The sequence below is a fragment of the Apodemus sylvaticus genome, chromosome 4 (assembly GCF_947179515.1).
Source record: "Apodemus sylvaticus chromosome 4, mApoSyl1.1, whole genome shotgun sequence".
Lineage (NCBI taxonomy): Eukaryota > Metazoa > Chordata > Mammalia > Rodentia > Muridae > Apodemus > Apodemus sylvaticus.
Genome location: NC_067475.1, coordinates 72,472,644 through 72,544,732, shown reverse-complemented (window position 1 = coordinate 72,544,732; position 72,089 = coordinate 72,472,644). Strand labels below are relative to the sequence as shown.

General features: G+C 39.4%; 2 protein-coding genes across 2 annotated transcripts; both read right to left on the bottom strand.

The window, feature by feature from the left end:
• Nucleotides 1–42,623: 42,623 nt before the first annotated feature.
• Ivl (involucrin) lies at nucleotides 42,624–43,979 on the bottom strand. The gene has a single exon (XM_052178648.1). The coding sequence runs from the start codon at nucleotides 43,977–43,979 to the stop codon at nucleotides 42,624–42,626; it is 1,356 nt and encodes a 451-aa protein (XP_052034608.1).
• Nucleotides 43,980–55,266: 11,287 nt separating this feature from the next.
• On the bottom strand, nucleotides 55,267–55,704 carry LOC127682271 (sperm mitochondrial-associated cysteine-rich protein). Its single transcript, XM_052178647.1, has one exon. It carries the CDS (start codon nucleotides 55,702–55,704, stop codon nucleotides 55,267–55,269), a length of 438 nt encoding a protein of 145 aa, XP_052034607.1.
• Between the last annotated feature and the right edge of the window lie 16,385 nt (nucleotides 55,705–72,089).

Below are 72,089 nucleotides of genomic sequence, written 5' to 3'. Positions count from 1 at the left end.
TCAGACGCTCTTTCCAGTACTCTCTGTTTGGAGCTACAGGGACATCAGAGTCCACTAACATGGACTTATCCTGGAGCCTTTGTAGGTAGAGGAGGTTGAAGCCAAAGGGTTGCCTGGAAAGCACCACACAGAGAACCCTCCTTAAGTCCGCTGGGCGAATACCCTTGTCTGCTGCTAGGCACGGTTTCCTGTTACACACATGCCCCCAGGTGCTGGAGGAATCTATGGAGAAGAATCTCAGGGCATTGGAGTCAGGATTCTCTGGAAGGAGTCCTTCCTGTGGGTATACCAGGGTTTGGTGGAGTCTGCCTTCTACTTGATTGTGCAACACTAACCACCTGGGATTCTTCAGGGAGTTAGAGACACCTGGCATTGATGATGCTGTCGGCTTCGGGTCACTTTCATCCCATTTAGCACAGTGTGACTGTTGTCTGAGAATCTTGTCTGTCTGTCAAAAAGTACTCCTGCTTGATTATTTGTTTCACAATTTTTGGTTCATTGTATTCAGCCAGTCTTCCAAAACAGATATGCCAGCTATCAGGAGTTAGACTCACTTTTCTATAAGGAAGTCCGGGAAGATGCAATGTTAAACCACTGTTACCATCCAGACTCTGCTTCAATGTAGATATTTACATTTTTTTCATTTTGATTCATTCAGTGAGCCATTAATTTTTTAATAATGTGTTTTACAATCTCGAGTTTATATGTTTTCCGTATTTTTTCTTGCCATTGATTTCTAGTTTTATTTCATTGTTATGAGGTAGAAAAGAAGTTATTTTTATTCCCTTATATTTGTTAGGACTTACTTTGTGACTTTCTTTTTAAAGATTTGTTTATTACTATATGTAAGTACACTGTATCTGTTTTCAGACACACCAGAAGAGGGTGTCAGATCTCATTACAGATGTTTGTGAGCCACCATGTGGTTGCTGGGATTTGAACTCAGGACCTTTGGAAGAGCAGTCAGTGCTCTTAACTGCTGAGCCATCTCTCCAGCCCCTGTCTTAAGATATGTTCGACTTTAGAGCAAGTTCTATGAACTGCTGAAATGAACATGCTTACTGCAGCTACTGGGTAGAATGTGGTACAGATTGTGTTGAGTCTATTCCGCCTAAGTGTCATTTATTTTCAAGTTTCTTTGTCAGTATTTTGAGGGACCTAGGTGACTTATCTGCTGTTGAAAGTCAAGTATTATCACCCAGCATTATTGTACTGGCTTTCATAACCAGGAATATTTGATTTGTAGAATCAGGTATGTTAATGTTCACTATGCATAAGATTTTAATTATTGTATCCCCTTCATTTTTACATTCATTTATTGGTGTGTCTGTGCGTGTGTGTGTGTGTGTGTGTGTGTGTGTGTGTGTGTGTGTATACCTATGTGTGTGTTGATACTACAGTGGATGTAGGCAGGTCAAAGAATAACAACCAGGAGTTAATTTTCTTCTACCACATGGCGTCCAGAGAATAAACACAGGATGTCAGATTTAGTGACAAGTCTCTTAACTTACTGACTCAATTTACTGGCCCATATACCTTCTTTGCTTCTATGTCCTTTATTATAATTATTTATTTTTGAGATTATAATTACAACATTTTGCCTTCCTTTCCTCCTTTTATACTATCCCATATTCCTTTCCTCTCATTCAAATTTATAGCCTCTCCTCTTCCTCTTCCTCCTCTTCCTCTTCCTCCTCCTCCTCTTGCTCCTCCTCCTCTTTCACTTCCTCCTCTTCATCTATTTGTTTGTAGATTTTTAATCAGAGACTCTAACATAGCCCTGTCTGTCCTAGAGCTCACTGTGTAGACCGGGCTGGTTTTAAATCCATAGAGATCTGATTGCCTCTGCCCTCACTCCAAAAGCTGGTATAAACAGTGTGTGCCAGTACAACTGGTATGTGTGTGTGTTCATAAATAAAACTGCTTGTTTCTTATAATGCTACTTGTATATATGTCTACAAGGCTGCCCATTTAGCACTGTTCAACCCATTGGTGTGCCCTGGGGAAGAACAATCTCTCCTGTGCCAAGATTGTCTCAGCTAACTCTAGTTCTTTGTGAAGAGTGAAGCTTTGTGATATTTCCCATGATTTGTTCCCTTTGTTAATATGAAATGATTTTCATCCTCTGCTATGACTCATTTGGATTTGAAGTTGGCTTTTTCAGATAACAATATAATTGCACAGGCTTGTTTTCAGAGCAATGATATTTCCTCTAAAATCAGGAACTAGTCTCTTCACTCTTATTTACAATACCGTTTAATTCTGTTTTTGTTTGTTTGTTTGTTTTTGTTGTTGTTGTTGTTGTTGTTGTTGTTTTGAGGCAGGGTTTCTCTGTATAGTCCTGGATGTCCTGGAACTCACACTGTAGACAAGGCTGGCCTCAAACTCAGAAATCACCCTGCCTCTGCCTCCCAAGTGCTGGGATTAAAGCCGTGAGCCATCACCACCTGGCTTACGTTTAATTCTTATTTTTTTAATGACAATTTTTTAAATTGAATATCATCTTCAGTTACATTGCCATGGTAAAATCTTTCCCAATTTCCCCCTCCTCAACGACTCCCCCAACCCCTCCTCTATCCCCCTGCCTCCACATATATGCCCCTCCACCCTACGCACGCTCACCTCCCACCCCTTGGTTTCCCTTTGTTGGGGCCTCTGTTGAGCCTTTACCTGACCAAGGACCATTCCTCCCACTGATGCCTAACAAGGCCTTCCTCTGCCACATTTTTGGCTGGAACCATGTGTGCCCCTTGGTTGATGTTCTTGAGTTGGGTGTCCTTGAGTCCCTGGGAGTCTTGGGGCATCTGAGTGGCCGAAATCATTGTTCTTCCCATTGGTCTGTAAGTCCCTTCAGCTCTTCTGGACCACCCTCCAGCTCTTCCATTGGGTACCCCATGCCCAGTCCAATAGTTGGTTGCTAGCATATGCCTCTGTATTTGTAAGTCTCTGGCAGGGCTAGAGCTTTTGGGTTAACTTTTGCTTATTAGTGAGTGCATGCCATGTGTGATCTTTTGTGATTGGGTTGCCTCGCTCAGGATGACACTCAGGATAGAGATAGTTCCATCCATTTGCCTAAGAATTTCATAAATTCATTGTTTTTAATAGCTGAATAGTACTCCATTGTGTATATATACCAGTTTCTGTATCCATTCCTCTGTTGAGGGACATCTAGGTTCTTTCCAGTTTCTGGCTATTAGAAATAAGGAAGCTATGAACATAGTGGAGCATATGTCCTTATTACATGTAGGAACATATTCTGGGTATATGCCCAGGAATGGTATAGCTGGGTCAGCTGGTAGTACTATGTCTAATTTTCTGAGGAATCGCCAAACTGATTTCCAGAGTGGTTTTACCAGCTTGCAATCCTGCCAACAATGGAGAAGTGTCCTTTTTTCCCCACATCCTCTCCAACATCTGCTGTCTCCTGAGTTTTTCATCTTAGCCATTCTGAGTGGTGTAAGGTGGAATCTCAGTGTTGTTTTGACTTTCATTTCCCTAATAACTAAGGATGCTGAATATCTCTTTGAGTGCTTTAGGGCCATTTGAGCTTCCTCAGTTGAGAATTCCCTGTTTAGGTCTGTACCCCATTTTTAATAGGGTTATTTGACTCTCTGGAGACTAACTTCTTGAGTTCTTTGTATACATTGGATAAGAGAAACTTGAAGCAATCCCACTAAAATTGGGGGCCAGATAAGGCTGCCCACTCTCTCCCTATCTATTCAATATAGTACTTGAAGTGTTAGCCAGAGCAATCAGGCAGCAAAAGGAAGTCAAAGGTATACAAATTGGAAAGGAAGAAGTCAAAATATTACTCTTTGCAGATGATATGATAGTATACGTAAGCGACCCCAAGATTTCCACCAAAGAACTTCTAAAACTGATAAACAACTTCAGCAAAGTGGTTGGATATAAAATTAACTCAAGCAAATCAGTAGACTTCCTTACTCAAAGGATAAACAAAAGGAGAAAGAAATTAGGGAAATGACACCCTTTACAATATTCCCGAATTATATGTCATACCTAGGTGTGACCCTAACAAAGCAAGGGAAAGATCTATATGACAAGAACTTTAAGCCTCTGAAGAAAGAAATCAAAGAAAGTCTCAAAAGGTGGAAAGATCTCCCATGTTCATGGATTAGCAGGATCAATATAGGAAAAATGGCCATCTTGCCAAAAGCAATCTACAGATTCAATGCAATCCCAATCAAAATCCCAAATCAATTCTTCATAGATCTAGAAAGAAAAATTCTCAAATTCATCTGAAATAACAAAAAATGTAGAATAGCAAAACTATTCTCCACAACAAAAGATCTTCTGGGAGAATCACCATCCCTGACCTCAAGCTCTACTACCATTTAATTCTTAACTATTAAAATAGAAATGGGGAAGAAATAGATGAAAACAAATAGAAAAATAGATCAAAATATTCCTATTTGAAGATGATATAATTTTATAGTTAAGAGATTTTGATAATTGCACAGCAAACACTTAGTTTTGATGAAAATTTCGGAGTAGTAACATGATAAAAAAATTTATACAGAAAATCAGGAGCTTTTCCTATATGCTAACAGTAAATATAAAAATCAAGAAAATCCATTCAAGAAGCTTCAAAAAGTACCTACTAATAAACCCAATCAGTGATGAGAAAGACCTCTACAATGCTCTGCAAAATCTTTAAAATGTTAAAAGTAGAAATGGGAAGAGAAATAAACCCTAGAATATGGATTAGCAGAATTAGTATTGTGAAAAATGCTGTAGTGCCAATTATTATCTGCAAATTCCTTGCCTTCCCAGTAAAATTCTAATGACATTCTTAGCAGAATAACAAAATTTCCAAAATTCAGTAATGATCATGAATGACTAAAGGAATTCTGAGTAAAAAGAATAATGCTGGACATACTAACTGAATTAAGACATTCCAGTCTCAGAAAGATATTTATCTAATATTTTTTCATTTTTATAGATAAACAAAATCATTTATGCACATATGTTGTGAAAGTAGAAATAAAAAAGTGTAATGCAACAAAGGGACTACCTGGAAAGGGAAGCATACAATACATAACTGTACAGAAAATTTTAGTACAAAATATGTTTAAAAACAAACAATGCTAGAAGTATTATAACACTTTGTTTCAAATAATCCTATAGCCACTGTAACAGTATAGTACTGGTACAAAGACCAAATGGAGCAGGACAGAAGTGTCAGTAGTAAACCCATAAAACTACAGCCCATGGGACTTTGGATGAAGATGCTAAAAACAATCACCAGAGAAACATGTCTTCTACAAATTGTGTGAGAAAAAATCAGATACTCACATGCAGAAGAATGAAATATGTCACTTTCTGTCATCCTATATAAAAATCAATTCAAACTTATTACTGAAAGACGTAAAACTGTTATAAGAAAACATAAGTGAAGCACTTCAAATAGAGGCATATTAAAGATTTTCTGCACAGTACTCAGAAACTCAAATAATCAGGACAATTGACAAAAGAAATGGCATTTTAAAAGAACTTTAAAACAAAGAAACAATGTATCGATGACACAGTGTTCATAATAACAGGAAGATTTTGGCTAAGTATACATTTAATGGGTGTTAATATATAGAATATATTAAAAACTCAAAAAACTAAATCTCCCAACCCCAAATAATCCAGTGAGCAAATGGGCTAAGGAAACTGGGTAGCTCTCAAAAGAAAAACTTCAAATGGTTAATAAACATGAAAATCATTTCCATAGCCATTAAGGAAATACAAAGTAAAACTATATTGAGATTTCATTTCGCTCTTTCAAAAAGAACATCCTTAGAAAATAACAGCAACCCAACCAACAAAGAATGAGTGTTTACCTTTACCCACATGCCTGCCAACATTTGTTTTCAGTTGTTTTGTTGGTCTTAGCCGTTCTTACTCTGGTAAGATAAAAATCTGAAAGATAGCAGATCGGAGAGATGGGTCAGCAGTAAGATTGCTCTTTTATAGGTCTTGAGTTCAGTTCCCAGCAACCACATGGTGGCTCACAAACATCTGTAATGGGATCTAAGTTCAGGCAAAACACTGTATACATAATAAAACAAACAAACAAATAAATAAATAAATAAATAAATAAACAAACAAATCTTAAGTATTTTTTAAAATCTTAAAGATATTTTAATTTTCACTTCAATAATTATTAAAGATGTTGAACAATGTTAATGACGTGTTTTAACTATTTTATTTCTTCCTTCAAGAACTCTCTGTTCAGACCTATAGTCCATTTTTAAAATTATTTATTTTGTTTTGTTTTTGACTTCTTGTCTATTGAGTTCCTTATATATTATAAATATTAATATTAATCTTCTATCTCTCTCTCATACACACACATGCGTGTGCACGACGCGCGCGCGCGCGCGCACACACACACACACACAAGATTATTTTCTCTCTGTGGGCTTCCTCTTAATTCAAGTGATCATTTCATTTGCTGCACAGAAACTAAATTGCTGTAGCCCATATGGAAATCAATGTGAATAACTTCCAAAAAGCAAAAAGTTCTTCATTATGACAAAGCTGTAGTATTCATTGGCATATACACCCAAAGACTTGACATAGTACTCCACAGATGCCAGGTTTGTGGCCACTCTGTTGGCAGGGGCTAAGAAATAGAAACAAACTAAACATTTCTTAACCAATGAATGGATCATGGAAATGTGATACATATACACAACAAACACTATTTATATGCAAAGGAAAATTAAATTTGAAGCTAATTGGTTGAAAATTAGTGAATTAACCCAAACCCAAAAAGACAAATGGTACATACCCTCTCTTATCTATAGATCTTAGTTCTCAATCTTTATATGTGAGAGTAATCAACCAAAGTAACTGCAGTATAAAGAGAACATGGTGTGTTTGTGGGAGCTCTAGAATGGAAGAGACGAAGAAACTAGTGCTTTGAAGGGGAAATGGAAAAAATGTCAAAGAGACTTCAGTTGGGGAGAGAGGACCATACAATGGGAGGAGATATGGATGCCAAACACTAAGGAAAATTGAAAAATAAGGAAACGTTATTTTATGTGTATTTAGGAACATGCATGTTTTATTTATATACATACACACACACACACACACACACACACACACATATATATATATATATGCATACATGTGTGAGTAGTTTAAATTAACTTACAGAACTTGGGGTGAAATGAGTCATAAACTTTCTCAAAAATTCCTAATACCAAGCAGGGGAATCTTCTCTTCGAGTTGATGGTTGGAGGATCCCAAGAGACTAACTAAACAATATAGGTTACTAACATTACATTGGATCACCTCTCATAACTTGAAAGTAATACATTATTGGAGGAGATAATGTGTTGGACATAGGATTTGGAGGAATCTAGGCGGAACTGATCTGGACTAGCTTCCTGAGGATTAACTTTTATAATAACAAAAGTATCTATGCAAACTGTCAAGAAAGAAGAAACCAATGGCTCTACTATCTGCAAAGCCTAGGAACAACAACAGTCACCAGGATAATGAGATAAACCTGAGGATACAAGAGTGGGTGGGCACTTATATTCTAGGAGTAACCAATAGCCATCTAATTGTCCATAACATACTATCAATAGGAGGGAACTCATGCATTGTATTGTCAATATAGCCAACTACCCACAGTTAGTGAAGTCATACAACCTAGAAGAGAATCTGCTACTACCACTTTCCTAAACAAGTGTAATTCCCAAATGCATTCTAAATATCCATCCTTGTACCCACAGAAACTCTCTCCCCACATCAAAGGAACTTTCGTTTTTTTTTTTTTTTTTTTCAGTAGGCCGCTGCAGAAGACCAGAACTGATCAAAATGCAGAGGAAAAAAAAGGACCTTGTAGCACCCACTCTCATATGTTACATTTACAATACAATCACTACACAACACAAGGCTCAACCTTTTTTTATTGTGTTGAGCAGGAGGGAGAAGTGTTACAAAAGCCAGTGGACCAGAGTCAGCTGCAAGATACTGTCTTATATATGTGACAAGGAGTTCCACCATGAAATTTCAACAATATGATAGCCCAAATAAGATCTGTACCATGAAAACACCAGTTAATATCTTAAAGTGAATAAGGAAAAATCTCACAGGATCCTATTTCTATCCTAAGACTTATCATCAATTAATTGCTGCTAAGAAAAGGAGAATTAGTATTCTTCAGGGACAAGCTCTGTGATAGATTGGCAATCTTGAGTGGTCAGTCCAAAACACACACACACACACACACACACACTGTAATTCATATTAGAGTTTAAATAAAGTTACCTCGTAATAGGGAGAAAATGCTCAACTATACATCATGTGTTAACAACTAAAAGTCCCAGTATAAAAAATGGGTTATACCTTGAGTAGTTGGCCAAAGTGGTCACATAGAGCACCACCAAACATTATTGGCTATTACCAGTGCTACTGCCTACCCTCCACAAACTGACAATAAGACCTTATATTCAAAGATATCACTTACCTATGCCACCAACATAGAGAATGAAGCTGGTGCCCAACTAGAAACTTTAACCTTACTCACTAGCTAGCATTCATAGTGTTGCAATGTATGTACATGTTGCTGAAGGAGAAAAATTTATTACCAATCTTACCCAGCCATCAATTTATGACATATAACAGAGATCTTCTTACAACTTATGCTGATGTAATAGTGACACAAATGTTTTGGAATTATCCAACCACTTTTGATTGGATTTAAAATCCTGTCCTTGAGATAAAACTCACACCTGACACTGTTACTGAGGTCAGGAAACTGTAACTACATAGTATATTGGCCTATGAGGAAAGTTACTACAATGATTCTGCTAAATGAGCATAGAATAAAAATTGAATATACTCAGAGATCTGTTCTTTGCTCAGCCCACATCAGAAAAACTTTTTGTAGTAGATGAGGATTAACATAGAGACCCACAACTGAACAATGTATAGAGAGTAAGAGACTTGGAACAGTCCTAAATTGGATGTCTTCATCAAACTCCTCGTCTCAAGGCTCAGGGATCCATTCAGAAAAGGGAATGGAAATACTGAAAGATCCAGAGATGATGGGCAACTCTAAGAAGACAGAATCTTCCAGACACAACACAGATGATAGACATATAAACTCACAGAGACTGTGGTAGTATACACAAGACCTTCACAAAATCAAGACAAACAAAATTCCCAGTATAGAGAAGGGGAAGTAGGCACAAAAGTCATATGCCTAAGTAAGTAGCTATTTGCAATTGATACTTACTAGGAAAGGGGAAATTAGTTTTCCTCCATTGGAGAAACATTAGCTATACCAGCCACATTCCAGGACAGAATCACACAAAGTAGAATCCATTTTGGTGTGTGCTTCTGTGTGTTATGGTTTGGGCATTTTTCTTTTTTCGTGTTCTTTGTTATGTTGGATTTGTGTTGGTGGAGAAAAACAGAGGGAGAAAGAGAGAACATAAAGTTTGGATGGGAAGGATCTGAGATAACATAAGGGAGGGGGAAAGATACAGTCTATATATTATATTTGAATGTTTTAAATAAGAACAATGTAAATTTATTTTGGGGCTGACAAAAGAATAAAAAAAATTCTACTTGAACTTCATATTCAGGCCTTAAAGTTTGACTTATCATCCTAACAGAAAGGAGTTTAGTCCAGACTACTTAATGCAAAGAGAAGAGAGAATTGGACTTCACCTCAGGTCATTCAGATTCTAAGATGAATTCTAAGTACTCTTTCTCAGGTTTCATATAGTCCTCACATGGATCCTTCCAGGGACTGTGTCTTCTAATCTCTCTCTCTCTCTCTCTCTCTCTCTCTCTCTCTCTCTCTCTCTCTCTCTCTCTCTCTCTCTCTCTCTCTCTCTCTCTCTTGCTCTGCGTGTGTGTGTGTGTGTGTGTTTGTGTGTGTGCCTGTCTGATTGTGTGTGTGTGTGTGTATATAATACTTCTCCTGCTAGGATGTCAGAGGTCTGATGAAGAGGAAAAAGACACGAGCCGTGGGGTTGGAGACTGGACTCAGATTCTGAAGCCATATTATGCTCCAAAAATGGCAGGATGCATGTATCCATGCATTTGAGTGTCTGGGAGTAGGTTAGTGAGAGAGGAATACAGATTTGAGTTTGATAGACAACAAGCATGAAGTTTTGTTTCAGTGCATGGTGAATCTTCACAGTAAGGTTCAGGAATGTGTAAGTATGAGGGTATGAACATGTGCATGCAACATTTTTTAAATATCAAAGGTAAATGAACACAGGACTGATGTTCCACAGGAGCTTTCCAGTTTGTATGAGTATTGTTGAGTTCATGGTTACATGTGTAAATAGTTCTGCCACAGATGGCAAATAGACAGGGCCAGAGCCTCTCTGGCTACTATGCTCTACTGCCACCCTGGCTACCTGCTCAGCCACACCTAGGGGAAGTCAAGAGGCTTCATCAGAGTCCTTCCAGTATCTGTTCCACATTTACCTCCCAATTCTCTGTTAAACTATAAAGCTGAAGACATAATTTGAATACCAACCTCACTGGTAAAATCTGTGTGATGCACACAAATGTGTATTTTCATTATAGAAGTATGTGAGTTACTGTATGAGAACAGGCTTGCTTGGCTTTTCTTATGGCTCTTCTGTGGATGATAAGTTCTGAAAGGACGTCTGAAGTATGTTTCTCTCAACTCCTAGTAGAAGAAGAAGACTTATGTTGGGAGAGATAAAGCAGGTCCAGATTTTGAATCTGAGCTGTATCACCTACATGATGTTATTACTATGGGCAAATAAGGACAAACTCTGCATCTGTCTCAGAAATAATGGCACCAGCAACAATAGCATGTGATACAGTAGGGGATGTGACCATGTGCTTAGAGCCTCAGCCTCAGCGTTAGCCAAGCTTCTGCTCTTTAGCTACTTCTTTGGTTTACATCCCTCAGTTCTTTTTCTTGGGACTATAGATTTCATAAGAAAAACGCCTTGGTCTCACTAAGAACCAATATTGACTTCATAAACTGGCTGGCTAGGATTGTTTGAAAAACAGGATCCATCCTGATTAGCTGTTTGACGGGATTATTTTTGAAGAGAATGGTGGCTACTAACTGGATTTTATGTTTTTCTAATTGGATATTTTCTTTATTTACATTTCAAATGTCATCCTCTTTCCCGGTTTCCCACCTACTGGAAACCCCCTATCCCATCCTCCCTCCCTGCTTCTATGAGGGTGTTCCTCTACCCACCCCACTCCTACCTCACTGCCCTCAATACTCCTACTCTGTTGCATCTATCAAGCCTTCATAGGACCAGGGACCTCTCCTTCCATTGATGCTTGACGAGGCAATCCACTGCTAAATATGCAGCTGGAGTCATGTGTGCTCCTTGGTTGATGGATTAATCCCTAGGAGCTCTGGGGGATCTGGTTGGTTGATATTGTTGTTCTTCCTATGAGGTTGCAAACCCCTTCAGCTCCTTCTGTCCTTTCTCTAACTCCTCCACTGGGAACCCTGTGCTCAGTTCAATTGTTGGCTGCAAGCATCTGCCTCTGTATTTGTAAGGCTCTGGCAGGGCCTCTCAGGAGACAGCCATATCAGGCTCCTCTCAGCAAGCATGTCTTACCATTCACAATAGTGTTTGGTAACTGTATATGGGATGAATCCCCAGGTGGACAGTCTCTGGATGACCTTTCCTTCAGTTTCTGCTCTACACTTTATCTCCATATTTTCTCCTGTGAGTATTTTGTTTTCCTTCTCAAAAGAACTGAAGTACCCACACTTTGGTCTTCCTTTTTCTTGAGCTTCATGTGGTCTGTGAATTTTATCTTGAGTATTCCGAGATTTTGGGCTAATATCCACTTATCAGGGAGTGAATAACATGTGTGTTCTTTTGTGATTGGGTTACCTCACTCAGGAAGATATTTTCTAGTTCCATCCATTTGCCTAAAAATTTCGTGAATTCATCGTTTTTCATAGCTCTTGCTTTTTCCCCACATTGCTCTGCTCATTTGGTCCTACTATGTTCTAAATGTATCTTGATTCTTACACTTTTATTTCCCTAAAGCCATGGAAGACGTTTTTTGTACTACTGTTCTTTGAAAATCCAGTCAACACTAACAAAACTAGTAACAAAGGCAACAGCTTTCTATAGGCATGCTGCATTTCTCATTTATTTCCATTATTCAAAGTTCCCACCGAAAACATCTCTCAAGTAACCTTTGAATGGCTATCACAGTTAAGAAGGCTTTCGTCTTTCTATGGTCTTCTATTTAATATCCTTATAATTCTCTTATACTTGCCTGTTTATATTAGTTGGGCAAGACATGGGCAATACATTCAACTTCACCTCTATTATGACTGCTATTTTCTTTTTAAAAACTAGAGGTGGTGTGGGAGGCATACAGGTTCTAGTGCTCACAGATAAGCAATAGGAAAAGCAGTAATGTTGAACACACAGGGTTGTTTCTTAAAAGAGAGATATATAACCGGTATTCTACTGAGAAGGCTTAGAAAGGATGTAGTTAATAGCCTATTGGCTTCTGAATTATTTGTATGGCCAGGATACACTGCCTCTCCCAGACCCCTATATTTATCTTTGTCAATTAATAGCACTATCCTCCCTGAAACCCTGAAAAAAAAAAAAGAACCTTGTTTACTTTGAGCCTGTTTCCTCAGTTAATCTATAGAACCTATCTTTATGAAAGGTGTCACTTGTACTTTGTAACATTTTTTATGGAACCATATCTTCAGCTTTGTTGTATTTATGGGACTGAGTTATTGCTAGGAAATCCCCCACACACAAATTTTGCTGTACTTAAGTATGTATAAAACTACCTAGTGGTGGATTCTTGACGTTTGAACCAACATTGGCTTTAGAATTGTGTTGAATTAAATCCCCTTCTTACTTTCTCTGGATCAACAATCTGCAGAGCCACATCATCACCAACAACACCACAACTACTTATGCGCACACACACACACACACACACACACACACACAATGCTACTATGAATGGCATGCACACACACACATAAAAAGAACTATTCTTCACTTATAGATTAAAATTATGATAATAAATAGAAGGAAAAAATAAGTTCAGCTCATGAAAACTAATGCAAGTCTTAATGTTAAGTTATTGGGTAAGGGGGATTAATAAAAAAACAGAAGGATCAGAGTCCACTTGAAAGAAATTCCAGGAAGATAACAAAGAGTTAGAAAGAGGAGACATGGAAACATCTAGTTACTCCTCCAGAGTCAGACATCTGAGTGTGGGGTCTATTTACATCATCTAGGAATTCAATCAGGGTTTATATACTGTATCAGTGCTGAATTTTTTGTATATCAGATGAGGTTCTATTACATGCAATGTTCTAGGGTAAGGGTTATGAGGTACAGATCACAAAACTGGTGCCTTTCACTTAGATGTCTGTGGTCCTCAGCGAGTCATGCTTTCTTACCACGTCATACTGGGATTCAAGGATGGGGAGACTGGCTTTCCTGGGAACACCTAGCTCTCACATGGGTAGCTTGTGCTAATATGTAGCTCTAGAGATCTCTCCTCCATTCCTGCCTAAATTCTTCTACTGTTGTCTCTATCACAATCCTACCCTCTTCTCTGCACAAACATTTTCTGAGATCACTATGTTAGGTGTCATAACTCTAGCATCACCAGGTTCTCTTTCCTTCCCTCAGAAGATTGTATTGTTCTCGCTATGTTTTCTTTGATGCTTCAATGCCATGAGTGAGTCTATATACAATTCACGCATTCCTTCGTCAGATATTTCTTTGTCTGATTGTTTCATGTTATCTTGTTGTTTCAGCTTTTATGGGAATTGTTAAGCCAAGAGTCTGGGAACCTTGCACCACATTTCTTCATTTGCATTATGTTAATTACATTCTGAGAAAAAGAGAAGGCAGTATTCCAAGGCACTGATATATGGTGGATGATCGATAAGTAGATGGATGAGCAAATGGAAAGAAGCTGTTAATATATGATGCATGAGTAGGCAGAGGGATGATATGCTAATTACATGATGAAGAAAAAAGGTTATTGCATCCAAGGAAGCTAAAAGCTTTGGTCTTAAGGTAACTTTGATATCTCAAGGGTTTATAATATGTGCTGAGGATAATCCAAACATTTAAATTTATATCATTTTCTTTTTTGGATATTTCTATGGATTCTCAAAAGCATAGATTCTCTTTGAGCATAAACCCATTATAAAGGGTATAGGTATAGAAAAGGTTTAAATGCCAAAATTTGTGGATTATTTTTGTAACATAGGATAAAAGTCAAAGGGAACAAAATGGGCGTTGTTTCTGGAATGATGGATGACTCAGCAGCTGTTAAGAATGTTTACTGCTCAGGCAGAAGACCTAACTTCAATTCCTAGCACCCACAGTAGTCGAGTGACTAACAACTACCTACAACTCTGGGTCCAGACACCTGGGTTTATGTAGACATACCTCCTATTGACAAAGTTTAAGATAAAGTAAATATTTTCCCAAAGATATTTATTTTGACTTTTGTGCATGAGTATTTTGCTTGTATACATGTCAGTGTATTATATGAGTGCAGTGCCCACAGGGGGAAGAAGACTGATACCATGGAACTGGAGGAATAGACAGTGTTGGGAATTGAATCCAGGTCTTCTGCAAGAGGATCCAGTGTTCATAACTGCTAATTCTTCACTCCTGCACTTCATATACACCACTTTTAAAAAACTAAATGGAGGCAGATAACTAAAGCAATAGAGATAAGATATTTACATTATCTATGTGCCTGAATTATTTATGAACCAGAGAAACAGTCTATGGTAATTTCCAATTTGGGAAAGAAACAGATGGGAGCTGAGATTCTCATAAAATCTCAAGTGTGACTGCTAGGTACATGTGTGGTGGGGGCACACTGTTTGCTTAGACTGGTTCTCAACTGCACACTTGGTTAACTTGAAGAAACTGACCTCTTGTACTTATGGGAGAGTTTTGAGACAGACTTCAATTTCTTTAGAACTATAGTCTTTGATGTGTTCTTAATTAGAATTTATTTCAACTCTTTTTCAGTCTTGTGAAGTTTTCACTGGTCCGGTCCTTTACAAGGATAGAATACTTACCTCACACACATTCTTTGTCATTTACTATGCTTTGTAGTTTCTGTTTGGTGTCCCTGTCTCTATAGGTAGGGGTGTGTGTGTATGTGTGTGTGTGTGCGTGTGTGTGCGTGTGTGTGTGTGTGTGTGTGTGTGTGTGTGTATGTGTGTTCCAGCGCTCTCTATAAAGAGACTCTACCTCACCCCAGCAGGACCCTTGAAACCGTACTGGTATTTTTGTATTGCACACTGCCATGCCCTTCTCCCCAGTACACATGAAGTTTTGGAAATCCCTAGTAAGTCAGTGTTTTCAACAACAGAATCATCAGAGACATTGGTGCCAGAGGAATTTTCTTTTAATTGCTTGGGAAGGGTGATGGGAAAGGGCGTCTGGGCGTGCCACCTGGGTTTCCAGCAGGGTGATGTAGACACATGTCAGTGAAGATGATTAGACAGTTTAGAAGCAGATTCTTGTCTGAGATGGAAACTGCAACTACTAATTAAGAAGAGCTTGAGATCGAGGAAGCTGTAGACTAGATGCTTCTCTGAAATATGGCTGCATCTGGAATCAGGGGTGAGCCCACACATGACTGATACTGGAGGGACTGCCAGGTGCTGACAAAGAAAGACAAACTTCATGTTCTGTCTTCCTGGGTATTCTCCTCTGGCCACAAGGTGAAAGTTCACTTCTGCTTGGACTTCTGGCATTGCTGGGGTGGTGGACACTTCTGCTGGCACTTGGGAGGAGGCTGGCAAGGCTGCTTGGTCTGCTGGGATGGGGGGCAGCACTGCTGTGGGGGGGCACACTGCTGTGGTGGGGGGCAGCACTGCTGTGGGGGGGCACACTGCTGGGGTGGAGGGCAGCACTGCTGTGGTGGGGCACACTGCTGAGGTGGGGGGCAGCACTGCTGTGGTGGGGCACACTGCTTCTGCTTCTGTTGAGACATTCTGGATTTCCAACTAGAAACAAACACAGAGAATGAGAAAGACTTAGCCATAGATCCTGGGGCCAGGTGACTTTTCCTAAATCATTTGGTTCCAAACTCTTGAATATTTTTGAAGAAAGTAATTCAGAAAAGCAAGGAGGCACAGATGCACAGCCATTCTGCACAGGCGGAGGGAGGAGGGGTCTCTTGGTCTACAGAGACCTTTTTAAGGCTTCATTGTCCTGTCCCTGCTGTTCTGTATGCTATTGCTTTGACCATGACCTCATTGTTTCATATATTTAGGGGATGGGTGTGAGTGTGTGTATCTGTGTATCTGTGTATCTGTGTATCTGTGTACAGGTGTCTATGTGTGTGTCTGTGTATGTGCCTGTGGTATATATATTCATATGCATACACATACACACACACACACACATATATATGTGTGTGTTTACACTTCCATATTTGCTTACATTCTTACATGTTAAATTTAACTAAATGTGTGGAAGCTCTTTCAGATCTTTCTGAAACAAATAAACAAACAAAAACCAAAGGAGTAAATAAAGGCAGGAAAAAAATGATAGAAGGAAGAAAATGTAAAAAAAAAAAATAAGAGGGGAGAAGAAAAACATTAAGAAAGAGAAAGGAAGGAAGACATATAAACAGATAAACAGCTATATATGTTAAAACAAAAACCGTGGCTCCCAAGACAGAAGTTTATAAGATCTGAATCCTTCCTGAACTACTACAACCTTTTGGTTTTCATTAATGTACCACGGAAGACCTTCTGGGGTTGCTCTCTAAATGAGCAGGTAATAATACATCCAACTTTGCCAATATGTATAGATATATATACTAGCATCCACATATAGAAGGTCTAACACTTACTAAGCATAGTGTCTACTTAGCAAATAAATGAATAAATTTTTAAAATAAAGATCTTAACCATTCTATAAGGGAAGTTTTAGAACAGAGAGATCCAGAGGTAAATGCAGTGAATCATTTGGTTCCAGACCCTCGAATATTTTCGAAGAAAGTAATTCAGAAAAGCAAGGAGGCACAGATACACAGCCATTTGGCACAGATAGGTGGAGGAGGGGTCTCTTGGTCAACAGAGCAGGGACCTTTTTATGGTTTCATTGTCCTGTTCCTAATGTTCTGTATTTCTGGGCTTCCCCTCTTCTGATCTGAGCCAGCTTATTTCTTTTCTTTCCTGGAGACTGATTTTCTCCCTGAAGAGTGGCCCTGCTAGTGATTATCTAGAGCTCCTGCTCCTTGCCTTCGGACTCCTTCTTAGCATATGACAAGCTACAATCCCACATGCCAGTAGGGCCTATAGAACTCTTTATCTTGTAGGGCCTTCTTCTGTTTCAGCTCAGTCTCCCCAAATCTTCAGTCAGGTGACTTGCAGAATCAAGGTAAACTGATATAAAATGATAGGGAAGAGGCAGGTGCCCAGACAAAACTTCCCTTTCTACTCCCACCTCTACTCCAAGAAGGAGAAATATACATAGAGCCAGGTGGCTGTGAGGACATTACCTCAGTCGACTTACCAGAGTTCAGCAGAGACTGGAGTGCAGAGACAGAGATGTTTGGGACGCTCTCAGCTGGCCCACCTTTTATAGATGTCACTTCTCTGCCCAGGGCCATGAGGTAGCTTAGGATTGGGGTGTACTAATTAGTCTCTAGTCACAATAGGACACATCTGCCCTTCCTCAAATTTCAGGTTTTACTCACCCCCTGGGGCTAGCAGCCTCCCTCTTGGCATGGCGGGACTTGGGGATGACAATGACCTCACCATCTTTCTTGCCCCACCTCCCCATCACTTTACAAGGGTTGGTCTTAGATTTCCAAATCTACTCGTGACTTTTGACTTAGAACCTTGGCATCTGGGATAATGTGAGCAGGCATTCAGGACAGTGCTGGGTGTGGGGGATGTGAGGGGAGTGTTCTGGAAATTTCTGGTTGGCAGAGGGGTTGCAGTAGCCCTAGTTGTCTATGCAGATAGCTTTGTTTTAAGAGAAATGGCAGAGTAGGTGACTTAGGGTCCCATTAAATTGAACTCAGAAAAAATAAGCCTTTGATTTGCTCTGTGCTCAGGGTGACTGACATTCAGACTGCGCTGGTGGGAAGAAAAGGTGATGTTATTCTTCTAAAGATTATTATCTAGGGGTTGCATCCCTCTGTCCTGTCTACTATTGGGAAAACCATTAGGTTCCATTAAGGGAAACTGGGTGGTTACAGGAGACGATAGTTATCTCCCTGCTTCTCTGCATATGCATAAATCACTCAGACTGCAGGATTCCAGGGAAGTGATTATCATGAACAAGGTGGAGAGGTGGGGGAAGTAGGGAGCATTGACTTAGCATGAGCTCATGGAAGACTCTGGCTGGCTGGCTGGTGGAGTCTGGGCTCTGAAGGTACCAGTCCTGGTTTTCCCCACACTCCTGATGGAGATCTTAGAACAGAGGGTGATGACACTAGACACAGACTTAAATTTTGTCCTATCTGATGAAAGATGAAGTGGTGCTCTGACTGGGGAACTGCCTTTTACCAGTTGAGTGACTGAGCACTAATGTTTTTAAGCTTCCGTTTCCTTTTCCTCATTTGTTAATGAGGATTATGACACCACCCTGTATGTCAGGAATAAGGATTAAAATGAATGTTTGGGCAGATCTGTGTTCCATTGTTCAGCGCTTCATGGAATTGAGCTTTAAATACCAAAGCAAGGTGGACTCTTAAAAATACCAAAAAGATAGCTGAAGGAAATTGAAGGCAGCCAGTGCCACTTGCCATAGAGTGTCCATGGATATTGAGTTAAGGAGCTAGGAGGAATAACGAGATTGTTGTAGACCATAGTGGTAACATTAAACAATATATACCAAACTAATAATAGTTGATTTTTAAGTGTTATTTTTACATGGAAATAAAGTCTGTGTAGGTTTTATGTGGGTAGCTGTAGCTCATCTTAATTCATATATATCTAAGGGCACAGCACAGAAAAGGGGGCAGCACAAAGGTAAGAGCTGATAGATGAGGCATGAGAGCTATCAAAAGGTGACCCCTGGACATGACCAGCTCGTACCTTAAAAGAATCCTGAGTTCTTGAATAAGCATTCCACATAACAGAAATAAATAAATAAATATAGAGGAAAGAGTGTGTCAAAAGAGAAAAAACTAGCAGGATATTATTTAAAGTCCTAGAATTGAGTAATATATCACTCTCATTCTATAAAATATAATGACTATTCTAATGAGTTGAGCTGTAGATACAGAGAGATAAAGTCTGAGAAAAGCGGAAACAGAACTAGAGAAATGGAGTGGTAGTTTCAAAAGCTCCCAAAGCTGATTACTTTCAGCTTTTTTGTTGAGGGAGTCCTTCCTTCAACCTTCATGTGGGAGCTCAACTCTTCGCTCCTCTCTTTTTTTCCTGCCCTCCCCTCCTCCTTGTTCTCTTCTTCCCTCCCTCGGTCACTTCTTCTCTCCTCTCCTCTCCTCTTCTCTGCTCCTTTCCTCTCCTCTCTCCTTTCCTCTCTCATCCTCCTATTTCTCCTCTCCCCTTTCTCCTTCTTCTCCTCTGTTCATTCTTCTTTTGTCCTCCCCTCTTCTTTCTTCTCTCTCCATTCTCTGTTATATCTTACCCTTTCAATCTCTTTCTTTGCTAAAGTTCCTCTTCTCTCTGTGTCTCTCTGTCTCTCTCTCCCATATCCCTTTCCTAATTTCTAGAAGGAAATATAAATAATTAAAAAATGTGTTTTGTTGTTGCAATTTGAAACTTTGCATGAGGGATGAAATTCCAGTTTGGTGTGCTAAGACTAGTGCAGAAATTCAGTCTAAACCCATGTTTACCCATAAACTGTAAGTACATATTAAATAGCTTAAATGAGCTGCCACATAATACATGTATCAAAACAGCACATTGCACACCATAAATAAAAGCTATTATTTATCAATTAAAAATATATTGTGAATAGAAAGAATTGTTAATTGTAAGAAAAAATAGAAATAGGCAAGCCACCCTCATTGCAAGCCACAAAAAGCACTGAGAATAGTGCTTTTTTTTTAATTATTTTTACAGTCCAGTCATTATCCCCCCCATCCACAGTTTATCATCCCAGACATCCTACCCTCTGTCTCCAAGAGGATATCCCAACCCCACCCACCAGGCCTTCCCACTCACAGTGGCCTCAAGTCCCTCAAAGGCTTGATGCTTCTTCTCTCACTGTGCATTCTTAATATCAATATTGGTTGCAGTGATGGCTACACAGAAAGGGTTAGGCATACTATAGCAAATGAATGAGGGTGAAAAAAAAAAAGATACCGAAAAGGGTCTAGACTTTCTCAAGAAGTAAATTCCTTCAGCCTGGCATTATTCACCCTAAATCAGCTGTACCTAAATGAGCATAGAGAAGGAGTTTTAGCTCAGGACTCTAAAAGTAGCATGGAAAGGCTGTATGGGTAGGTTTGCTGGCATAGGCAGTTACTCAACAAGGTGAGCTGGACCATGTGCCAGATGCTATACCTGTGCTTAGGTTGCAGCTTTGGCAAGCCTTTGCTTTTTCCAAGGTAATGAAGAAGAAAAGATAGCTCTAGTTAGGTCTGTGTCTTGGAGCCGGAGCACCTTGCTTGCCTTAGTCCATATCTAGCAGGCTATGCTTCTCAACTATCCACTCCTTCCATATTTCTAAGAGTGTACATGGTAGCTAATGATATTCTTCCCTGCACAGGATTTCCTTCATGCTTTTATCATCATGATCATGAATATAAACAGAATGATGTGAGGAATGTGAGAGCTGTGTGTGCTACAGGAGGATGGGGCACCATGAATCAGAACCTGGAAAATGATGCAGAAAAATCAGTGTGTCTCAGAGTCCAAAGGAAAAGCCTTGGGATATGACTGGTGTCATATCCCAACAGCAAAGCATCAGAGAAGATGGGAGTGACCTCTAGATTTCAGATTTCTTGTGGATGACTTCCTATTAGTATCCTAGTGCCTAGAAAATATTTTCATTTGAAATTGGAAGAAAATTAATTTCTGTGAAATGAATTAAGGCATTCTAACAAAAGGGATACAGACCAAGAAAATAGCCACATATGGGAAAATGTTTTGCTTCTCAGCAAGAAAAGAAATAAAGGTACAGTAGTGGATGGTCAATGGTGAAGGACAGTGGAAAATCTTGTGGACTCCATGAGAAGTCTTGAACTCCAGACAAGCCAGAAGACCTTCCTTTCAAGATAGGAGCCTGGGCCCTGGCTCTAAACAGTGCAGTGGTGACTAGTAAGTCCTGTGTTTTAAAAGGTTTGATTAACATAAGGAAGGATGGGGCATAGTGTGCATTAGGAAGATCCAGGTGTGCTTAGCTTGCCCAATAATTACTGTGAGCTTTGGGATAATTGGCTTCTCTCTGAGGCTCAGAGTGTGCACACTCTGAACTTGGACAGGGTAGTGAGAAAGCAAGGCATACCAAGAAGTTGGGAAAAATAAGTGATAAGGCCCTTTCTCAGGGAAGCAGTAACAGAAGTGGGAGAGGAAGCTGGTCTAAGAACAATGGAACTAAGCACACACAGTGCTACCAGAACTCAGCAATCAAAGTATCTCCAACTCCAGAGTTAAGGACTATCATCAACATTAAAGGCTATTCCAGACAAGCCACAGAAAAAAGGAAACAATTTCCAGACAAGCCACAGAAAAAAGGAAACAATTTGTTTTGTTTGTTTATCTTTTAGAGATATTTATTAGTGAGAAAGATAGCAACTTTAATGTCTTTAGAAGGTCTTTAATTTGTTGGTGGTTCATATTTTGATACTATTTCCTTCTCTTTATTATTTTTAAGAATTACATTTATTTTGTGAACTATGATAATTGCAAATAGCCTTTGCTTTTACTTTGCAAGATACATTGAGAGGTCTTTGCACTGAAAATTATATTCAATGAGATTAAAACACCTGTCCTTGCTAGTGTGGCACAGGTATTGCTACAATTTAAATATGGAAAAGGTAAATGAGGTAAAGGAAATAACTTGCTTGAAGTCATATTTTATTAAAATATCAGAGAGACCTTGTACTGTAGATACCTAGCAATACCAAAGCAAGCTAAAGCAAACAAACAAACAAATTAGGACTTGAGTTGATGTCACAATCTCAGCCAGAAAGTCCCTACCTGGATGCCAGGCATGACCTAGGTGGCAGGAGTAGACCTGTTATGACACCCACATCTGACTCTTACCTATCCCAGACTCTAGGATACAAAGCACAGCTATAGACTGCCCTTCCTTCTTGATAGACATGCTATGGCTTGCACCATACCTCAGTGTACCTCACCAGGACAGAACCACTTCTCCCAAACTTATCCTTTCCTCAGACCAGAGAAGATTAACCCCTCCACACACCTGTCTTCTTCTTGACTTTTGGGAAGTCCCTCTTCATGAGAAATGAGTATTTTAACTACAAGGGCCCACAGCTGGATGCTCAGAAACCTGACTTTTCCATGTGCAGATCCTGTAGTTTTATCTGTATAGTAGAGAAATTCTGGAATATTCCCATAACCAGGAGTGAAAGCTTAATTGTACTTTGTGGTTCTGAAATATGGAATACAGTCTTTGAAAAGTTCAGGCCCTCTGGATCTGCCTAAGGCCTCTGTTCTCATTGAATAAATTCATTCATGCCTGTGGTTTTTATACTGCCTTTGACCAGACCTGGAATCTTACCTGTACTTAAGATCCAGACATTATGGAACATCTTGACCACAAAGTGATCATTTTTATTTCTATATACATACCTTGAACCCAATAATTGTGTAAAAATAATATTTGTTTATTAAAATTTAATACACTGTTTAAAAATTTCTCCATCTCGTAATCTACAGTCACCTTTGTCTCAATATGTTCAATACTTGACTCTCCATTACTCCTTTTTTTCTTTCAGTCTCTGTTTACAGGAATAAAATTGTTACTTACTACCTACTCAGCAATTCCATCCAGACCCTAACCATCACCTCTGACTGCTTCTACTTATTAAGATCCATTGCTGTGTCATCTACAGAGATAGGTTATACTTGCTATGCACTTTGTACTTTACCTGTGGAGAGATACCTTTATCTACTCCATTGTTTCAAATCTATGTCACTCTATAATATCTTACATGTAATCTCTCTCTATCTCTCTCTTTCTTTCCACCCTTCTGTGTGTGTGTGTGTTTGTGCATGTGTGTGTGTGTGTGTGTGTGTGTCTGTGTGTGTCTGTGTGGTGTAAAGATATGTCATGGATTTATGATTTGGCTTGAGTTTTTTTAACTTTACAACAGACAAAAGCAGTGTATATTCAGTATAATTTATGTTTTGAGTATACATGCAAGCATTCTGCTTTTCACTTTCTATTTACTATTCAGTAAGGTACATAAAACATTCAGGACCAAATTATATACAAAACAAATTTATGCTCGATGATTCTTCTGAGAACACTTAATACAGAGTAAGTAAGCTATTATATGCGCAGTTGAGAAGTATCAAAACAATTTTATTCATAATGTTTTTAGTTTTTGATTGTTAATTTAAATGAAAGTATATTATAAATAAGGAGCATTTGATAGAAAGAGAATTAACACATTTAAGAAGAGTGTAACTGGGTATAAGGTATCTAGGAATATTTGTACAATTAAAAGTTTCTATAAATCTGAGATTATACCAAAATAAAGTTTGTTTGCTTGTTTGTTAAAAAATGAGCCAATGTTACTCTCTTACATTGAGTCTTCAAACAGACTCTTATCATTTTCTCCACCTACAGGATGGAGTGTGAATTCCAACATGAGGGAGCCCTCCTGCCTCCAGCTGCCCCACATTCTGTTCATGTGTTATGTTCCATGCAAAGGAGCTGTTACAGTTCCTGGTGTGCAGTTTATTGCCTTATTTTGCTTTTCTTTTTAATTGAGAGGTTTGGGGCTCAGTCATTTCACAAGGAATCTACAGGAACCCAGTTCTCCTCACTGGTCCCTGGATGAGTATTCAGAGGAAAGTTTTAAACAGAATGGTGGATGGAACTAGACCCTCTATAACTGTTTCCTGCCTCACAACTGTGGTTGTTTTCCCATTTGTTGTGGTTGTCCTTTCTCTCCTTACAATACAGACACAGCATTTCTAAGGAAACCCCTACGTTTTTAAATGGATACAGACAGGGACAGGAAACCAAAATAATTCATTTGATGAAAACAAAGTTCCTAGTGGCTATTGTCCCTTTAGCTTCAGCTCTTGTCAGTGAAGGCACAGACTAGGTGTCCTCAAGTGAAATCTGTCAAATGGTATTGCTCTCCTCCAGTGTCTCTTTGAAGGGTCCCCTCTCTTCTTCAGAGAGGTAAACTATATTGTTACATTATATAAACCAAAGCTGGAAGGTGGAGGCATTTATCTGTTCAAGCAAAGTGTATGAGTAGGGTGGAAAATGTGAATAACAGGCAGGTGGAGAACACAGGTTCTCTTCTAGAATCTACCCTTCACTCAGCTTTAGATTCGCCAGCCATTTATCTTAAGATGTACTTATAAAACACGGTTCAAAATAATTTTTAAGATATGCCAATGAGGTATTAAAAAATACACATGCTGATCTGGAAGGAGTCCTAGCTTGATATAGCTCAGATCTCTAAGATCTATAGGTATCTAGAATGTTCTACAGGATAGTTACTACATATTCCCTCACATGAGAGACAATTTTGAGTAGTAAGTTTTTATTTCCTAAGGAATACCCTGGAGAATTATGAACACTTTGCTGGATTTAGATCTATCAAAGAGTAATGTAATCATATCATATGTAATAAGTGGGTAGAAATCATCTCCCTCCTCCACATGAAGGGCTCTGACTCACTTGTTTTTCTATGTTGTTTGTAGTCAGAAAAAAAGACAATAAAAAATACAGTCAACTAAAGAAAATAATCTCCATGTTAAAGGGTTGGGCCTCAGAAGAAAGGGGAAGAGAAATGATACAAGAAGTGTCAGGCTTTCTTGAAAGTCTCAGTCCGGATCTAAAATAGATTGGAAAGCTTGTCTTTAAGGGGTTACCTCTTGTCTACATTTCTTTCCTCCTATTTACATGTATCTGTAGGTAGACTAGTAAGAAAGATTATTTGTTTCTTTTTAAAACAGGTTTTTATTCAATAGCTCAGGCCAGCTTGATATTTGCTACGTATACTATACTGGTCTTGAAATTACATCACTCCTCCTACCTCCATCTTGAAAGCACCGTTCTTCCAAGATTGAGCCACCAAACCCAGCAAGAAATATGATTTTTAAGAAACATTGAGTATTGATGAAAATATGCCTCTGTACTTTATTTTAGGTTGTTTTTCCATGTCTATGAATGCATTCCTATATGTGCCTCTGTACCACATAGGTGCCTAGTGGCTACAGAGGCCAGAACAATGTGTCAGATCCCCTGGAACTGGAATTATAGATTGTTCTGAGACACAAAGTGGGTGCTAGGAGTTGAACATGGATCCTCTGCAAGAGCAGAAGCCAGTGCATTTAACTACTGAAATATCTCTCCAGGCCCTCTCTTGATATTAGGCCTTAAGAAAGAATATAATTGTTTAAAGGATAGCAGATGCTCAGAAGCTACTCTTCTCTATTTCTCTGACTTTGTAGCTAGATAGAAATTTGGGACAGGGGACTTGAAATAAATAAATCATAGCAAGATTAAAAAAAAAAAAGCAGAATGCTTCCAAAGGAGGACTAAATTGACTAGGTGACTATTAACAATGAAAAGTTAATAGTGCCATTTCCAGGAAAGGTTGTTGCCATTGTACTTACAATAAAAATGTTTTTAGAATGATAATTATCTATTTTCTGCTCCATGGGAGATACTCTTCTTGTCTTCATTTAATATGAGCTACGTGCTCCGCTTCAGTGGGTCACACTGAGAAACTGATGCTTCCATCCACTGCCTTATAGCAAATGTATTCACAAAGGCTGGTGTACAAGCTTCAGATTTTCAATGTAAACAAGATGTAGAACATTGAAAGTTGTTTTGTTGAGATATATATTAAGTATTTATATGTATATGTAATTTATAAAATGTATATAAGTTATATATCTATATAATAATTATATAGAAATAAATTATACATATATGTGTGTATGCTGCTGTGGTACATCCTTTTAATACTAAAACATAGTAAAATGTAAGTTCACTGCTTACTTCTTAAGAAACTAAAAGGAACTTACTTTAATTCACAACTTGAAAGATAATTCCACTTTAGGTGGTCGAAGCTAAGACTTGGTTTTTCATAGGAATGAATGAAGGCAATCCCACAAAGTGAACACAGCAATTCAAGAAAGTACAACAGAAAGGAATTAAAGTCAGTATCAGTATCAGTGGGAACTTTAAGTCTCATTGTACCTGGTTCCTGGTCTCTAATAAATTCCTTTATTTTCAATGGTGAGGCTATAGCTGAATAGAAGGAGACAATGGTAACTTCCTTCCTGCCTCTCTGCCTCCACCTCCCTTTCCATACACACCCTCAACAAGTACAATACTCTCCTGTGGGTGTATGAAACCCAGACAAGCAGGTATCTTGTTTGCTTCTAGGTAGGGAGATCAGACTTTGTGTCTGGAATTCTGAGTCATGACAAGCTTCCGTGAGGGTGGGTCTCTTTCTTGTTTTGTACCACATTTTCTCATATTCACATGTATATGCACACATACATAGAGGGTGCCCCACTATTATCCAAGATGCTTTACTCTGCAATGTTCTATGGTAGATACTAAAAGAAAACATACAAGTAATGCAATTTAGCCATTGCTGAACACCTACCATGTGTCTAAGCACAGGGCTAGGAATCACTGAAAATGGAACTAATGTAAAATTTCATATTCAATTTGTTCACTTCTACCTGGAGAAAATGAAGGTGAATAAACAAGCTCAACACGTGAATATCTAGTCCCATTTTTCCCTTTTTAAAAAGCCTTTTTATCATTTTATTTATGTGTATGTGTGTGTATCTGTGTGAGTGAGTGCCAGATATGCAAAGATGCCCATGGGTTTTATAAAAGGAGTCAGATCTACTGTAGCCGGAGTTGCAGGAGGGTATACAGAGCTCAAGTTCTTTGGAAAGAGCAGCAAATACTGTTGACAATTGAGCCATATCTCCAGCCTCTTATTATTGCATCTCCAGTGAGAATCTGGTTATGGGCAGAAAATTATGACTTTCTGAGACAGGTAACTTTCAGAACTTGTTTATGACCAAACAGAATTGTAATACAATAGGGTGGATGGGCTGCGGTGACCAAGACTGTACCTACAGATTATTCCACCTTCTGAAGGTCAAGAACCAGTAAAATTGGGTGTTGGTATGACCTGGATTATCCATGAGGTTAATAAGACATTCCTCTTCACAATAGAAGACATGAGAGAGATTGGTTGATTGTGGTTCAGGCTGGGAAGGAAGCAAGTAGAAGAAAGTTGGAGCCTGGATGAGCTGCTACTGGAGAGTTCTGGGGATAGACATGGAAGGCTGCAGAGAATTAATGATAAAGAATGAGTAGAATTTCTATGTAGCTAGAATGACAAAGCTAACTTGAAACACAAAATGGGTATGAAGCTTAGCCCCATACAGAAAGGACAGAACTTGAATGAGGTCATCCATCCTTATTAAATAGAGTATTAAATATAATACTCTATACTTGAGTTTCTTATATACTAAAAAAGGAAAAAACACAATTTAAATAGAAACTCCAAATATGAGCTTCATCACAAATCCTTTCTCATTCCCTAAGAAATATGTCTAATGATAGGCAATGTCTTCACTCTAGTCTTTCCTATATCTATTAGAATCCTAAAATGTTCTCAGTTCTTAGGCACACATGTATATAATTTATTATTCTAATTATCAAGCCCTCAAGGACAGAAACAGACATTTATTTTCCAAAACAGGAACAGATCCAGCCCCATTGAATAAGAACTCAGTACTTGTTCCAAGAAATGAAGTCATGCAGAGTAAGGGAGGAGACTATGAAAGCATTTGCTTTGTGAGACAGGAATAGTGTTTTAATTACCAAAGCAATCCAACAGTTGTCTAGGGCTGTCTACCAATAAGTGCCATTGTGAGATATCATGCAAGAAATACTTACTGAATGTATGCTGTAAATAGAAATCTGTGGGAGATGGTTATGGGAACAACAACTTATTTACTCCATTCCAAGAAAGGAATGCAGAAGGACACGCAAACAGGCACACATACACATGAATGCACACACACAAACACCTTTTTCATAGGCCCTCAGCAACTTACTTGTATAAAGTTTTGTTGTGGTTTTGTGTAAACCACATGCCTATGTTTCTCCTTGAGCAATGGTATAAACAGAATAGCATTTTCATAACTCAAGTTTTAGATTTGTCTCTCTTCTTCCACTGCACTTGTTTTCGCAGACAATGAGCCCATCTTGGGTATGATCTTACACAACTACAAAACAGTGTGGTTATATGCAAGGCAAGTTCACTTCAAAACCATAGTAAGTCCATAGTATAGAAGAAGAACTCACTCTGGTGTGCCTCAAAAACATATTCACTTAGCATTGTACCAGCACACCATGTTTCAGGCATTGAACTATGTACTGGAATTCAGAGATAAATAAAAATTTTCCTTTTAAAAGTCAGAAACTAGAGCAGGTAAAAGACTAAATGAATGGCTTTAGTAAGATAATAGTGAGTTCTTTGTCAGAGTCTTACAGAGTGTCACGTAGAAGGGAGAGTAACCATCACAATATATTGCCCATAGCTTCCTAGAAAACATAGAGCCTGCTCAGTCCTGTTTTCTCCACACCATCAGCATGAGTTGATGACAAACATGCCTTTCCTCTGCCCCTACATGTATTCTGATGTAGAGATAGCTTTAGACTACATACCTGACTTAGGAAATTCTTGTCTTCCCAACATTTGCTCTCCACCCAAATACCTAGCCAACCATTTTCTCACTCTATCACCATCTGATAAGGGTCCACAGAGGTTGGAAATTTGGCACCTGTAGGGAAAATCCAGAAATTGGTGTAAAGCACTGGTCAATCCCTAGGGTGATAAACTTCAAGGTGGCTGCAGGACTTCCTGATGCTGACCCATATCAACCAGAGAGAGAATGGTGAATGCTATAAAAACGCACTAGCTACAGAATACTTCACTTTTAGAGATTTAGTATGTGTATTGTTTATCAAAGTTTTAAGTATGTTATTTTTGTTGTTAACTGTGGGCAGAGTGTCACACAGTTATCAAAAATGTCCCTGCCTTTCATGTCTAAAACTTTATACCTATCAATCATCATAACCCACTTCTCCAAACTCTCATTCTATTCTGTCCTATTATTTTTGTGTGTTCAACTATTTTAGATACCTAAGAGGAATGGAATCACACATAGTTTATACTTTTGCGACTAGCTTAGACCACTCAGCACCCTCAGGATACTGATCTTCCACAACATGATGGTTTACACTCTTTTTATAAAGGACCACTATACTACTCCACAGTAAGTACATAGTACTTTTTCTTTATGTATTTATCGATTGGACACATTTTTTGAATTGTTTCAGTACCTTTACTATAGTGAGTGACTCTGCACTAATAGGAAACATTACTTCAAGATCGTAATATCTAACTGTCTTTAAGCCCAGAATTTGGATTTTGGAATTATTGGTACATTTTATATATTTAAATAATTACTGGTTTAGTATTGTGACTGCACCATTTAAATTCCCACTAAAGGTTTACAAAGTATCCAAATTTGTCCATGTTCTTCCTCAAACTATTTTTTGCAAGTGCTTTATAATAGCAATCTTGGCTAATATGAGGTAACAATGCATTATGGGTTATTTTATTTATTTTATTTCAATGTTGGGAGTTTTTGAGGCAGGGTTTCTCTGTGTAGAACCATCTTTCCTACCGAGGCTAGCCTGGAACTCAGAGATCCACCTGCTTATGCATCCCAAGTGCAAGGATTAAAGGTGTGTGACAATGCCCAGCTATTTATTTATTTATTTATTTATTTATTTATTTATTTATTTATTTATTCAATGCAAGTAAGTGCTCACATTCCACAGCACATATGTGAAAATCAGAGGACAAGTTACAGGAGTCACTCAGTCTTGGAATCCAACTTAAGTTTGGCAACAAATCCCTTTCCCCACTAGGACACAGACCCAGCTCTCCATTGTGGTTTTGATTTTATTTTTATAATGATCTAATAACAGAAAGGTATTGACCACCTTTAGATATACTTGCTGACTACTTTTATGGCTTCTTTGGAGAATTGTCTATTAATGTCCTTTGTTCTTTTTTAACTTAAACACACACACACAAACACACACACACAACAACATGGATATTTTATCTGCGTATGTGTTTGTGTGTCAAATATGTGCCTAGTCCACAGAGGTCAGGAGAGGATATCAGACCCCCTGCAGCTATAACTATATATCTAGTTAGGTGTGTACCATTACATCCATCTCAGCCCTCTTTCTAGCCTCAGCTTTAAAATCAAATTATTACTATCTTTATTGCTATTAATTTGTAGAAGTTGTTTATATTATTTTGGATATCAGATTTTATCACATGTATTCCTCAGTTTGTAGGCTTTTCTAAGCTATTGCTTTATATGTACAGAAAATTTTACCTTGTTGAAATATGCTAAAGAAGACATAAATAAACATAAAGAAATTTATGCTCATATGCTGTAAAATTTAACATTGTATAAAATGCTCACAATATTTGTAGTCATCTACAGATTTATTGTGATCTCCATAAGAAATCCAGTTGTATTTCTACAGAAAGATTTAAAAATCCTAAAATTCATGTGAAATCACAAAGACACCAAATAACAGAACAATCTCCATTGAAATATAAAAACATCATACTTACTGATTTCAAAATGAATTATTAATCAAGAGCAATAAAATATGTAGTATTCACACACACACACACGATTAACTATCAACAATGGTCTCAAAAAGACATAAAGAGCAGGGTATGGTGGTGCACGCCTTTAATCCCAGCACTTGGGAGGCAGAGGCAGATTTCTGAGTTCAAGGCTAGTCTGGTCTACTAAGTGAGTTCCAGGACAGCCAGGGCTACACAGAGAAACCTTGTCTTGAAAAAACAAAACAAAACAAAAAAAAAACCAAAAAACAAAAAACAAAAAAAAAACAACAAAAAAAGACATAATGGAAAAAGGATGGTCTATTCAATAGCTGATGTTAGGAAAACTGAACATTCATATGCAAAAGAATGAAACTGGATCTTTATCTTATTCTACAAAAATATCAACTAAAAATAAGTAAAGATTTAAATCTAAGCCCCTAGAGGAGTAGAAAGCCCCTAAAAGAAAATGCAGAGCAAAGTGTGATGACACTGAGATGGGAAACAGTTTTTTGGATATAATATCAACAGGCACAAGCATCAAAGGGGAAAAAGAAGACAAACGAATCCCAGAGCAATGCTAACTTTCTAGGCACAGAGGACAAATGTAGAGCCTTCTCCTGCAGTTTATGTCCAGGTGTGGAAAGACAGATGGCATGCACATGTGCAATTAAAAAATAAGTAACTAGTGATTTCAGGCAATTAAGGATAACTATGAAGAAATCACAGTGTGGCAATGTTTAACTATGGTAGCAGGTAGGCCATTCTGAGGCGTGGAAGCTGGGACAGACTGAAGGAAAGGATCATGAACAGGTCCATGAGTGAAAGGCTGGTCTTGATGTGCTCCCTTAGCACTGTGTGCTTGCAGAGGGCTTGGTGACTAGCAAGCATGATCAGAAAGCCAGGAACAGCCTAATGGGATAACAACACGTGGGGGATGTAAGGGGTCTGAATCAACTTTTATTTGGTCTAAGCTTTGCTTGTGAAAAGTGACTGTGACTGCCTTTAGAAATTGGGTTGAACAAGTAAGAGCTGGGACTCCAGTCTCTTCATGTAAATAATGCATATATTTTTATTCAAAAAGTTTATTTTAAAACTATCCAAGGTGGGTGATGAGAGAAAGGAGGGGAGACTCAATTTTAAGTAAAGTAGCAGCAATTTTCTTACTTAAGGTAGCTTAAATTTTAGGGTCCAAAATGTCTTTTTTTTTGTATAAGCACTTTCAATCTTGTCAGATCATGTACCCTAAAGGGAGAGGCAGAGAAAGGGATCACTATAGATAAATGATCTCTTGCTGCAGGAATCCACTCCTAAAATGCATCTCACTGCAGGATTCCCTGATCACTGTTGCTCCACTCAACTTTCCAAATTCACCTCATGTTCCCCTCATAGTCCCTGCATATTATAGGGCTTTTCTGCTGTACAGTAAGAATTTACTCATGTCTGAAAGTATCTATCCTACCACATCACCTATGAAACATACCTTTTCTTTTATTAACATCTGCTTCACCACTGCAACTGTCTCTCTCCTTCCTAAACCTCACCTGTTCTATTCATCAACAGAGTTTCTCACATCTCACTTAAATGGTTCTCCTTAGGAGCTCTCTTAGTATCTCTTGTTTGTTCTCTGTCTACTGCTTCCTAGTCTGCTAAGTTCTAATCACAAACCATCTGCCCATGGAAGACTATTTAGGAACCTATAGATCATCTCTGAGGATTGAAAAGTATTCAATATGGAAATAGTATCTAGACCTGAGCACAGCTGAGTTTAAATCCCAGTGACTAACAGAGTGTCTTTGAGCAAGCAACTTGCTTTGTCTATTCCTCAGGTGCTGTTGTGCTGGGAAGATGATATATGCATACACATTTGACACTGACTAACCTGTGCCTAATGCTCAGTAACAATTGCTGTTCATAGAAGCACTCATATATTTATGGTATGTTTCTACTTATTCTGAATCTTTAAGAGACATATGTATCACTATGTATTTGGAGTCTTCCCACATACAAAACCTAGTTACTTAAACTTTTTTTGATGATTTCTTAAGTATCAGAGCTATTCAATATCAGTCTTACAGATATACATCATCGTACTAGTGGGGGGGGGGCAAAGAAACTGTGGAATATAGACTAAACTTCTTGAACGTTCTTTCCTTTTGCAACCCTTACCATTGTGGTGCTACACCTCCTGGTAGGTTATTGCTTAAAAATGACTTTTATAGAATTCTGCACTGAAACCATCTGGTCCTGTGCTTTTTTTGGTTGGAAGACTCTCTATGACTCCTTCTATTTCTTTAGGCATTATGGGACTGTTTAGATGGTCTAGTTGGTCCTTATTTAATTTTGGTATTTGGTATCTGTCAAGGAAATTGTCCATTTCCTCCAGATTCTCCAGTTGTGTTGAGTACAGTCTCTTGTAGTAGGATCTGATGACTTTTTGGATTTCTTCAGTTTCCGTTGTTATATCTCCCTTTTCATTTCTAAGTTTGTTAATTTGGATACTTTCTCTGTGCCCTTTGGTCAGTCTGGCTAAGGGTTTATCTATCTTGTTGACTTTCTGAAAGAACCAGATCCTGGTTTTGTTGATTTTTGGTATGGTTCTCTTTGTTTCTACTTGATTGATTTCGGCCCTGAGTTTGATGATTTCCTGCCTTCTACTCCTCCTGGGTGAAATAGCTTCTTTTTCCTCCAGGGCTTTCAGGTGTGTCATTAAGCTGGTAATGTATGCTCTCTCCATTTTCTTTTTGGAGGCACTCAGGACTATGAGTTTTCCTCTTAGCACTGCTTTCATTGTGTCCCATAGATTTGGGTATGTTGTGTTTTCATTTTCATTGTGTTCTAAAAAGTCTTTAATTTCTTTCTTTATTTCTTCCTTGACCAAGGTATCATTGAGTAGAATATTGTTCAGTTTCCACGTGTATGTGGGATTTCTGTTGCTTTTGTTGCTATTGAAGGCCACTTTTACTCCATAGTAATCTGATAAGAGGCATGGGATTAGTTTGATCTTCTTATATTTGTTGAGGGCTGTCTTGTGACCAATTATATGGTCGATTTTGGAGAAGGTACCATGAGGTGCTGAGAAAAAGGTATATTCTTTTATTTTAGGATAGAATGTTTTATATATATATATATATATATATATATATATATCTGTTAAATCTGATTGGTCCAAAGCTTCAATTAGTTTCATTGTGTCCCTGATTAGTTTCTGTTTTCCTGATCGGTCCATTGAGGAAAGTGCAGTGTTGAAGTCACCCACAATTATTGTGTTAAGTGCAATGTGTGCTTTACGCTGATACCAAAGCCACACAAAGATCCAACAAAGAAAGAGAACTTCAGACCAATTTCCCTTATGAACATCGATGCAAAAATACTCAATAAAATTCTTGCCAACCGAATCCAAGAACACATCAAAACGATCATCCACCACGATCAAGTAGGCTTTATCCCGGGAATGCAGGGTTGGTTCAATATATGGAAATCCATCAATGCAATCCACTACATAAACAAACTCAAAGAACAAAACCACATGGTCATTTCATTGGATGCTGAAAAAGCATTTGACAAAATTTAGCATCCTTTCATGCTTAAAGTCTTGGAGAGAACAGGAATTCAAGGCCCATATCCAAACATAGTAAAAGCAATATGCAGCAAACCGGTAGCCAGCATCAAACTAAATGGAGAGAAACTTGAAGCAATCCCACTGAAATCAGGGACCAGACAAGGCTGTCCCCTTTCTCCTTATCTTTTCAATATTGTACTTGAGGTACTAGTTTGGGCAATTCGACAACATAAGGAGGTCAAAGGGATACAAATTGGAAAGGAAGAAGTCAAACTATCATTAATTGCAGACGACATGATAGTCTACCTAAGTGACCCAAAAACTCCACTAGAGAGCTGCTACAGCTGATAAACAACTTCAGCAAAGTGGCAGGTTATAAAATCAACTCAAGCAAATCAGTGGCCTTCCTATACTCAAAGGATAAGCAGGCTGAGAAAGAAATTAGGGAAATGACCCCCTTCACAATAGCCACAAACAGTATAATGTATCTTGGGGTGACTCTTACCAAACATGTGAAAGATCTGTATGACAAGAACTTCAAGGCTCTGAAGAAGGAAATGGAGGAAGACCTCAAAAAATGGGAAAACCTCCCATGCTCATGGATCGGTAGAATCAATATAGTTAAAATGGCCATTTTGCCAAAAGCAATATACAGATTCAATGCAATACCCATCAAAATCCCAACTCAATTCTTCACAGAGTTAGAAAGAGCAATTATCAAATTCATCTGGAACAACAAAAAACCCAGGATAGCTAAAACTATTCTCACCAACAAAAGAAAATCTGGGGGAATCAGTATCCCTGACCTCAAGCAATACTACAGAGCAATAGTGTTAAAAACTGCATGGTATTGGTACAATGACAGGCAGGAGGATCAATGGAACAGGATTGAAGATCCAGAAATGAACCCACACACCTATGGCCACTTGATCCTCGACAAAGAGGCTAAAAACATCCAACGTAAAAAAGATAGCCTTTTCAACAAATGGTGCTGGTTCAACTGGAGGTCAGCATGCAGAAGACTGCGAATTGATCCATCCTTGTCTCCTTGTACTAAGCTCAAATCCAAATGGATCAAGGACCTCCACATAAAGCCAGACATTCTGAAGCTAATAGAAAAGAAACTGGGGAAGACCCTTGAGGACATCTGTACAGGGAGAAAGTTTCTGAACAGAACACCAATAGCGTATGCTCTAAGAGCAAGAATTGACAAATGGGACCTCATAAAATTACAAAGTTTCTGTAAGGCAAAGGATACCATCAAGAGGACAAATTGGCAACCAACACATTGGGAAAAGATCTTCACCAATCCTACATCAGATAGAGGGCTAATATCCAATATATATAAAGAACTCAAGAAGTTAGACTCCAGAAAACCGAACAACCCTATTAAAAAATGGGGTACAGAGTTAAACAAAGAATTCTCACCTGAAGAACTTCGGATGGAGGAGAAGCATCTTAAAAAATGTTCAACTTCATTAGTCATTAGGGAAATGCAAATCAAAACAACCCTGAGATTTCATCTTACACCAGTCAGAATGGCTAAGGTTAAAAATTCAGGAGACAGCTGGTGTTGGAGAGGGTGTGGAGAAAGAAGAACACTCCTCCACTGCTGGTGGGGTTGCAAATTGGTACAACCACTCTGGAAATCAGTCTGGCGGTTCCTCCGAAAACTGGGCACCTCACTTCCAGAAGATCCTGCTATACCACTCCTGGGCATATACCCAGAAGATTCCCCACCATGTAATAAGGATACATGCTCTACTATGTTTATAGCAGCCCTATTTATAATTGCCAGATGCTGGAAAGAACCCAGGTATCCCTCAACAGAAGAGTGGATGCAAAAAATGTGGTATATCTACACAATGGAGTACTATTCAGCCATTAGAAACAATGAATTCATGAAATTCTTAGGCAAATGGATGGAGCTAGAGAACATCATACTAAGTGAGGTAACCCAGACTCAAAAGGTGAATCATGGTATGCACTCACTAATAAGTGGATATTAACCTAGAAAACTGGAATACCCAAAACATAATCCACACATCAATTGAGGTACAAGAAGAAAGGAGGAGTGGCCCCTGGTTCTGGAAAGACTCAGTGAAGCAGTATTCGGCAAAACCAGAATGGGGAAGTGGGAAGGGGTGGGTGCGAGGACAGGGGAAGAGAAGGGGGCTTCCGGGACTTTCGGGGAGTGGGGGGCTAGAAAAGGGGAAATCATTTGAAATGTAAATAAATTATATCGAATAAAAAAATGACTTTTATACATTTTTGCTTGTAAATTCTCCAAAGAATATAAGCTAAAAGTCATTCACTGTAGTAATCTTTTCAGGCCTCCTCACTCTCCAAATTATAAAGTTTGCTTTGAATGGTAGTTAAAAGCAACAGAGATTTCTCACTACATGTTTTGTACCTTTTAGTTTTCTATGTTTTGGGATAACTGAACTGAATAATGCAAAATGCAATGGTCTTGGGTCACATATCCATCTAAGAAATAAGAACATAGCAATGTGGACCTTAGTTTTATTCAGTAGTATATTGAGCTCCACAGGCTTTTTCACAGATATAGCAGAGTATTGTGGCATGGATTTTACAAGTATTAAACAGGAGACTGGAGCTGGTGACACATGGTAAGTCTACTCAGTACTGGATGGAATTCTATGATCCATAGTCACATGTCAGTGATGATAGAGAATGCACCAAGGTCTACAGTGGCATCGTAGTAGAGGTTTGAAGAAATGGACTACATAAACGCCTTGTTCAAGTTGAACAAAAACACCAACTATAATTGTAGGTGAAGCTGGACCTGGATTTTTAAGTAGATTTGGCACTATGACAACAGCTTCTAGCGCTGAAGTCAAAAAGTGATTTCAGTGTCAACGAACATAACCAGCATGCTTTGAATTTCTGGAAAGAGGGAGCAAACCAAGCCAGAGTACAAAGCCTGTAACAAATAGTACTTCATTGCATGTCATGATGCATGCAATCAAGGAACAAGCACACTTGGGGGAACACGACTTGTCAAAATTGTCAACAGAGTAGAGCAGATACTAACTAGTATACACAAACTCTCTAGCAGGGAATATAAAACAACTCCTTCAAAGAAAGTTAAGAATGTTTACAAGAACACAGAGGAAAATGCAGCAGTCTTATCCGAAACTTTACAGAAAAATATAAAAGTTAAAGAATAAAAACACTGCAACTTAAAACTATAATACACAGAACAAAACATAAAGAAAATCCAGAAACAAAAATGTTAAGAGCAGAATATAGAATTATACAAAATAATTGAATGGTGACTTTTGTAGCAAGGGTTTATGAAAAAGCTTATTTTATAGGACAGGAGGGATAAAAGATTATTGAAATTTTAGAAGACACACACACACACACACACACACAGAGAGAGAGAGAGAGAGAGAGAGGCAAATATTCATACCCTCAAATTTCAAGGGGAATCTAAAGATGCTAAAGGAGTAGAAATCTTACTTCAAGATAAAACTTCCCAAACATGAACAAGGATATAGATAACCATGTAAACCAAGACCATAATTCATATTGTGCAGAACTTGACTAAGCATTTTCTCTACTAAAGACAAAGTTTCTCAGGTAACAAAAAAAAGCAAAAATAAACAACATGGAAGAGCTTGCAAACATGACTGAGAGCAGATACCTCAGGAGCCAGAAGGGGGTGCATGTCATCTGCACTGGACTGAGTAAGATGTAAACACTTCATCTGGAAAATGATGTTTTAGAAATGAAGGTGAGATAAAGATATTTCTGGACACACAAAAAGATGAAAAAAATGCATCACCAACAGACCTATTCTGTAAGGAATGCTAATGGTAGTTCATTGAACTGACAGGGATGTTAGAAGAAAACACAGGCTTGAAATTCCTTGGTAAGAGTAATCATAAAAACAGACTCATAGTGTCCTAACATTGTAAACCATTTATAGGCTTGGTGTGACAAGCGAAGTATCAAACAATTGAAGCAAAGGGTAAATTAATGTGATAAGATTCAAAGACATAACCAGGTCATCAGATAATGAGCATACTTGGCAAATGGAGCTCAAGGATATTGTTTCATTATCACATGTTCTCCTGCTCTTTATTGCTATATTTGATTTTTAAGTTTTATTTTTTGTATGATGTTATCATTCAAAATAACTTTTCATAATCAAAAGATGTCTCTTTATGCATCATATGAACATCACATGAAACAAAAATCTGTGATTGACAAACTGAAAACACTAGCAAGGAATTAAAAGGGAAGCAAGTTATGTACCCACACAAGAAGTTGAAAAAGAGGAAAGAAAAGAATCACAACAAAATGACAAAGTCAAACTATGAAATGCTTCTAATAAGACCTCACCTAACAACGAGCACCTTAGTCACACATGAGTTAAGAGTGACAATTTAAAGAATAGATGGAGTGAATTTGTACAAAAGAATAGATTAAACTATAAGCCACACAATAGAAGCTCAATTCTATCCAGGCACACACTGAATGATATTCAAGGGATTTGAATAAAATATTTAAAACAAATTGAACCCAATCAAGTACGAGCATCTATGCTTAGGTTTAAAAAAAAAAAAAGACTTTCAATCAAAATCAGAAAAGAGACAAGGTCATTCTATAAGAATAGAAATTTCAGTAAGAAGAACAAGGAATTCCAAATACATACCTCATAGCGAAGTTCCTAACTACTAACCATGGTAATGCAGCACTCATAAAAGACTTCAAGAGCACACTGTCACCAGCATGCACAACATCAGTGAAGAAAATTAGCAATATACAACAGAATTCAATATTAAGTGAACATGACAACTAAGAAGATGTCAGAATATACACATTGGTCATTCTCTGCTTGCCAGTATTTTAGCTGTAGGTGGCACCCTGGTTCCAGTTTTGTTACAAGTCAGTCCGCATTATGTAGGTGTTCATAACTAAGGACCAACGCCAAAGAAAATCACAGATTTACATTTAGTATGTTGTTCACCGTGAAGCAGGAAATTAACTACAGATAATTTTCTGTCCCTAGTATCTTCTCCCTGAGGCCAGGGTAGACTTCAACGTCTCCTCCATGTCACTAGCCTGAGATCAGGCACTATATTCAGTCCATCTCTGGATCAATTTGGATGAACTAGATAGAAGCTCCTGTGCCTCGACACTGTGTGGGGAGTATAAAGATCCAAGCTGAGGAAGTTGCAGGCCCTCAGAGCAGAAGAGCCTTTCCTAATATAAATTATGGTCTTTGATCCATTTAGATTTGTGCATGTTTTGTGCATGTTAAGATATACAGAGCTAAACATGTTGGAGCATCTTTAAAAATGATGCTGGTCATATTAGATAGCTACATGTAGAAGGATGAAACTGGATCCCCATTGCTCACTGGACAAAACTCTGCACTGCACATAGATAAAGGGCTCGGCTTTGACATAAGGCCTAACACCCTGAATCTGATAAGGGAGAAACTAAGAAATATTCTTCTTTTTGAAGGTACAAGAAAGTACTCTAGTGGCAAAGGCATTAAAACCAGCAATGGACTAATGGGACCCCAGAAAACCCAAAGGCTTGTGGCACAACATTTCACAGTATCATCTGAATGAAGAGAGAGTCTGCAAAACAGGAAAAATCTTTACCAGCTATACAGCTGACAGAGCATTAGCACCTAAAATACACAAAGAACTAAAAACAAAACAAAATAAAACAAACAAAAAACAGAACAAAAATCAGGAAAACAATGAAATGAAACAATGGGGCATGGTTCTAAATAGCAAATTCTCAAAAGGTGAAATGCAGTGGTCAAGAAACGTAAGTAAATACTCAACATTTTAGACACTAGAGAAATGGAAATTAAAACTGCATTTAGGTTTTATCTTACCCCAGTCAGGATGGCCAAGATGGAAAAACAAACGACAGCAGTGAGTCCACCTAGTACTGGGCTTTCCTTTGTGGGGTGATTTTTAATTATTACTTCAATGCATTGCTTGTTATGGATGTGCTTAACTAGATGTTTACCCTCTTGTCATTTTGGAGAATAGAGTTTTCAAAATACTAGCTGTCTATTCCAGTTTTCATTGGATTTTGATGTAACAACTCCTTTTATTAAGTTGAGTAATTTTTATGTTTCTTTTCCTACTTTGACTACAGATTTTATACATCTTATTTTTTTATTATTTTGAAGATTACAACTACAACCTTTCTCCCTTACCTTTCCTCCTTCCAAGTCTTACTCTTAACCCTTACCTAATTTCCTCAAATTTAATCAGCTGTTCTTTTATCAATTGTTATAATGTGCATATATGTGTATGTACAGGCATAATCTCAAGTATTTTAACTATTTTGTCCATTTAATACTACTTTCATATTAGTTTTTAATCTTATCAATCTTTTCAAAGAAGTGAATCTTGATTGATTTTTATATGTTGTTCTTTTAGTTACTGTTTCATTAATTTCTGCCTTATATTTTATTTCTTGTAGTGCATCTGGGGTTGACTTCCTGTTTTTCTAGAGTCTTGAGGCTCATTGTTAGATCATTTGTTTGAGATATCTGATTTCTCCCTAGAAATGCTTTGCCTGTATCCCAGAGATCTATTAGACTGTTCTGTCCTTTTCATTCATCCTAGGAATTTTTTTCTGTAATCTATACTTCTTCCGTGACCCACACTTAATTCAAAATTGTGTTGTTCAGTCTCCAAATATTTGTGTTGTTTCTGAGGCTTCTTTGGCTATTGATTCTAGTTTTAATTTGGTATGATATAAAAGACAAGGAATAATTTAACATTTTTATTGTTTTTTTCCTTTATTCTTCTCTCATACATTACATCCTACAATTTTTCCACTGTTCAAAGTCTCTCCCCTAATCTTACCTCTCACCAGATGTTCTCCTCCTCCATTTCCCTTCAAAATAAAGAACAGGGATACCCAAAAACTATGGCCTAACAAAATACAAATAGAGTAGGCACAAGCCCTCATATCAAGGCTAGATAAGGCAGCACGGTAGGAGAAAAAGGTTCTCAAACACAGGCAAAAGAGTTAGGGACACCCACACCTGCACACTCATACTGTTGGGAATCACATGAGAACACCAAGCTACAAAAGCATATGCAGAAGACCTAACTCAGAGTCATTTTTGTATTTTTAAAGTGGTTTTGCAGCATACACTACAATTAATTTTAGAGACTGAGCCACCAAGCACAGAGCACACATAGACTGGACAGAGGCCTCTGGCACATAGGTAGCAGCTATACAGGTCAGTATCCATGTGCGTCCCCCCGCAACTGGAGCAGTGGCTGTCCCTAAAACTGTTGCCTGTCTGTGCAATCTGTTCATCACCTGGGGGGCCTTGTCTTGCCTCAGTGATAGAAGATGCACCTAACCTTGCAGAGACTTGATGAGCCAGGCTGTGTGGATACACAGGGTAATCCCACTCCTCTCATAAAAGAAGGGGAGGGTGGAGGGGAAACCCTGTGAGAGGGGACCAGGAGGAAGTACTAATCAGGATGTAAAGTGAATAAATAAAAAAAATTAGTGGAAAAAGAAAGCTCAGGAAGGAAAGTCTAAGGATATTTATCAGAACCCATAAATGGAGTCTTCAAGCATACTAGTCTTATTTCTAGTTCTCCTCCTCTCATGAGTTAAACTAAGATGAGAGACATAGAGCTGCGCTCTGCTGTGGAGTCTGGCTAGTGCACAATGGTACTGGATGAAGGTCAATTAACCATCATTGGTAAAGGCTCTAGTCACGACTGGTGTGCACTGAGCTTGGTTTTGTGATTTTTTTTTTTTTTTAGTGGCTGTTGAATATGATGAGAAGCAGAAAAGAAAAGGCTACATACAGGCTCACAGGATTTTTAGGATTTATTAGACATTTCATATATTCACAGATTCTGACATACAGTAGGAGTAACATCAGAGTCACTAACTATTGAAAGGCCTCCCCTTTTCCCCCACCCTCTACCTCAAGAAGAGGCTGTGATATCTAAGGTTGGGATTGAGCTTCTTGGGCCATAACATCCTATACCCAGCCTGCTATAGACAAGAAGATGGTCAAGGCCAGATAGATTTATGGATGAGTAGGCCAGCCAGGGACCTTAAGGAAGTGTGGATGGCTCTCTTTTCTTATGTGGGATGGTTGGAGAGTCTCTGGGATACTGGAGTGGTTGCATTAGTTGTGGCTTCACTGCACTTTATGGTTCTTCTGCTGCTTCTCTGTAGTGAGCAAGTCTTCTCCTTTCACTGGTTGGACTGGCTTAGTCTCTTGGATTTGGTCAGTGCTTGGTACTAATTGCACTATCTCCTGCTGTGTCAGGTTCCCCAATTCGTGCTTCTTCCTTTCCAGTTGATCATCCTTCTTTACAAGTTCTTGATCCAGTGGCTGGTCCAAGAGTTCCTTCTCCTCTCCTAGGTGTGAGTCATCTAGCTTCTGCTCCCTTGAAGCTTTCTCTTGCTTAAGAGACTGAACCAAGCTTTGATAGCCTTCGTGCTCTCTCTGTTGCGGCTGCTGCTTTCCCAGGTGCAGTTCTGGCTCACGAAGTTTCTGTTTCTCTTTCTGATTCACTGCCATATCTGGTTCATGTGACGCCTGCTGCTTTCCCAGGTGTAGTTCTGGGTCCTCAGTCTCTTGATGCTGCTTCTCTCCCAATTGCAGTTCTGGCTCATGTGACTCCTGCTGCTGCTGCTTTCCAAGGTTCAGTTCTGGGTCACGTGACTCCTGCTGCTGCTGCTTTCCCTGGTTCAGGTCTGGGTCATGTGACTCCTGCTGCTGCTGCTTTCCCAGGTGCAGCTCTGGGTTATGTGACTCCTGCTGCTGCTGCTGCTTTCCCAGGTGCAGCTCTGGGTTATGTGACTCCTGCTGCTTCTGCTTTCCCAGGTGCAGTTCTGGGTTATGTGACTCCTGCTGCTGCTGCTTTCCCAGGTGCAGTTCTGGGTTATTTGACTCCTGTTGCTGCTGCTGCTTTCCCAGGTGCAGTTCTGGGTCATGTGACTCCTGCTGCTGCTGCTTTCCCAGGTGCAGTTCTGGGTCATGCAGCTTCTGCTTCTGGTGCTGTCCTAATGGAAGCTCTTGTTCTTGTAGTTGCTGTTGCTTCTGCTTCTGTCCCAGGTGCAGATCCTGCTCCTGTGGCTGCTGCTGCTGTCTGAGGTGCTGTTTTTGCTCTTGCAGCTCATGCTGCTGTTGCTGTCCCAGGCACAGGAGCCCCTGGGGCTCCTTTGGTGGCTGCTGCTTCTCCAGATGCAGTTCCTGTTCCTGCAGCTCCTGCTGTGGCTTTTCCACCTGCAGCTGCTGCTTTTGTAGTCCTGGCTGCTGGTGGTGCTCACACTCTGGCTCAGGCAGATCCTTCACAGGGTTTGTCCCCTTCTCCACATGTTTGGGAAAGCCCTTCTCTTGAGGCTCGGTGAAGACCTGGCCTTGTGCGGGATGTGGGGTGGGTTGCTTTGTTTGTTCCTGCTGGGTATGAACTGGAGAACACACAGTCTTGAGAGATTCTTGTACCACAGCTGGAGCAGTCACTGGCAGTGTGTGTTGATGGGACATCTTGGAAGCTTCTGTAGACCAAACTGAAAAACAGAAAGGTCAGAGAATGAACTGAAGGCAAGGGAAATAGAAGAACTGCTGCAAATACAGAATATCCATAATGCCCCTGGCTCTTGGCATTCTTACTCCTGAATAGAGCATTCCCCCACTTCCTTAGGTCATGAATCCTAAAAGCAGAAAAGAGCGTGGAAATGGTGAGGGGAGAAACTGCTATCCAGTGAGCCCTCTTCTTCACTGGAGGAGGCTTTACAAAGAAGTTCTGCAAGAATAGACTGACTGTTAGTTAGCCTGCTTTTGTCTGACCTTTTGCTGGATCCTGGAAATATAGTTTCTGTGAACATGTCACAGTATGAAGGAAACCTTAGAAAAAATAAGTGTCTCACAGAGGACCCCAGAGCTCTGGAAAGCTTAGAGTCTATGCTGAAAGCAGCTGGGATTGCAGTCGCATCAGACTAGAGTCATCCAGCACACTGCAGGCACAGCTCCCACCAAAACACTGTGAATTTCCAGGCAGCTCACATAGTCTTTCTGGGTTTTGGGTTTTTTGGTTTTTTTTTTTTTTCTCAAAAAATTAGCAAGTCGTCCTATTTGGCCTGGGAGCTCCTTTCTTCTTTGACCTTCTGAATGTGAGCTGTAGTCCCAGGGCCAGGGTTGAAGAGTGAGGGGCAGCTGAAGAGTTATTGAGAATTGGAGCCTGTTATTCTAAGTCTTGTACTTCTAATAGAATTTCCACACTCCTGTTTTTCATGGCTTTGTCCAAACAAAAAGTACTACAGCACATTTCCCTATGCACATCTATGTGCCTCCTTGAAGGATAAATAATCCAGCTGAATCTAGCCCCAGAGCAGTATCTACCCCAACTCTAAGTAGACACCCATAGGCATATTCTGACCTATTGGGCGCCTACAGCCCTAGCTAAGGTCCCAGCAACTAACACTCACCGAAATCACAGAAGGCAGAAGGCAGAGACTTCCAGCAGAGTCTTGAGCTGAGGAGCAACTAGGGCCCTTTATACTGATCCTGCCTACCTATAGTCCTCAGGTTGGGGGTGGTGTACTGGTTTCACCACTCCAGTTGGTCAACTTCCTCCAGCTCCCTTCTGAGTCACTGATAACTTAGGCAGCAAACCCCCACACCCCCAGGGCTCCCTTTTCTAGCTCCTGTTAGAGCATGTACAAGTGTGAGGGCTCAACCCCTCCTAGCTGAGATCATCTGACCTGGGCACAGGAGAGGACAAGGGGGTGAGAAAGGCATCCTATTTTGTAACTGCAACCAAACTTACCTTTCAGTCTCAATGGGTTTGGATTTGGCCTGATTTTTAAGTTAGTGTATTCATTTCCAAGGACATAGAATGAGAAGCTTTGTGTTTTGGGCATAGTCAGGCCAAGATCTTTGGTACAATAGGGAGTCACTTCTTAAGGGACATATGGTATACATTCTATTGTACTATGAGCCCATCGATACTCAGAATATAACATAACTTGATTCTGTAAGGACATATGGCCTGTCTTGGGAAAGATCAAATAGATGGAAGTAGGAGGTTTACACTCCTTATTCTGTATGCCAGGGACTGCCAATCCCCCACACCATACCCAAAGCATATTTATAGAAGCTCTTAAGGATACTATGCTCAGAAAGGCTCCTGGTTTACTTCAGGCAAAGGAAATAGGAAAGAGTAGGAATGAAATATGTTGGATATATTGCATTTCTTGATGATAACCAAGACTTTCTATAATTACTTTTTGGAAATGTATACCATACAAGCTCAGAACCAAATTGCCACCTCAGAACATTGTCTCCTTCCTTCTTTCCTTCCTTCCTTCTTTCCTTTCTTCCCTTTCTTCTTTCTTTCTTTATTCCTTCCTCCCTTCCTTTCCTTCTTTCTTTCTTTCTTTCTTTCTTTCTTTCTTTCTTTCTTTCTTTCTTTCTTTCTTTCAGGGGCGTAGATTCTAGGCATAGTCTCTTTGTGTACTCCTGGTTGTCCTGAAACTAGCTTACATCTAGCTGTGTAAGCAGGATGGTCTTGAATTCAAATATCCACCTGCCTCTGCCTCCTAAATGCTGGTATTAAAGCCACCATTAGAAAATGTTTCGTAAAATAGATTACAAAATATTATAGAGTGAGAATTTAAGCATCTACCTACTTCAAAATGCTCGTGGTGACCTAACATACATCTGGTAAAATTCAGATTCACTGCTGTACTCAGAAGGCCCTGCCTTATGTGACTTCTGTCTTTGGTCTTGGCATATGTTACCTTCTCTTTGACATGTATGCTGCAATCTCCCTCCAGGTCCTTGGTTCATAGGGCACATCCAAAGTGCTTTTCCTCAGGACTATGCACCCGTTGTCACTTCTACCAATAGGCTCCTTTCCAGTGCTCTGACATGTATTGAAGCTTTGATAGGAATATTGGGGTCTGACCAATATACTCCTCTGACTACTCTATTAGATTGTCTTCCACTTTAATAAACTAATAAAATTTAGTTATTTTATCTACATTTATTTCATTTTTATTATCTATTTTTCACTGAAAAAAAGTTATATTATGAGAGAAATATACTGAGTGTGTTTTCCAGGGTCCCAAGGACCTATCAAAGTCACCTCATATACTAAAACAGTATCAGTATTAAATGACGGAATAAATGACAGCAAATCTCATACCTACAGATAACAACTTTCTAATATTTTAATGTCAACTCATTTTCATGTGTGTGAAAATGTGTGCCAGGAAAATAAAGGTGAATTGTGGCGTATCTTTGCCTTTAGTGCTCAGCTAATAGCTTATTTTACAGAGTTCGCCCATTAACTCTTTTATTATGAAGTAATACAAAAATAATATAGTAAAATAATGTAAAGATAAAAGTTCATTTCTAATTAATCTTGAGAAGTTTTCCAGTTCCCCAAAGTTGTCCTGATGAACACCTAACCTTTATCTTAAGCAGATTTGTTTACAGCACTAAATTCCCTATCTTCCTCAGGTGTATGCTTTAACAGATAGAGGACTGACATGATCCTTCTGCCCTATAAAAAAAATTTGCTAGGCCTTCTCTGTTCTCAGAGCCATGAGGCATCCTGAGCACTACTCTGTAGAAGAGGAACTATTCTACTTTTTATAGCAAAGAAAGCATTCCCCACCCCACCAGAAGTAACCAAGCATTCTCACATGAGCACTCATGCTCCACTTCTGACCTCACATGGGAAGAATCTGTCTCTCCTCAGCCTGTGATAGTGCCAGGGCAGCAGACTGTTCAAGAAGTCACACTGGTCTTGTGGGTTCCCAGAGGCTAAGTATCTGTCCAATCTGCCTCCTACCTGCTGATTCAGACCATAATAACTCAGAAAAGACAGTGTGTGTATGTGCATGAGTGTTTGACCACTGGGCAAAGTTAGGGTGTGGGTATAAGTGCAGAGAACAGAGCCTAGAAACATGAATGTAGTTGCAGGAGGGATTGTCGAAGCCCCAGACTTCTAATGCCCAAAGGTCCCATATTCTGCCCTAGGATTACCCCACTTAGGAACTGGGAATGCATGTCAATAGTGCAAATTTGTCAGTTTGCTGTATGACTGACTTTATAAGTCTCAGATCCTTGTGATAAATCCAAGAAACTATACAGTACAAATTATACAAATTGTGCAGTTTAATGAAGGTAAGGTCTCCCATAACCCATGAAAAGGCCTTGACCCAGTGCTGCCTCAGGTGTTTAAAATCCCAGCCATTTTTTTTCTACAGGAAGAAAATACCAGATTTATCTCTCCTGCTGAGCAGCCTGGTTTAGTTGTGGGTTATTTGTGTATGGGATGGGCATATAAAAGAACTAGCTATTGAAATCCATTGTCCTGGAGGACAGTAGAATTGTTAAGAATACCTTTCATGACTTTCTAGTCCTAGAAAGATGATGGTCCCAGGGAGATGATTTGGGCCAAAGATTCCCATCTCGCCTGGCCCTGCAGCATCTATCTATTGTTGTCTAGTGTAGAGAAGCTCTGAGGATACTGCCCTCCTTTCCGCTGCTCCTCAAGGTACTGCTTTCTCTATCATTCCTCCATCTGCAACTTGCCCTGCCTGCCTCCTTACATATCGGGAGTCTTCCTTGCCTGCCTCTGTTGCCTGCTGAACTTGACCCTATTTTCTCCATTGTCATTCTCACCCTCCAGAGAGAATGAGTCTGAGGGAGATGAGATAAATTAACGCAGGACTGTTTTTTTTTTATTTTTTTTAATTTTTTTTACCTTTCTGGACTTCTGGTGTGCATCTGCATAATCTGACCTGCTTTGCTCCAAATCACTTTGTCTGGCTACCCTGCTGGCATGCCAAAGTGTTCATTCTCACTTTTGGTCTCCAATGCTGGCCCTTCCTCTTCAGTACTGTACTATAGAAGATTGCCAGTTTCATTCTTTTTGGCAAAAACAACAAAAGCATGACTCTTGTTTTGATTTGGGAACAAAAGAAATTTGGTGGAGTGACAGATTCATGCTTTGAATAGAGGAAGTGGGAGATGCTCTGTCCTTTTCCTTCCCCAAAAAAGAAGGGAACGGAGACTTGGTTAGTGAAGGTGGATGAAGACAGGAGTGCAGGGAGGATATGAGAAGGTAAAGGGATGAATATGACAAAAATGTGTTAAATTTGCAGAAAATAAATTAATTTCTGAAAACTTTCCTTTGAAGAGTTTAGAGTGCTGCAGCTTCTTCAGAGAACGTCATCTCTGCTGATGGGGTCCATTTCCTAAACAGATAGGGACTGAGTATGAAAAAAGAAAGCTCAAGCTGTCCAAGTTCTACAGTAAGTTAGAGCTAGACGGAAAACCAGACACCCTGGCTGCTGCTCTGATGCATCTCTGACTTATCAGGTTCCTTAATAGGATTTGATCAGTGTGACAGATTTCACTACATGACTTCAGAGACATCACCTAAGTCCCACAAGTTTCTGTGAGGATTTGGTGAGGCAATATGCATTCTTCCCATATGATTGGTGCTCAGGATACTGGCTGCTTTCTTTTTGGGTGTCATTATGCATGTTGGTTGATATTCATGTAGTATGCTACTTGCGTAAAGAGAACATTTTAAGGAAACAAATTTTTCAAGATTATCAAGGTTGATTTTCTTATTCTTCTCTTAAAAATCATGAGGTCAGCAGTTTCAAGTTAGGCTGGGCCACAAAAAAGAAGAGTCTCACAAGAAAAAGAAAGAAAGAAGAGAGAGAGAGAGAGAGAGAGAGAGAGAGAGAGAGAGAGAGAGAGAGAGAGAGAGAGAAAGAAAGAAAGATTCTGCATTAGAGCAACAAAGTCATTTGCCTTTTAATTTTCCAGTCTATCTATTACCTGCTACTGAGCTTCAAATGACAACTAGCGCATCATAGAAAACCATGTCATCTTTCTTTCTCTAACAAGGTCATGTTTGCCCCCAGTGGGATAATAAATTAAAATGAATTTCTATTCCTAGAGCATAATGGGAGATGGAGGTATCTGGGGGCCTCTGTGGGCAGAGGGGAAATAGTGATTTCGGGTTAAGATTTTATATAGAAAAAGAATCCAAACAATTGAATGAGGGGTGTGTGCACAGTCCTAGTATGATGAGTCAGAAAGGGATAGAAAGGGCTGTATCAACCCCAGAGAATGAGGGGATGGATAGGATGGATGGCATAAGAGACCCAGATTATAAGGCTTTAGGCTATGTGTGTGTAAAGACATGGCATGAAGAGTGGGAGAGGTCCAATGTAGTAGAGAATAGATAGGGCGTGGCTAGGCCCTAGAGAGAAAGAATGGGTGTGGGGCACAGCAGTGGTAAGAGAAAGGCCATCATAGAAGTCCATTCATAGAGCTTCTGCCCGAAGTGTCTTTAAAGTGTCATACAAATAAACAGAAGTAGGCTGGGGCTCTATTTTAACACTTGTTTCTTGCTAATTAGGGTGTATGCAGGGGGCACCTGATCCTGCACCAGCTGCTGCCTGGCTGGTTAATTGCTTTCAAAATTACTTCTGAGAGTGGCTGTAGAAACCACTCAGTCCCATGTGCATATGCGCTAAGAAGGGCATCTGGAAATAATGCTTGGTTCTGGAGTAGCTTGTACCAACAGGAGCTGTCACTCTTGACCTAGCAAGCCTTTGGTAGAACATTCCCCAGTGTGACCCTTTCCTGACCCCATCCATTTGCTCTCTGTATTTGTAGATGATTTGTCATGAAGCCATATAAAACTCTTGGTCTCCAGATGAGTCGTTCTCATGCAGGGTAGCAAATCAATCTTGCTTATCAACCTTCCTCCCCCGCTCATTTAGACACTCTTCAAACCAGGTCACTCAGCCGAGAGGTTACAGATTCCTGAATCTCATGTATGCCAAGATGCTGGTCTGTCTTCCAGTCTGACAGAGGGATACAATCCTTGGCCTCAAGAAGCCTGTTTTAAAACAGACCTATCTCAGGGAACTTCTTGCCTAATAAATAGTCAGTCTTATTAGCTGAGGAGGTTGTCACTCAATGCCACACCAAGGGAGTACTCTGGACCATGTATGCTCTGCATCAAACAGACCCAGAGCTGTGAAAGTGTCCCTGGAGGGCATTTGTAGGAAATAAATCCTCCAGGCCTGTGTATCCCATCCACTCTCATTCAATATATTTTAATCCCTTTCATATTACAGAGGAGTAGCCCAGATTCCGTGGCACCTGATCTCACTTGCCAGCAGTTTCACCGCTAGCAAAGTGAGTCATTTTGATCTCTCTTCCCAGGTCCCTATTTCTACTCCTGAAGAAGCAGAGATGTCATTACGTGTAATGGAGTCTATTTGAAGAGGTACCTAGCGCTGCCACAGAAAAAGAAAGAACTACTGGCCACATTGCAGGCAAGATGGAAAGTGCTGGAGCAGCTAAATGGCTACTTTCCCACTATTCAGGTTTTGCTAGAAAACCCATGCAGAGTGAAGTAGGCAGGGGGAGGATAGAGGTCAGGACGCTATAGGGTGTGGTGAATCAAGCTTCCTCCCTCAGACAAGTATTTGCTTGCTCTGTTCAGACTACACTCTCCCCTCACCCCACCCTAGCATTTCTGCCAGGAATCTCAGGCCCAGTCACCCCTGAAACATGCCCTACCACACTGAGAATGCTAAGGGGATGACCCCTTAGCTCACTAAAGATAACACAGAGATTTAGGAGGGGCAATGGGAGGCAAGGCAAGCCTGGGCTAAGCCTCTGCTTTTGCCTTTGTTTACTTCTGCACCTTTATACTATTCTCTCTCCTGGAAATACCTTTCTTAACTTCTGCCTAGTGGCTGGATTTTATTACCTGCTGTTGGCTTACAGCATTCTTATGCCAGTATTCTTGACCATAGTGGTCCAGCCTCAAACAGGGAAACATCTCTACTGCGTGAAAGATTTCATTCCCATGTGGCATATCAACAATAAGTAAAACAAGTACAGGCACTTATAGCATAAGTTATTTCATCTGATGTAGAAAAACGTGGCAAGAGAAGCTTATGAGGTCTAGGGCATGGGGAAAGACTCTTAAGGAAATAGTCACAGCAAGAACCTAAGGAAAAGAACGTCAGCACCAGTTGAAATGGAGGAGGAGAATGAGATAGCGCAGCAAACAGTGTTAGACAAGTCTTCTGGAACCAGAAAGAAGGCTGATGTGACTGGGCATGTGCCAATAAGATAAGGCTGGTGGAGTAAGTGGAGGCGGATTGTGAAGGAAAAATCATGCAACAACTTTGGTTTTTTGGAGTGACCGAAATAAGAAACAACATGGCAGTGACATCTTCAGACTTAATTTTGAAAATATCTTTCTGACAAGAATAGAATAGTTGGAGCTGTAAGAGACAAGTGTATGATTTTATTAATATCTCAGAAGTAGAATGGTATCAATAGAAATAAGTAGTCAGATTTCAAGTGATTTTTAATAACAGAAGAAACAGATGAGACCTAAATGGGAATCCAACAATGATTCAAACATTTTAGTCCTACATAATAGGATAGAGCCATGGTTAACAGAAGCAAAGAGACTACAGAAGGAATAGCTTCCTGCAAAATCTCAGCTGTGAACTTTGAAACAGGACAGGAATGAGATTCCCATTATAAACTCAGGCAGCCACCACATGGCACTTAAGAGATATACACCTTGAGTTGAGAAAGAGCTTTGTGATATAGACTGAGAATGGTATTTGAAGTCATTTTCTAAGGTGAAATAACTAAAGGAATGAATATTAACAAAAGAAGAAAGAGGCTGGAAGACTATCCCCACTTGTAAATGATCATGGAGATGTGAAGGAAGTCAATGGAACAGAAACTAAAATAATAAGCCGCGAGTTAGGAAACACTACAGGAATATGGAGTGTCCTAGAAGTCCGACCACTGTTTGAAGCAGTGAGGGGGAGGCAGATAGTGAAAAAGAATGCTGTGGACATAAGCAGAGCCTAAGAAAGTTAAATCTGCAGTCCATAAGAGAAATGAGATGTTGACCAACTAGCATAAAATTCGAGTTATGAGTAAGTGCTGAATATTTCAGGCACAGGAAGGGTGGTGATGGAGGTGTTAATTTGAACTTGGCAATCATTTCACAATGTACATGAAATATAAGATGATCACATTGTCTACCATTAAATATACATACTATTTAATATTTTAAAAGATAAGACTATGAATGTCTTTCGTGTTAGGGAACATGGAACTCAATGATCTTGATAAAGGCAATCTATGATAATTAATCTTGATTATAAACTCAGAAGAATCAAAAGACTTAGTACAAACCTTCTGCACATGTCTAGACTGAGTTAATTGAGGGGGGAAGACTTACCTTAAATGTTTGTTGGTGGTACCTTTTTATAGGCTGAATGAAAAGGAGAAAGTGAGCTGAATCCTAGCTCTCGTGTCCCACTCTGCTTCCTTTCTACAAAGACAGCGTAACAAGATGTTGCATGGTCCTGCATCTGTGACTTCTCCACCATGATGGACTCTAACCTATAACTGTAAGTGAAAATAAATATTTCCTTCCTTAATTTTTTCACACTCTACTACAGAAATACCTGTACTGAGGTTCATAAGAGCTTTGTAATAGCCAAACATTGTAAAGGAGCCAAACATCCATTATCCAGAGCATATATATGCTTTGATAAATTTTCTAATCCGGAATAAAGGGGAAATGAACAATATGATATAATTGGAATACTTGTGGGAAATTACCCAAGCTGAGCATGCAGAATGCACATTGATTTGGCTTGGAGGGGAGACTGCTGCTTTGAGTGTGAACTAGGTGAGGACAGCCATTCTATGTGTCAGGGAGAGTGGCATTTCAAGTCTGGAGTGAGTAATGGAGCCTTCCTAGCTATGTTTAAACCCTGGCAGGGGACAGACAGTGAAAGGCTTTCCTGCACTGTTTGTCCATAACAACAGATCCTGTGGTCAGTTCTGCCAAGGTCTCCTCCCACTCTTATCATCCTGGGCGTGGTGGCAAGCCCTGGAACCCACTATCTCCCTCCCTGCAAGAAGCCATCTTTCATCCTGAACTATAGATGGAGGCAACACTCACACCAGTATCAAGAGGCAACTAAGTAGACATATGGATTTTTAACTTTCTTAAACCCTGCAATGGGGAAATGGAAGGACTAAAAATAATTTTTAGTATATAATGTAATAATCCTCACAGAATTGTAACATTTTGTTCATATTCACCCTACCACTTTTGTCTTGCCTCCCCTTCTACTATTCCTTTAATTCAAATAGTCACCTACGGCTCTCACGCTCTGTGCATACAAGAACTCGTGATGTCCATCTGAGTTTGGCTTATTCCATAGCATGATCTCCATCTCTCCATTTGTCTATCATCCCTTTGCTCTTAGCAACATGGAGAAGTGTGGTTGTATATATTTACATTTTATTTTTAAACTGTCCTTAAGATTTTACCCACTCAGAATATCTCAGAACCACCTGTCCCAAACATTATAAGCCACTTGGGAAATTACTGAAATATCCTCTCCCATTTTTTTTACTGAAGTTTTAACACAGTTTATGCAAACTAAATGGGAAGCATTTTGTCCATCGTGGGTGCATTATTACCAATAAACACATTTCCTTAAGTCTAAGGAACTTGTGTACATTATAGATATGATGTACATATTTCGGTTTGGGCTTCTTCATATGTGATGCTTAAGGACACTGAGGAGATATGATTGGAAGGAATAATTTTCTCAGCATTAAATAATCTTATGAAAAAATTAAAAGTTAAAAGTTAAAGGAACAAAAATAGATCTTGCTAGGCAAGCAGCACTAAGGAGAAAATGCAAAGTGAAGGCTTTGGGAAAGGAATATGCACCTCCCACACACACACACACAGGAAGGCAGCAGATGTTTATGAGTACATTGTAGATGACTTCCTAGCCTACCTAGCTCACTCAGATGCATTGCTTTGACACAAGGGCAGTTTAGAGTGAAGTAGGAACCTGGCATCAGGAAATATGAGACGAGCTGGGTCAGACCCTCTGTTTCATACATGAATCATCCCTTTATGCCACAAACTCTTTTGATGTGTGAAACAGATCCAGATGTACAGCAGTTCATTCTTCCCCAGAGCCAAGGTGACATCAGAGGCCTCCCCTGGCACTGCCAGCCTTAATTTTGCTGAGTCCTCTGTGGTCTCAGCGTGATGGGGCCCTGCAGTCATCTCAGGGGCAGTATGGAGGTTTGTTTCTTCGAGAATCACAAGTTCTCCAAAGAGTTGGGATTTAGAAATTAGACACCATCACTTTACCTAGGACTGAAGGGGTTCCTGTGATACAGGACTTTCACTTTAAAAGCAAGACAGGAGCCAGGAATGTAGCTGTGGTCGAATTTGTTCAGCTTGAATAAGACCCTGGGTACAAAGCCATGGCCTTTGAACCCAGCAGAATCCAGCAAAAGATTAACCAGCAAAAACCCAGAAAGAGTATGCCTTACTCTTTTCAGCAAAGGCTGTGCCTTGGACATAAGTTTTCTGTCTCTACAGCTCTTAGAATGTACCCAGTTTACTCCATTAGGCTAGACTGGTGAGACAGTTTCACATGTAAATAAAAGAGAGGAAGACAATGTGCTTTTTATTTGCTCTTTTATTTCTTTGCTATCTAAATGTCAGGATCACTAGACAAGATGTTTCTATCCTTTTCTACCTTCCATTTCCAGTTGCAATAGTAGCCTATGGTTTGGTCGAAATGGTAACTTATGGTCGAGTGGACTTGTTGGTTATTGTGAAAGCAGCATCTTTACAACATAGTCTTAGCCTGACCTGTAGTAATCCTATACCCTGTGAAAAGGGCATGGTGTCAGGGACAGTCTACTTAGTTGACTTCTTGTTCCAACCGCCTTGAGCACCTTGAGGGGACTGTGGTGTTTGTGCTCCCCTATCCTGAGTTTGGCCAGATGAATCAGAATCTGACTCGGCCTTGTTTTCCGAAGAGCAGCAGGTGGGTTGAGCGCAGCAAGGAGGCGCCTGTGGGCAGCAGGTGCACTTCTTGGGGCAGCAGGAACACTTCTGCGGGCAGCATGGCGGTTTCAGCGGACAAGGACAGGTGGCTGGACAGGGACAGGGGGGCGGGCATGGGGGTGGACAGGGACAGGGCTTTGGCGGGCAACATGGGGATTTGGGTGGGCAGCATGGGGACTTGGGACAGCAAGGTGGTTTCTGCGGACAGCACGGTTTAGGTGGGCAACATGGTTTTGGTGGGCAGCATGGAGGAGGGGAGCATGGGTTATTTTTGGATGGATCACTCATCTTCTTTAGGATTGGAGTTCCTAGGGGGGAAAAAAAAGAATATTTGAATGACTACCTGGAAGTCTGCTTAAATCATCACCTTTGGTCTCCAAATGCATCTAAATCTTCAGGGTGAAAACTAAGACCATAGTTAAGGAGGGCTGGCCTCTTAGAGGACAGAGGTAATGCCCATCCATGTTGTCACAGGTATTTCTGTGTGTGCTCTTTACTAGATAGCCATTTTTCAGATAAAGAATATAAAGTTACGAATATGTGATAAATTTGCTTAACGATTCTTAGTGAAGAGTAAAGAGACCCATAGGCTGATTTTTGAGTCACATCATAAGCTTTATCTCATCTAATGATGATTACACCAATCTAAAAGGTGAGCATTTTATTCACTATTTTAAATATGAAGGCAACTGAAATTCAGACATCTACTTCAGTAGTTTGTAAATGGATTCGAAACAGGTTCTATCTTACCCCAGATTATGTGTATATTCTGGTCTAAATGTGGTTTCTAGGAACGTAGATACAATAGGATTCTCAGAGCCCCCAACTTTTACTCCCTTTCTGAATCTACCAGATCATTCCATGAGCTTTGTAACATGGACCATCAACCGCCACTGGGTAGTGTCAGCAAGACACTAATAAGAGTGCCCCAGGCATTGCAAGGGCTAAAGTGCAAGTCCTAGTTGTATAAGCCACAGGCTGAGGCTGCTCCGTTCACATCTCCCAGCTATTATCCCTTCTCTAAGGAAGCAGCATCAAGGGTTGGAGGAAGGAACTTGACCTTGGAGAGACCTCAAATGAAACCATTCAAAACTTTTGCAATCGTTTTATCCTTTGGTAAATAGTGAAATATCAAATAGCTTTGTTTGGGCTCAGGTCAAAATCACTAAGAATTCAAAGACAGAGAGACAAGGGTTGTCATGTAACTGAAAAGGAGATACCTAAGTAAACAGGATGTTTTGGTACACTCTTAATGTATACTCAGTTCAGACAACCACACATCCATGTGAGATAGGTACCAGGCCTGTCAGAGTCCTGTCACCCAAGTGGAGGAAGATGTTGTTGAAGTAGTCATTGCCTAAGCGTACACTTAGCCACCCTCCCAACCTGTAGAATCCACAGGCATTTTTTAAAAACACTCTGTGGCACAAACTTTTAAAATGTTGCCAAATATTGATGTTTGTATACATGCATATTTATGTGTGTGTGTGAGGGTGAGTGTGAGTGTGTGTGAGGGTGAGTGTGAGTGTGTGTGTGTGTGTGTGTGTGTGTGTTCATGTTCTTATTCTGATGATACAAGAAGGGAATTAGCTTGAGGTTTGTGACAGTGTCTATAAGCTGGATCAAGTTGAGATTAATTACACTTTCTCATTAGGGTCTTCATTTGAGACCTGGATCAAGAACTCCTTTAATGATTCCTACTCTGCTAAAGTTTTGGTCTCCTGTAATGGACCCTTCCACCTGTTTCCATCCTTTCCTTTCCCTAATACTTAGACTATCCTCTGGTCCTGTTGTCCAGAAGATTCAGGGACTCCTCGGGACAGAAACTACAAATTACTTTTACCAGCTGGTACCTGTTACCCTAGGTAGAAAGCCCTGGAAGTTCTTGAATTTGGTGGTTACTAAAGACTCCTGCAAGATGACCTATATTGCCATAGGAATCACTCTTTATGACATCATAGCAGATGCAAGGCCTTGGCTGTCCTGGAGGATGGGTGCAGGTTCTTAGACTCATTCCTTTTCCATCTGGGAGCTCGACCTAAATCCAGTTTACACTTGACAAACTGGGTGCCAATGAGCCTAGGTGTGGCTGATACCTCCACCCTGTGGAGACAGTGACTTTCTGACTGACAAGCTAATTAATTGCTCAGTCCCACCTGTTCTCTCTCCACTCAACTTTGTGATCCTTACTCTGAACTTCCCATGTAGGAAGAAGGTCCCTGGCATCTGAGGAGGGTCTTCGGTATTCCTGGATGTAGACATTGAGGACTTTCAGAGGTCCAAGGATGCTCTGAATCCCCTCACCACAGTAGCAGCAGGGACAGAAATGTGAAGGGAGAAAACTCTGGATATCAGCCCTTCACACTCCTGAGTTTCTCCCTCAGTGATGAAACTATACTGTCAGGACTGTTTCCATTTCAAAAAGGTGTGATTTGGGGGACAGAGTTTTAATTCTCTTGTAACTAAGCCTACCAGTTATAAAGGTTTTCTGTTCTTTGTTAAGAAACGTCTACTGTATCAAGAGGATGAACCTGGAGCAGCATTACTCTAAGTCATCCAGTCCCTCCCTGGACAAGAGATGTCACAAAGGGGTTGAGCTGGTAGATCTGCCTAGCAACGCCCAGACTTGCCTAAGATTGAAGTCAGTAAGAAGGAGACAAACAGAAAATGACAGACACATTAGCATAGCTTAGCAGTAGACACTAGTTCAGTCAGGAAAAAGTGAGGAGTGTCTGAGTCTCTACCATCTTGGTTTAAAGATATTTCACAAAAAGTGTGTGTGTATGTGTGTGTATGTGTGTGTGTATGTGTGTGTGTGAGTGTGTGTGTGTGAGTGTGTGTGTATGAGTGTGTGTGTGTATGTGTGTGTATGTGTGTGTGTGAGTGTGTGTGTGTATGAGTGTGTGTTTGTGTGTTTGAGTGTGTGTGTGAGAGAGGGAGAGGGAGAGGGAGGGAGAGGGAGAGGAAGAGAGAGAGAGAGAGAGAGAGAGAGAGAGAGAGAGAGAGAGAGAGAGAGAGAGAGCATGTGCGTTTGAGTAATCCTGCACGAAGTGCATGTTTCGGAGCTCATGAAGCCTTAGTGAGTTTGGAAGTGTATATCTGTGGGAAGTCCCTTATCTGCTTCTTCATCTTGTTTGTATCTACTCCTTTAAGGTCCTCAACCTGAGGCCAGGCTCAGAGGAGGATCCAACACCCTGTGTTTGTTTTCTATTGCTTCTCTTTCTGAGTGTAGCCTGCTCCTCTATTTATTCTCTGTTTCTCCTTGTCTCTACTTATCTCCTCTATTTCTCTATGTGTCTCTCTGTCTCCCTGTCTCTGTCTGTCTCTGTCTGTCTCTGTCTCTCTGTCTCTGTCTTCCAGTCTCTGTCTCTGTCTCTCTGTCTCTGTCTCTCAGTCTCTGTCTCTCAGTCTCTGTCTCTCTCTGTTTCTCTCAGTCTCTGTCTCTCTCTGCTTCTGCCTCTCTGCCTTTGTCTCTCTCTGCCTCTGTCTCTCTCTCTCCGACTCTGTCTCTTTCTCTCTGACTCTGCCTCTTTCTCTCTCTCTCCTCTAACTTGAAGGACACTATACTTACAGGGCAATTCAGAGCTTCCTTGTGACTGAGAAGTCCAGATTGTTAGGATCTATCCATCTATCCAGGTCTAGACAGGCTGTTTTTACAACAGCGTTTCTCATCTCAGTACAGAGCTCTTGAGCTACATACACACACACATACACACACACACACACACCATTATCCTTGTGTTGGGTATAGAGAAACAAATTCCATATTAGAAGTGGCAAATAGGCTAGGAGTCAATCTAGTCCACTATAACATAGGAGAGACATAGACAAACCCCTGAGCAGTCTTACCACACTGGAAACGAGTCCATCCCAAACCAGCTCTGCAGCCATCTTGTCGACTGGTACAAGTAGTCTGTTATACTTTATTCGGTTGGACTCTGGTTACTCTCTTCCCTTCAAGAGGGGTACTTTTCCTTTTATGCAGGTATAGTTAACCTTCTTGAATCCTCCTACATGTAAAACCTTACTACTACCTACTGCTTCCCCTCAGAACAAGCTTCTCCCTGACTCCTATGTCCCCTTCTTAAGGCAGCTACTCACAATCTGCCCCCAGAAGTCTGCCCACTGTCTTAACTCCAAGGTGCAGGCCCAGGGCTACTTCTTCAAGTCTTTCTGCTATTCTGCTTCAGTGAGGATTGACCAGAATCCAAGTTCATTAAGGCCCTAGAAGGCTTGCCCTCTCTGGGTATCCTCTCTCACTTATGGCTCTGTTAACTCATGATTAATAGCCTGGCTCAGAGGAGATGGCTGTTGGATTCTGCTTACATCCTTTTAGGATCTTTGAATGGCTTCCCATACTTAAGAATCTCTCTCCAGTCTCTAACCTCTCACTAAATACTATTCAAACCTGAGGTCCTATGTAAGTACCACTCAAACTTCCTTGGTACATCAGCTAAGTCCATATGTTTTCTTAAAGTTCCTTTCATCAAATGTTAAACTCTTAGCATTTTATAACAGTTCCCCCAATAGTTGATTTTCTGCCTTTCTATTTTCATCTTGCTACTGTTCTAACATCTTACGTGCAGTATATAGTATTATGTGGACATCATTAAATGATGAGTAAAGGAACAAGCAGAGAAAGAAGACCCAATAAGACAAGGCTTGTATGTGTTACCTGATCTGGTAACACAATTCTTCCTCAAGCTCTTCTTAGTTCACCATTTCCATACTTGATTCCCGGTGTTAAAAGTGGTTTTCTGGATGTTTTCAGCAGGTAGATAGATGCTGGATCTTCCTCAGCAGTCTAGTGAGTCCATGACACTCAGAAGCCAAAGTCTTCTGACCCAAGTGCCCTGCTTCCCTCCCCTCTAAACTCTCAGCTCTTCTATGACATCATAATGCTCTCCCCAAGATTCTGTGACTAGCCAGCTGGCTTGCCTTTGCCCACTGCTGCTTAAAGTTAAACCATCTCCTTGGCTGCTCTTGCCAAAATCCAAAAGTTCTTTAGCTAATTCACAGCCTTTCATTATCACCCCCCAAACAGTTTAAAACACAAACTATATTGTCTAGACTGATACACTGTATCTTAAAAAGCGAGATAAGATACAGCCATTCTTCTTGGAAAAAGCAATGTTTACTGAGACTTGGTAAATAGCCATATAAAATAGAAGAGAGTGAAAAAGACATTTCCATTTCAGGGGAGCTGGTAAAAATTTCCATTTTAGATATGGAAAATGTAAAAAATATTTGGTATAGGCAATGGAAGGCCATTTGGCAGCGAAACTCACTGTGGCAGGGTCAGAGTGAGGAGTATAGAGGTAAGGTGGACTGAAATATAAAAGAAGCTAGAAGCTCTGTTGAGGATTTGCATGTGTAAGGAAGAGTGAGGGCTTATGGGACTTTCAGGGAGGGCGGGATCCAGGAAAGGGGAAATAATTTGAAATGTTAAGTATATATTGAATAAAAAATGAAATATAAAAAAAGTAAGAGCTCAGATTATACTGAGGACAATTGCAATCACTGAAAGAATTTACACAAGGGATGTGGGCCTCTCTTTACTGTGAGAAGACAAGTCCATCCAGTGGCAGATTTTTAAGGTAAGCTCAATTTTATTACCTAATATAGCACTTAGACAATTGAATTATATTTGTTCTGTCCCTTCCTCTACCCCATTCTCTTTAAAGATAGTGAAGTGTTGTCCTTCACATATATAAGGCACCAAGCCACAACACTGACAGAAAGGCCCCCTGGTCAGGTCCTCATGATCTCCCAACCTGCATCATATCCTAATTCATTGTTGATGGTTCTCACCTTCTGTGTCATTCTTCAGATGGCAATGTATCCAGTCCAAAGACTATAGAGGCCTCTGTAAATTGAATTTTGGAGAATCTACCTTATTTTTTGGCTCATATATCCCTCTAGAATACCAAACTTTTATATCTGATTATTTACTTGTTATTCTTACATAATTCAGTACTTCCTATATAATTTGCACAATTCTGAACCATGTTTTCTCAAAGCAACTTCACAGATCAATGAATATTATTACATTCATTGTTCTCTACCAATTTGATATGTTAAAATTGTCTTAAGTAGTTTTAAGTTCTCACTAGTATTAAGCCCTGATTTGTTCTTTTTATTTTTATTTTAATTTTCAAAGATGAAACCTAGAGTCACGTGACCACCGTACCCCATATGATAAGCAAGTTTGTGGTGGAAAGATGGTAGAGATATAGGAAAGGTTTGTGTACTATGAAGAGAGACAGAATTAGGGAAGCAAACATTGGTGAGGATTAACCAGATGTGAGTAGCCTGCCCTGACACCTGAAGCCATGGTGAGGTCAGGCCTGTGCTGACACTGAGATCGATGTCTGAGTCTGTGACTGGCCTTTCAGCAGCAGGCCTTCATCTGACCTAGGCAGTACAATAGAGCTGGTCCCAGCAGCAAGGGCATGCCTGAACCCTCCTGAGGGAATGAGCTCAGGATAACCTATTCTGCCACCTGCAGACCTCTATAAGCAGGAGAACTGGTCCTGCCCCTCACATGGGCCAAGTGGGAGAGCTGACCCTGGAGGCACTGATACAGGAAAGCTGGTAGCTTAAACAACACAGCCACCACCCAGGCTCAGATCCAGGCCTTTGAGTTGGCTCACCCTAACTTCTACCCCATTTATGAACTGCTGGAGTGTATGACAAGGCTGCTCCTGCAGAACCAAAGCAGGACACAGGACAACAGGATATCTGAGAAGAACCCCAGTGAAGGCTGTAGCAGAAACTAGAGGCTTCAAACCATACCAATGACTCATTGCAATGAACATTGGCAAGTAAAGTTGTTTGGGCAAAAGGATATACTGTGTGATAAATACACCACGATATGCTATAGCTTCCACAGTGAGATATTTTATTTTATTTTTCATTTCTTATGATTTTTTTGCTCTTTTTTGTTGTTTTTATCTTTTGTTTTCTTTTGGGGGGAAGACTGAAAACACAGAAACTAGATATAGACGAATGGGGAGATGAACAGAATTGGAGTGCATGAGTGAAATTCACAAAAAAATCAATAACAATTTTAAAATGTTTATTTTTAGTAGAAAATATATTTATGTACTATTTTCTGATCATAAATTTATGGTCCCCTCTTCCAGCTTCTCCAAGCTCCTCTCCATATCCCCATCCATGCAAATTCATGCCCTTCTTTTCTTTCTCTCATTAGAAAATAGCAGACATTTAAAATGAAATGAAATAAAATAAAATAAAGCAGACAAAAAGAGAGGACACAACAAACAAATGAATAAACAAACAGAAGAAAAGGAGCCAAAGAAAAGACATAAGAAACACACATTCGGAGGCACACACATTTGGGCACACATAAGCTTTTCTGGCTTAGAACTGTGCATGCTGCCCTACTCTGTGTATTCACACGTGCTTCAGTACTGTTGTATTTAAAAGGCCTTGCGTTGTTGGTGTCTTCCCGCTTTACTGGTTCTTAAAAATCTTTTCCCTCCTCTTTCACAATTTCCACAGTTTCACTGAGCCCAGAAGGGAAGGAATTTACTAGAGACACCCCTTTTAGGACTGAGTGCTCCAAAACTCTCAAAACTGCACATTATCGAATCGCAGGTCTTTATATTTGTTTCCATATACTGTAGGAGGAAGCTTCTACAATGATGGCTGAGCAACTCTGATGACACTGATCGTTGAGTTTAGGAGAATGTTAGTAGTCATTTTACTGCTATGTTTCTTTAGCAGAAAAGTAATATTTGGTTTTCCTCTAGGCCTATCAAGTCTCAGTTTCTTGGCCACCAAAGCATTGTCAACCATGGGTTCCATCTCATAGAGTGGGCCTTAAATTCAATTAGACATTTTTTGTCTAATTTTTTTGTGCCACCCTTGCACCAGCATACCATGCAGGTAAGTCATCATTGTAGGTTGAGGTTTGTAACTGTGTTGTTGCTTACTTTTCTTCTCTGGTAGGTTGCAGAATACTGACCAATACTATAAACTCTAGTCAGTAGGGGTTAAGTCTCTGAGTAGGCACCACCCCAACTTCTCCCTGTTCTGCAAGCTATGTGAGTGTTGTCCTTAGCAATAGGACCTTGCCATCAGTTTGTGAAGAGCAAAAAAACTCTTTGTACTTACTTGGGGAGTTTGGGGGGTTCTCTGAGGCTCCTTTGGGCAATAGTTTAGTTAGACATAACCCATTTCTGGCACTGAAGGTTTGGTGGTTAGGGTTATCTAGTTGGGGCTTTGTTAGTTTTATTTGATGACTCCATTTAGATTTTCTCTCTCCCTCTCCCTCTCCCTCTCCCTCTCCCTCTCCCTCTCCCTCTCCCTCTCCCTCTCCCTCTCCCTCTCCCTCTCCCTCTCCCTCTCCCTCTCCCTCTCCCTCTCCCTCTCCCTCTCCCTCTCCCTCTCCCTCTCCCTCTCCCTCTCCCTCTCCCTCTCCCTCTCCCTCTCCCTCTCCCTCTCCCTCTCTACCTCTCTACCTCTCTCTCTCTCTCTCTCTCTCTCTCTCTCTCTCTCTCTCTCTCTCTCTCTCTATCTCTATCTCACTCTCTGTCTCTATCTCTCTCTGTCTCTCTCTCATTCTCTCATTCTCTCTCTCTCTCTCTCTCTCTCTCTCTCTCTCTCTCACACACACACACACACACACACACACACACAGAGAGAAAAATGACACTTAACTGTCCTTCTAGCTGTCCTTCCCCATATTCTGTCTCTTACCCACACTTCCATCCCTCTCTCTGTTTAATCTTCCTGTTGGAGTTTCTCTCACCCTCATTCATCCATAACTATACACAATACTTCCCATTTTTTATGAAATCTATCCCTTCCCTGTACCCTCATCTCTTACTTTATATTTAACCTCAGTGGTTATATGGTTATATTTAACGTGCTTATATACACATATAAGTGAATATATATATGTAAATATATAGATAGATGTAGATATATATCACATTTGTTTTGGGGGGTTAAATTACCTCACTAGAGATAATTATTTTTCTAGATCCATTTACCTGTGCATTACATGATTTTATTTTTAAATAGCTGAGTAATAGTCTATTGTGTAAATAAACCATATTTTCTTTATCTGGTGATCCTCTGACAGATGCCTAGACTGTTTCTAACTTCTGGTTATTGTCAATAAAGCATCAGAGGACATAACTGAGAAAGTGCCTCTGTAGCAGGACGTAGAATCCTTTGGGTATATGCCAAAAAGAGGCATAGCTGGACCTTGAGGTAGATCTGTTCCCAGCCTCGCGAAGAACTAGCCCACTGATTTCCATAGTAGCTTTATATGTCTTCATTCCCATCAGCAATGGATGAGTGATTTTCTTACCCCATATTTTCATTAGAATGACTTGCCATTTGTTTTACTAATCATGGTCATTCTCATTGGTGTAAGATGAAATCTCAAAGTAGTTCTGATTTGCATTTCCTAATGACTTAGGTATTGAACATTTCTTTGTTTCTCAACCATTTATGGTTTCATCTTTTCACAACACTTTTTCTTTTAGATCTGTATCATGGTTATGATTGGTTTTTTTTATTATAATTCTTTATTCTTTTTTTTTTTACAGTACAGTTGTTAACCACCTTCAGGTCCACCCTCTGACTGTTCCTTATCCCATTCCTCCTCCTCCCTGTCTCCAAGAGAATGTCTTGCCCCCCATCCCCCACCCCACAGCTCCCACCTCCCAGCCCCCAACTCCCAATTATCACCCCACCAGACCGCCCCACTTTCTGGGACCTCAAGTCTTTGGAAACTTAGGTGTATCTTCTCCCACTGAGGATAGACCAGAGAGTCCTCTGCTGTATATGTTTCAAGGGCCTCATATCAGCTAGTGTATGATGACTGGTTGGTGGCTCATTGTCTGAGAGATCTCAGGGGTCCTGGTTACTTGAGACTGTTGGCCTTCCTCTGGGTCGCCCTCCTCCTCAGCTTTTTCCAGCTTTTCCCTAGTTCAACCACAAGGGTCCCTGGCTTCTGTCTTTCTGCTGAGTATAAGTACCTGCATCCAATACTTTCAGCTGCTTATTGGGCCTCTCAGAGGGCAGCCATGCTAAGCTCCTGTCTGTAAGCACACCACAGCATCAGTAATAGTGTCAGTCCCCCTTGAGCTAGCTGGTTCCCAATTTGGGCCAGTCACTGAACCTTCTTTCCTTCAGTCTCTTCTCCATTTTTGTTCCTGCAGTTCTTTTAGACAGGAACAATTCTGGGTCAGAATTTGTGATTGTGGGATGACAAACCCATCTCTCCACTTGATGGATCTTTCTACTGGAGATGGACTCTACAAGTTCCCTCTCCCCACTGTTGGGTGTCACGGACCACCACAGTCAGATATTGGGGTCCCTTGGATGAACATCCTCGAAGTCTAGGTGGGTAAGGATTCAGCAGTGACAAACAGAAACCAGCACACAGGCAGTTTGAATCTGTATTTTGTAACTCTCAAGCAGGGGAGTTTATACATTAAAAACCAAACATGACACCTCTTAGAAACCATATCCAGTGAAACAATCACAAATACCAACAAAAATCATTTGGCACAGTAAAATACAAAAATCATCTTGAGTATTACAACTCTAAAACTACCTATTCAGTGAATCACTAACAAAGCAGGTATCATCATTACTAATAATATAAATCATCAAAATATAACAATTCTAAGAGAATGTATTTAATAGGGCAATTGTCCAAAGCTAGTGGCATATTCCTAAGAACAGGTTAATGAATCTTTATGGTCAGTGCTCTTAACCACTGAGCTAAATTTCCAGCCCCATATGGTTAATTATTATTTAACATCTAATGCCTGATTTTTATAAATCTTCAATGCATGAATTTAAACTATTTTAATTCTTTCTAATTAAGGTTTTTTTTTTTTACCATATACCAAAACTCACCTCCGATGACATATGTGTAACCATATTAAATTTTATTGTTGGGAAATTTTTTATCTATCATAATAATATTGTAAATGATTTGAAAAATAAAGCATTGGTTTCCCCAGAGATGAGGTCATGTTAGTGACCCCATCTTAGAGATGGTTTCCGTACCCATTAGTCTTGCTTAAGATCATGGTCTAGGCTACCAGAAACCTATAACTAAGAAAAGGAATAAAAGAAAACAAAACAGAAATTTTCCATTGAGAACTATGGCTCAACATGTTTGGTCCTGCCGAGAGTTCCACAACCAGTTCCAGAAGACCTCCTTCTTTTGAAGTCTAATGCCTCAGTCTGTGGAACTTATCACACAAATTCTACTGGGGTCGGTGTGGCAGTTGGGCATTTCATCTAAGAACTCCCCCTTTAAGTCCTGAACATCTCTTACTGTACAAGTCTCTGGTACATTCTAGAGGGTCCCCCCACCTCCTACCTCCCGAGGTTTCCTGTTTCCATTCTTTCTGCTGTCCCTTAGGGCTTCACTCCTGTTCACCCCAATACCTAGCCATATCCCCCTTTTTCCACCTCTGTCCCCTCTCCCACCCAGGTCCCTCCCTCCCTCTGCCACCCCCACCCTGTGATTGCTTTCTTCTCCCTCCCAAGTAGAATTGAGGCATCCTCATTTGGGACCTTCGGCTTGTTAACCTTCTTGAGTTCTGTGGATTGTATCCTGGGTATTCTATTTTTTTGGCTAATATCCACTTATTAGTAAGTATATACCCTGCATGTCTCTTTTAGGCTGAGTTACTTCACTCAGAATGAGTTTCTAGTTACATCGATTTGCCTGTAAAACTCACTGTAGATTGGGGAAAAACTCTTCTCTAACCCCACATCCAATAGATGGCTAATAATTCAAAACAAAAAGAAATCAAGAAGCTAGCCTCCAGAAAACCAAACAACCCAATCAAAAAATGGGGTAAAGAACTAAATAGCGAATTCACAATCCTGAATGGCCACAAAACACTTAAAGAACTGTTCAAAGTCCTTAGTTATCAGGGAAATGCAAATCAAAATGACCCTGAAATTCTACCATACATCAATCATAATGCCAAAACCTCATGTGAACACACATGTTGACTAGGATGTGGAGAAAGAGAAACACTCCTCCATTGCTGGTGGGATTGCAAACTGATATAATCACTCTGGAAATCAATCTGGAGGTTCTTCACAAAATTGGAAATAGATCTACCTGAAGACCCAGCTATACTGCTCTTGGGTACCCAAAAGATGCTCCAGCATGCCACAATGATGCATGTCCCACTATGTTCATAGTGGCCTTATTTGTGATAGCCAGAAGTTTGAAACAACCCAGATGTTGCACAACTGAAGAATGGATACAGAAAATGTGGTTCATTTACACAATGGAATACTACTCAACTATTAGGAACAAAGACATCATAGGTATAGGTTTTGTTTTTTGTTGATCACTTTTTACTAGTTGTTTACATTATTGATAGATAGATAGATAGATAGATAGATAGATAGATAGATAGATAGAATTTTATCATATGTATATCGTGTATATTGGTGTGTAATTGTTGAAATATTTTCCCATTCTTTAGCATGCTGTTTTGTTAGAGTGATGGTGTCTGTCGTCATACAAATCTTCTCAGTTTCACAACGTCCCATTTATTACTTGTTGTTCTTAGTGTTTGCATTATTGGTGTCTGTTTAGAAGTCTTTTCCTGTGGCAATGAGTTCAAGATTGACCCTCATTTATTTCTCTATCAAATTCTGTGTATCTGGCTTTATGTTCTGATTCCTGACCTATTTTGAGGGTTGTTATTTTTTTTGGCGGGGTGGTGGGGGGGTGATAAATGTGCATCTATTTACTTTCTTCTACATGCAGACATCCAATTTGACCAGTACCATTTGTTTAAAATGGTCTTTTTTTCCAGTGTGTGTTTTTGGATTGTTTATAATATTAAAAAACTATAGGTTTGTGAACTTATGTCTGTATCTTCAACTTGATTCCATTAATTGATATGTCAAGACTGTGTTGTCATTTATAATGCAGTACAATATGAGATTAGGGGTGGGGATACTTCCAGAAATTTTTCACTTTTCATTATTCAGTATTGTTTTCAGCAATCCAGCTTTTTTAAAAATGTTTCCATATAAAGTTTATGAAGAATTGGTAGAGATTGCTTTGAATGTGTATATTGCTTTTGGTAGGATGACCGTTTTCACTGCTTTAGTCCCATTGATTTATGAGCATGGGATAGCTTTCTGTCCTTTGATATCTTCCTTAATTTCATTCTTCAGTGTTATAAAGATTTTATTATTCAAGTCTTTCACTTGCTTGGTTGAAGTTATCCTAAGTTAATTTTTGAGGTAATAATAAAATGTATTGTTTCCATGATTTCTTTCTCAGTCTATTTGTCATTTATGTATAAGAAGGCTATCTATGTTTTGTATATTAAGTTTGTGTTCTATTACTTTGAGGAAAGTGTACACGCTTCCTGGTTGATTTTTATGGTCTTTTATGCATAAAATCATATCGTATGCAGAGAAAGATATTTTGACTTCTTCCTTCTTTTTTTTATATATATCTCCTTGATCTTCCTCAATTGTCTTAATTGTTCTGGCCAAGACTTAAATGTTCTATTGTGAATAAGTATGAAGAAAATAGACAACTTTGTTTCATTCCTAGTTTTAGTAGAAAGGCTTTGAGTTTTTCTCTATTTAGGTTTATATTGACTGTGGGGTTGTTGTAAATAGCATTTATTATGTTGATATAAATTCCTTGTGTCCCTAGTCTCTTCATATTTTTTCAGTTTTCTGAGACAGGGTTCCTCTGTGTAGCCTTGGCTATCGTGGACTAGGCTGGCTTCAAATTCAGAGATCCCTCTGCCTCTGCTTCCAGAGTGCTGGGATAAAAGCAAGCACTACCACTGCCAAACTGTCTATTCAGGATTTTTATTTTGAAGGAGTATTAGATTTCAACCGAAATTAGATTCGGTTGAAATCTAATTAAATGATCATGTGGTTTTATCTTTCAATCTCTGTATTTGGTAGATTATAATTCATTAATCTGAGTATATTGAAGCATCCACATATCACTAGAATGAAGCCTATTTGATCATGGTGGATGATCTTTGTAATATGTTCTCGTATTTTATTGAGAATATGTAATTTACTTTATTTGGTGAGTCTTTATAGGATTTAGGTATGAAGATTACTGTGACCTTATAAAAAGAATTAGTCTCTGTTCTTTCTGTTTCTATTTTGTGAAATAATGTGAAGACTTTTAGTGTTAATTCTTCTTTGAATGTCTGGTAGAATTCTATACTAACACCATCTGTCCCTGTGCTTTTTTTCATGATAAGAGACTTAATTGTTGTAGATGTGTCTACAATAATTATTTGATGTTCTTTAATCTTGGTAGATAGTATATATCAGGAAAATTTCCCAGTTCTTTTAGGCTTTCCAATTTAGTGGAAAACAGATTTTTAAGTATGTACATGTAGTACTCTGGATTCCTTCAGTTTCTGTTGTTATTATTTCTAATTTTATTTTGCTATTTTTCCATTGATTAATTAATTAATTTAGTTAATTTGGCCAAGTATTTATTAATCTTATTACTTTTCTCAAGAATCAACTTTTTATTTCATTGATTCTTTGTATTATTTGTTTTGTTTCACTTTTATTGATTTTAGCCCTGAGTCTATTTCTTGCAGTACATTTCTTTTAGGTATTATTTCTTATTTTTGTTCTAGAACTTTCAAGTATGCTACTAAGTTACTAACATGAGATACTTTCATTTTGTTGGCATTTAGAATGTTATGAAATTGCATCTTAGAACTGCCTTTATTGTGTTCCAAAAGTTTGGGTATATTTTGAATTTTATTTAGTTCTAATAATTTCTATTTTTTAATTTCTGTTATGATCCATTTTTCATTCAATAGTAAGTTATTCAGTTCTCCTGAGATAAAAATTTTCTGTTGTTTCTGTTGTTGTTAATATTCAGCTTTAATCCATGGTGGTTAGGTAGGATACAGGGTATTATCTCAATATTCTCTTATCTGTTGAGTCTTACTTTATGTCCAAATACATGGCCAACTCTAGAGAAAGTTCCATGAGCTGGAACTTTGAAAAGATGGTGTGTGTGTGTGTGTGTGTGTGTGTGTGTGTGTGTGTGTGTGTGTGTGTGTTGAGTGAAATGCTCTTTAAATATTTGCTAGGTCTATATGTTTTCTGATGTCACCTACCTCCAACATTTCTCTGCTTAATTTTTGCCTGGATAATATGCCTATCGGTGTCTATGATAGTAAGGTGTGTTTCTTGAACTCAGCAAAAGGAAGGATCCTATTTTCAAATTCAATTTGTTATTCTTTGTCATTTTAGCAGGAATTGAAGTTAGTGATATGGACAAATATCAATGAGAAATCTTTGTTGACTCCTTTTATTTTGTTGTTATGGTATTGGTTTGTTCTGGTCTTTTGATTTGCTGGTCTAGGACTATTTATTCCTTGTGTTTTCTTGGGTGTGGGTAACCTCTTTAAGTTGAAGCTTTGTTTTGTTTTTCTAGTACTGTCTGTAGAGCTGAATTTGTGGTTAGATGCTGCTTAAATTTGCTTGCATCATTTTGTTTTTCTTTCTTCATCTATTGTGACTAAAAGTTTTGCAGGGTGTGGTAGTCTGAGCTGGCATCTGTTTTCTCTTAGATTTATAAAACATCCATCTAGACCCTTCTGACTTTTAGACTGTCCACAGGGAAATCAGGTGTTATTTTAATGGGTTTACAATATATGGTTTTTTTTGGTCTTTTCCCCTTGCAATTTTTACTATTCATTTATTTAGTGTTCTCAGTATTATGTGTTGTGGAGAATTTCTTTTTCTTTTAGTGTATTTAGTATTTTGTACAGTTCTTGAACATTGGTAAGCAACTACTTATTTAGGTTAGAAAAAATTTCCTCCATATATTTTTAAAAAATAATTTCTGTATGTTGGACCTGAGTATCATCTCCTTCCTCTATTCCTCCCATTTGTAGATTTTTCTCTTTTCACACTGTCCCAGGTTTCCTAGAACTTTTGTGAATATTTTTAAGATTTGAAATTTTTTTTGACTGAAGTATCCCTTCTTCAATGCCTGAGATTCTCTTTTCCATTTCTTGTACTCTAGGTGAGTCTTACCCCTGAGTGATTGTTTGACTTGACTTTCCAAATTTTTCATTTCCAGATTTACCTTAGTTTGGGTTTACTTTAGTGATTCTATTTTTACCTTTATCTTTTGAACTCTTTTATCATTTAATCCTACTTTTTCTCTTTTCACAGACTTCATCATTGGATTTATTCGTGTCTTCTTTGAGGTCCTTCAGCATGCTCATAACTACTTGGAAGTCTTTGTCTTGTGCTTCAGCTATATTGTATTTCTCAGGGCTACTATGGTCAGGTTGTTATGTTGTGGTGCAGACATATTGTCATGGGTGTTAGCCATTATGTTTTTGTGCTTGTTCCTGGGAATCTGAGATAAGGATGGTTGTGATTGTAGGTGCTGATATCTGTTCATGTCTTTGTTGGGTGGATATGGATTTTCTTGGTTTCTGTTGCCCTCACTTGATATTTGGAGCATGTGATGGCTGTGGGTTGCCTATTAGGGAATGTTTCTGATCCTCTGCCAGTGCTGCCACAGGGTGTGCCACATAGAATGTGTTTCTTAGGTTACTGGCAGCCTACGGGAAGAAACAGTGAATGGCTACAAAGGGGCAGGGGGCTGAAAGTATCTA

Excerpts from the sequence above, each read along its gene's own strand:
- LOC127682271 (XM_052178647.1), bottom strand. The coding sequence starts at position 55,704 with ATGAGTGATCCATCCAAAAATAACCCATGCTCCCCTCCTCCATGCTGC.
- Ivl (XM_052178648.1), bottom strand. The coding sequence starts at position 43,979 with ATGTCCCATCAACACACACTGCCAGTGACTGCTCCAGCTGTGGTACAA.